Genomic DNA, 72,089 nt, shown 5'->3' with positions numbered 1-72,089 from the left:
GATATGATAAATACCCCAAGTGCTAACTAGGGTTTAGCACGTTAAGGACTCGACCTAGTTTTGCACTTGTTGCCAAGTCAAAACCCTCATACCCAAAGGTCCTACCCACATTCATGGAATGTGGGGACAATTGAACGCTCTTGCAAGAAACGATCTAGGGGTTCTACCCTAAGGATCACTCTTTCAAATGATGAAACTCGGACTGAGTTGGAATCCCTAGGACCGGCCTAGTGCAATTAGGAATGGGTTGGGTAAGATGACACCCTTAACCATGTTTCTTATCTAATCATAAATCCTTGACCAGAAAACACCGTTCATTGGGTGAAATCATCCTACGAAATAGATGCGACACTTGTGCGACAAGTTGCAACGTCACATGGTCTTGTGGTTTGATCATAAGAGAGTTGCCATTCCTTGGAATGAGGCAGGTTCTTGCGCAAGTATAACTTGCTAGAGGATGAGTAGTCATCCTGTTATATCACCTTATTGGGAAAAATTACCAAGTTAAGGAAGTTAGGTATTTGCTTGGGAACAAAGGATCAATCAATAATTGGAGCGACACGGTCGCCAGAATTTACTGTTATTAAAACCTAAGGTATTGGTTAAGTTGGGTTAATAAGGTTGGCCCTAACCCAAGGACAAAAGGGTTAATAAACAAACCCTTGGGAATCTTGCCAAGTCGCAATTGATCCCGGATCGAATGCTGGATGCATTCGGAGAGAAGGATTCACTCCTTAGCAGTTAGTCAAATAAATAACCATTAGAATTGATTGTGCTTGTAACAGTTTTAGGAGCACTGTTTGCATTGTTTGCTCAAGGAACTAAAGGATGGAAAGATATTTAATGCCTCCGGTTGAAGGCCTGAAGGGAGAGGCAACTTCAATTACCCCCGACTGTCTGCCTGACCCTAACCAGGAGGGTTGTTAGCCGCGCTAGGAACGTGGACCAAACCTGCCGCGTGAGGTCTCTCCGTTGAGCGCTACTTGGAGCAGGAGGACGCTTGGGTACCAAGGGGGCTCTGGCCGTAAATCCCTCGCCTTTCGGGCCCTGCACAAGAGGCCAACTTGACTCTGGATTGGATCTCGAGGTTCGCATACTAGTCTACGAGCGGAATCTTGGATTAGTAATCCCTATAGATTGCTAGATAGCCTTCGGGCGGATTATGGATAGCCTTCGAGCGGATTATGGATTAGCTTGCTGGTTGGACTTTATGGATGTATTCCAAAGATAAATAAGATAACCTATTGTAAAGGAGCTTATTTGACACTAATTTTTCTATGTCAAGTGCTAGGGTAATTAGACAACTAAAGCAACCCTGAGGAATGTGCGGTGGATGTGGCCATGGGTCCATCCTACGGATGGGTGGTCCCGATTGGCCGGGAACTTTTCTCAATCAAAATGGACTATAAAGGAGATCTTCTCAAAGGAAATGAATAGCAAGGGTGCTGACCTAGAGTTTAGGTTACTAGAATTCCGATTTATGCTGTTTTAGGGGAACGGAATGGAACAATGCCTTATGGGTAGAGAGGTCGAGCCTTGTATCCCTCTGGTTTTCCATTCACTTTGAACCAAGTGTAGCATGAATCTGCTTCGTCCCTGGCATTTCTACGTAAAATAGTTCGCTTGGGGTTCGATGCTAGCTGCCGTTTAGAAAAATGACCATTAGGGAAAACCCTGATGGTCCTAAGTGGGAATGGCCAAAATACTTCCGCTACGTGGCAGACGCCGAAAGTCCTAGATCGCAAGCCCCGTTACATTCCATGGGAGTACTGGGCAGAGCTTTCTAGAATCTCTTTCCGATGGACTGCTAAGACGTGTCCTGAAAGGGTATAGGTGGACACATTACACTCTTTCCTATAATGTGGTCCCATAGTAGGCTACCCACATTCTTGAAAATATGCATGGGATCCAACAAGTGGTTGATTTGAACTGGGTCCAATACGACAACTCATAGAAAATTGAGAATCATCGCATTCCGTTTGAATGTGACTCCGTGTGGACCATGTACCAACTTTGGGCGTTCATAGGTACTAGAGGTCGTCCAAGAAAATCTTCCCTCAATTCATCACCCTCCGACAAGAAAGCGGCGTGTCCTTGATATACCATCTTATTCATGGTTCGTGACCTTCGGGAGTCTAATTGTGGCACACAATGGACATGCATGATAACCTAAGGTAACCAGACCTGTCACAACACCTCTATCTAGTGAATACAAACTTGAACGAGCTATGATAGATATTATCAATGAGAACGGAAGCTTACTTACCTGAGCATTCCCCGAATCCCAAAAAGTCATGCATGGTCCACATGAGAATGGCTCAAATATTGGTGGACCATCGACCATCGCGCTTGCTCATATCTTCCATGGTGACCCCCTCATCCCACAAAATCTTATGCTCATCGACTAATAGACAAAGACATACATCCATATTTCTGACTTTGTAGCGGCCAAGAATGAGCAAGCTAAGGATGAGGTGTCCTTTCTTTGTAGAAAACCATGGAGGGATGTTGTAGTTGACAAGGACTACAGGCCACACATTGTAAGAACTTGAGCACCGACCAAATGGGTTCACGCCATCCATAGCAAGACTGAGTCAAAGATTCCTTGGCTCTCGGGTAAATCTTGGAAAGGTAAAGTCAATGTGGCTCCATGCATGTGAATCCGCTGATATTCGTTGAACTCCATCTGTGGACCTATTCTGCACATGCCACGTTGTTAAGCTTACCATGATGGACGTACGAAACATGTGATTTATGCGGAGGATAAGCAAAAAGTATCTAAGAGCTTTTTGAGGGATGGTTTGCCCTTTCAAGTTGTGTCAATACCTGTAAGCACCACACTTTGGACATATCTTCATAGTCTCATATTCTCCTCAAAACAGTATGCAATCATAGATACATGTATGGATGTTATTATAGTCCATGCCAAGATTTCGTAAAGCATGTCACACATAATCACAAGACTCAGACATAGTATTTGCAAGCGGTAATATATGATACTTCATTAACTTGAAAAAAATAATAAAACACCTTGAAAAATCATAATTTTTTTAAATGATAGTGTTGAAAAGAAATCAACGAATCGTACGCGCAAGGTATGTGAACAACTCGATCACACTCACATTCCTCCACCCATATTTTGCTTACACACTTAGGAGAACAAGCAGTGTCTTTAGGCGAGATACTCAGCACCCATCATATAATGGTATGGATGCTTTCTTTCTAAACGGATCAGATGTCTCAACGTCCATAGGCATCAATGCATAAATCATTGCCTCCATCTCAGGCTCCAAGATTATAGGAAAGTTTGGAAGGCTGCCTATCTCCTTTGGTATTGACGGTATGGATTGGGTAGTACCTTCCAAGTGGTGGATTTGCTCAGGCACTCCATCCATCGCATGCCCACAAACTCTTCTAACTGGCTGCAAAGGGTGCACTCCTCCTTGGGATGAGACGTTAGCTCTCTGTAATAAATTTGCTGGCCACATCTAGTGTTTTTGTATATGATATTCAATTAGTTTGCGAATACAATGCATGATTGATATACACTTTTCTTACCGTTTTCTCAAAATCTAAGATTGCCTGATCAAGGATCTCTGATTAAAACTTGCCGAAGTGTCATATGTGTTATGTAGACAATTGATATTTTTGTCTAATTGCCAGCTTACATTGAGAGCAAGGACATGGGACACGCTGATTAAGATACGCCTTGCGATCTTGAACATCACGGACAAACAATTTGTTTTTATTATCATTCTTTTTTTCTTTTTGAAATTGTTTGAGAAGGGATTTCTTCTCTTGTAATGCAACAAAATTAACATATGTAAAGTCTCCATCCACCTACGAATGGCGGGCCTACAGTATGTAAAGTCTAATATGCTATGCATGGGGACGAGGAAGTAGCTACCTTATGCCGGCCGTCCCATGGTATTGTACCAGACCTCACCACCTTCTTTCCTCTATCTGCACCTTTAACAAAACCTCTCTCTCTCTCTCTTTCTCTCTCTCTACTACTACCATTACTATTACTGGTACTCGCATTCCTGAAGCATCGAACACACCCAAGATGCACCCTAAACAAAACATCTCTCTCTGTCTCTCTCTACTACTACTACTAGTACTCATCTTCTTGAACACACCAAAGGTGCACCTTTAACAAAACCTCTCTCTCTCTCTCTCTCTCTCTATTACCACCACCACCACCACTGCTATTACCACCACCACCACTACTACTACTACTATTACTACTACTACAAACAAGAAAAGAAGAAGTTAAAGAACAAGATCTTACCCTCTCTTTGTTTTTTATCCATTCATTCTCCTCTCTCCCTCCCTCTCTCTCTCTTTCTCTCTTTCTTTATTATGTTTCATGTTTTTTCACACTCTCTCTCATTCCTCCTTTCCTTTTCTCTCTTTCTCTCCATCTCTTGTTTCCTTTAACAAAACATTTCTCTATCCTCTCTCTCTCTCTCTCTTCTGCTACTGCTATTGCTACTGCTATTGCTATTGCTACTGTTACTGCTATTGCTACTGCTACTGCTACTGCTACTGCTACTACCACCATCACTACTGCTACCACCACCACTACTGCTACCACTACAAACAAGAAAAGAAAAAAATTAAAGAGCTGCTACTAATACTACTATTACTACTACTACAAACAAGAAAAGAAGAAATTAAAGAACAATATCTTACTCTCTCTTTGTTTTTTATCCATTCATTCTCCTCTCTCCCTCCCTCCCTTTCTCTTTCTTTATTATGTTTCATGTTGTTTCCCTCTCTCTCTCATTTCTTCTTTCTTTTTCTATCTTCCTCTCCCTCTCATATTTCCTCTCTTTCTTTCTCAGTACACATCATTTTTAACAAAAAATACAATGCCTTCTTCAACTTACATATATTGTTCTCAAAATTGAAAGTCTCAAACCCTAGTGGCTAAGTCACGTGCACCTCCTCCTTGAGGTTACCATTCAAGAATGTTGATTTGACATCCATTTGGTAAATTAGCCACTTCTTATGAGTAGACTACTACATGTACTGTGTGAATAGTGGTCATTCTAACAGTTTGACAAAAGGATTCTTAAAAATAAAATCCTTTAACTTTTGAAAATCCGTATGCAACTAATCTTATTTTGTACTTTTCTAAGCTGCCATCAACTTTATACTTTACCTCTTCCAAACCCACTTGGTGCCAATAATCTTCCTCTTTTTTTATCAATCCACAACTTCCTAGTGTCATTCTTCATTATGTTGTCATACTCGGCGGCTTGCATATATACTCTCCATGCTAGATCGGCAAGTACTTCTTCCAAGCCTGCTAGCTATCCCAATCGATCACTCTGCTCCTATGGCTCTTTTACATCTCAAGGATTGGCCCCAACATGCATTGTCTAAACATAAAACACAATTATAACATTGTACACTCTTTCAATAAAGCCATCAAGGAGATGTTTTTGTTTCTTCACATAAGATCCCCCAAAGAAATTGTACTATCCTATAGCTCAGGGATTCTCACACTCTCATCATTGATAGATATATCAACCAATTGCAATGCATCTATGAAACTTTCTCTTTCTTAATACCATGTATAATAATGCAAATGAAAGGTGTAATATCATATAGTACTCAAACCAACTAACCACAAATCAGTCAACATGTTGTGTGAATACAATCTTTCAATGATTTCTTTCTAACAAAGTGCTATGTTGCTTAGAAACAACATTGAACTAATCTATGCTATTGTTTCTTTAAAAATATTAAATGAACCCTATATACTTCATTTCAATACACAAGTACTTATATTTCTATGTAAAAATCTTGACATTTCAACTTCTTTACATGCTCATTTATTATGTAGGATGCTTCTTATGTTTCACGATATTTTCCCTATGAAAACACCCTCTAAACAAGCACTCTAATACAAAAATGGATGTAGACTGAGGTCAACCTCATGCTCTATAGCCATTATATACTCACAGACTTTTTTCTAATTTTCACTAATATTTTCATCCTTTAACTAAAAAATTTCATCAAAAAACTCATTTTTAATAAATTCTTATAATTAATTTGAATATTAATTATTTTGTTAATTTTTAAATTTATGAAGCTTATATGGATTGCGATTCAGCATTACATTCAATATAACTCCATAGGAACACCATTCGAACCATAAAAATCCATGAAATCATCATTTTTCTACTAAATCCCACATTGCTGGAATTTAATGATTACATGATTTACTGGAATTTAATGATTACTATATAATTTCAAATATATTCAATTGTATTGAACCATTTTTAGTCATTTTCCATTATAAGAACAAGTAATTCGACATAAAATTCAATAAAGACTGCTCACTTTATAATCCACATACACACATCATAATTCAAAAATCGGAAGGTGATGCTGCTCTTTTATAGTTGTTGATGCCTTCTTTGCACTTCCTTGATCTATCCCTCACATCTCGTCACAAACTGACACCCATTCCCCTCATTCTCTCAGCCCATATGAACCATGTTTATGGCAAGCGGGAAAGAGGAGAGAGAAAGATTGAATTTTTACCTTTCCATTCAATGTGTCAATTTGCTTGTTTTTTTTCACGGTAGAGAGCAAAAAAATCAAGGAATCCATAGCCAGAAGTATGAAGCCGAATTTGAATTGGCAAAAAAATCAAAATTTTAATGGATTGAGGGGATGGCGAAAAAATGCCTCCCCCCATCTCATGATGTTTCTTGATTAGTTAAGCATCATTTTTTTAAATCAGTTCACCCTTGCATGTTCACACTATCTTGCAAGTGGTTTCAGACTTGATAGAGGGACAAACGACCTTCAATTCATGATCCAACTGGACGAGCAACTTTCTGGCATTGAAATCTATTACCTTGGCCTCTATCACTTGCTTTTTGGCTTCTTAATTAGGTAGTTGCTTCATAATGCCAAACCTTGCAGTCATTAAATGGGGGGTCAAACAGACTCCAATCGACGAACAAACACTTGCATTGGATTCATGGCATCAAAATGCATCTAGGAAAACTCTAGCTCCTTGATTCGTGATCGATATATTTTTTGCCAAAAATGCCTCTTTTATGGATCTCGAGCCACTTTTGCGCTTGAAATTTGTCTTTAAAATAAACTCTCATAAGAAAATCTAAAAGCCCCTCAGAGGGGGTGATATTTAAAATTTGGGTAAGGTCTGGGGTCCTTTACATCCATACACTTCTTGCGAAACATGGAGAAGTGGGCAAAAGTACATTAGGGACAAGAGATTTCTTTCATTTAATTGACTCCTTGGATCTTGTGGAGGTCATCCTTCCTTTCATTTTTAAACTCAATTCTTTGGTAGAAGAAATAGGAAATAACCTTGACTCTTCAAACATGGCAACTCAAGATGCAAAATAAAGGAAACTAAAGAAATCCCTAGATAGAGATCCAAAAGAAGAAATCCAAGCATATACATTCCAAACACAAGAGATTGTACCAAGTTAAACTTTCTAGATTGCTTTGTATCGGTCGTCTTGCTTGGTGATTGAGAAAGAAGGCAAGAGGATCTCAAAAAGTATGACAATATAGCATGAGGGGAGCTTGAGGATAATCCACAAAGTGTATTGATCGCTCCCATCAAAGGTCCTCCATACTATGAGGTGATGTCAAGAGCTATGCTAATAGAACACATGGGGCCTTGGGTGATGATCCAATGTGTTTGTCACTCTATATCATATTGAAACATCATGCAAAAATAACAATGCAAATGTTGAGGACATACAAGGAAAGATAGTGAAAAAAAGCTTGCAAAAAGTAAACTCAGCCTTTTTATAGGTGTAGGTGACATATGGGAGAAATCAAACTGGTTGCAAATCGAGAATGATATATGGCACAATCCAGACCATTAGATTTGACTATTGGAAACCCTAACATGTAGATCCATTTGGGATTTGACATGTGGCACTAGCAATGTTACCATTATATAAGTTGAAATTTTTTTATTGAGTCACTCATTTTTTCATCTTCTAGCTCATGATGTGAGCACACTCGTTTTGATATCCATTCTAGATCATCCTCATGCCATATCATTGGTCTTGCTTGTGGACTCCTTGGTATATCAAGATAGAAATTCTTCCTATTCCTTGCAACTCAGCATCTTGTGCTATATCAGAGGTCTCTCTTAATTACAACTCAACTCCTCGCCATAATGATGTGATTGCACTACTATGGGTTAGGTAATGTAGTCCTTCTTGTGCCATATCGAAGCTTTGTCTTTGTGACACGACTTTTTGTTGCAACACCATGATTGGACTTATGTAGGTGAGTTGTTGAAGTCCTCCTCACACCATTTTGGAGCCTTCTCTTCATTTTGCAACTCAGTTCCTTGTTGCAATGGTGTGGTTGCATTTGTGCGAATGAGTCAATGGAGTCCTTCTCATGCCGAATCACAGCTTTTTATTTGTGAACACAACAAATACAACACGATCCACTCTTTTGGTCAGCTACTTATTCTTCCGCTCATATCACATTAATTCCTTGGTTTTTCTTGGGGACTCCTCTCGCCTATCAAAGACAAAATTTTCATTGGCTAGAACTAAGAAATTTGGAAGGAAGGTACTTGTGCAACAAGCACCCACGAAGACTCTTGATGTAGTTTTTGAGGAAAATGTTGGCCTTGTTGTCCCAAAGGACTCCCCAATGCTTCATGAGAGTACTAAAGAGCAAGAGACCTTTCAAGTTTCTCCTTCAATAGGTGCCACTATACAATGACTCACATAGTTGTGGATGGAGAGTCATTTCAAATGTTTATAGGATAATAGATTCAAAGTTATTGAACATAGATGGTGTGAATGTACATTTTTTATATTTTGCTTTTAAATTGAAAGTCTCTTGTAATTTCAACTTAGTTGTTGTATGCTCTATTACAATGTAAAGATTAGCTTGATTCATACATATAGTGGATAAGGAAGAGGTGTATTAAGTTAATTAGATATAGGGCAATTATTCTAGTTGACCATGAGTTCCCTATTCCACCTAAAATTTCCAAGGGCAAAGCCAATGTATATTTAAAGGCAACAAGCAAGGGCAAAGGCAAGGCAAAGTGAAGAATAAACAAGACTAGCATTTTCGTGACGTTGCGCGTCTACCACTGCAAACCTAAGGGCGGAATTTTCAGCCAAAATTTTGGACTCTTAAGTCAGCATCATTATAAATTTCATTTTCGTTATGTGTGTTTGCATGACGCACGAGCATGTGTAGATAGGATAGGCATGAGTTCCTTAATGCATTCATAATTTTTTTTGTGGAGTATTGCTTAATTGTTTGCATATCATGAATCAAAAATTTTGTATTTCCTTAAAGCGTGAGTGATTGGGCATGAAGATTGGAACAATATTTAGCAATCCATAGATATCTGTTCATATTAGTGGAATTATGCTACAAACTAACATTAGCACTCTTTGAGGAGGAGGAGGAAACTTTAGTTCACCACTGTTCCTTTACCTTTATGCATCCATGGATATTTTCTGTAAGAGATATAATGCAGCAAAACTAAAGGAAGGATCAATACCTGAAGGAGTCGAAGTAAATAAGTTCCTAGAAGTCATGGGAAATACCAAATAGCATTAACACAAGAACCGGCAAATTAAAGGCACACTAATATAAAGAAGCTTCTTACAAGATTTACATCTCTCTCTCGGGAATAAAAGGACTTGATGGAATATAGTAAGGATGCGGATTCGTTGCTTCTCTCTTAAAGCATTCCAAGACTCATTTAATTAAACAAGTTCAACTTACTTGTACAGATCAGCAGCACATAAAACAACTCAGCAACGTGCATGAAGATAGAGTAGCTATATTTACTAAGGGTGAGAGGTCACAATACAAAGTTATAAACCAAGTTCCAACAATGCTTGGGACTCAACTAGGCATAAAAATATGGCAGAATAATGATGTAATCAGTGACATCAATGGTGTGTTTTTTTTTTCGGGTCTCAAATAGAAGAGACGTATATGAAGCTTTTAGCTTTTCCAAAATCTTAAAGGAGCCATGTGTTATGGCACTGAGTATATAAGGAGGATGAGGTGGTAGACAAAGCCGTAGAGGAAGGAGACATAGAAGACAAGGAGGCCGTGATGCAACTGAAGAAGGGACAAACGATGAAGGTGATCCAGAGGAGGTGAGTTTGGCATACGGAGAGCTTTGGAAAACGAAGCTTGCAGACGCAACGGAAGGAGGAGCGGTACCGGAACCTGTTGATGAGGATGATAAAGAAAAGACTTGCTGACCAAGGTGGCGAAACGAAGGAGAATGAAAAAATTGGAATCGCTGAAGGCGAAGGAAGCCGACGACGATTTGTGATCTGCAGAAGACGATGATAGGAGGGAAGACGATGGAAAAGAGAAGTTTAGCGAGCTATTGCGAAGTTAAAGACCGGTGATGCAGCCTGCTGAAGACTACAGCAATGAACGATGAAGGAGGAAGCTTGTAGACAAGACGGACAGAAGGAGCCGCAAAAGACAAGAACGAGGCCAAATTGACGTTGACGAAGTGGCGAGATCTTCAGAAGAGTGAGTAACTATAGCTGAAGAAGATGATGACAAAGCAATGGAAGACCGTGTTGTAGAAGAGACCGTGTGAGACATAAGGAAGCAACCGACTCTCGAGCTACGGTGATCTGAGGTAGCGCACGGCATCTCTGGAGCGATAGGGAAGGTTCTTGTGTGTATGAAGGAGGTGGTCTACACCCTCTCCCCTAACCAAGTGCACGTTATGAGCGGGCTGTGGAAGGATCTTCCTCACAAGATCAACGAGAAGATCTCCGACAATTGGCTCAATGCCATCTTGTTGATTGGTCCTCTCGCTGGAACCTACTTGTACTGTGAAGATTACAAGAAAAAGGAAAAGGCGGCACACTCCTTCAAACCTCAATTCTGCTATAACTTAATTGTAAAACGAAGGCTTCGAAGTCGCCAACTTGAGGAGAGGATGATACATGAAAGGAGAAAACATTGTGTTCTTGATGACTATAGTATTTCAGTAGTCATCAATTGGAAAAAGTATTGATTTTTATTTTCAAGGAACATGAAGATGACTTAAGGTCACATCAAGTCCAAGGCTTCAACGAAATCTTAGCTTCACCAAAATATTATATCAAGAAAGGTTAATCATTGAATTGATGAATATCTAACTGCCCTTGCATACTCACCACATCTAATCTTACAATTGTGAAATTCTTTATCCACACCTCCTTCTACATGTTAATGCTTATACCATGGAGAGGTTGTCTTACCTTGGAAGATGGTTTCTTTGTACCTTGTTCCCATATACAAAGGAAGATTGACGTATACATGACTTCTTCTGTCTTACCTTGCCCACTAATGTATTGATTTTTCTATTCCATGTATTTATCTTGAATTGAGCATAATTCATCATCCTTTGCTTCCATCTCGCAAAGTGTCCTTGGCGAGCGACAATCACGAAAGCCCCCCCCCCCCCCCCCCGCTTGCATGAATCCCAAGCGACAGCGTAGCCTCTAGAAAGAAAGGAATACCTAAGCTTTCTCCTTCAAAGTTTGATCCATATGCTCTGAAGTCTCAAGAGAAAAGGGCACCCACGAAATTCAAAATCTTCCAGCAAAATAAAAGAAACCTTAGTATAAGGAAACTAGTGATGATTGATGAAAGTGATGAAGAAGAGATTGTGCCAAAGAATGAGAAAAATACAAAGCGAGGAGAAATTGAAGATTAGAAAGAAGCTAAAAATACTATATTAGATAACTTGGAAATTTTCCAAGTCCCAATTTCAAAAAAGTGATAAATATTTGACCACGTGGCTAGATCTTGATCCATATTTGAAAGTGGGATTTGGGAAGGTAGCTTATATAGTATTTAGGGTAGACTCGTCCTTTAACTAAGACAACAAGATTTGACCATGTGGTCAAACAATAAAGGTATTGGGGATTCCCAAGTGCATGGAAATTCCCTAATTCCCTAATATAGTGTTCAAAGACTAGCCTTGTATGTACCCTTTGTGAATTTGTAGTATAGTATCATTTCCTTTGTATGTTTTACTTTTGTAACCCCAATATAGTGAAAATTTTGGATCTTAGTGACATGAAATATGTTTGCTTTATAGAATCATTTTAAAATTTAAAGCTCATGCCAAGTCTTTCACTATAATGCTTGTGAGTGTCATTGAATAATATGTTAGGAAATAATGTTTGTGAGCAAGAACAACTTTGATATTGTTTATATAGATTCATGATTCAAAACTCAAAGTGCTAGGAGGCAAACACCTCATATCAAGGAAAGAGCATTCAAGTCTTCTTTCCATTATAGTATTGTTGATGTCTCTTACATCCTCTAAACACTAGTTAGAAGTTCAAATAACCTCCTTTTCTTTTTGTCTAATTACTTATACCTCCAATTTTAGTGGAATAAAATCAATATCCAAATATAAAGGAGCCAATTACTATATCTGAGTTTGTACCTCCTATAATCCAAACCCATAACAAGAGATTATTACGAGATGTAAGATATAGCAAATGATTGAGGGCACACTATATAAAATCACCCTTGTGGTCACATCCCCTAGATTTTCAAAGTATTCCTAGAATGTTATCCAAATCCTCCTCTAATAACTTTATGTTTAGCAATGAAATCTTTGTTCTCTATAAACTCACTATAGTTTAAAATAAGCTATAAAGGTATGTAAGGGTACAAACCATGACAAGTGCATTCTTCTCTAGATCCTTCCAAGAATCATGGCCTTTTTGGATGTCTTAAGATATTCCAAGTTTGAATCTCTTTATCAAGAGTCTCTCACTTTAAAGATGCAAGGCTTGGCAATGGAAAATCCACAATATTTTTAGAATTTTCCAATTCTTTGGGTAGCACCTAATTTTTTAGTTAGTTGGGTTTTAGTGTGAACACAACTATATTAACAATTTGTGTCACCACTTATACAATTAGTTCTAGAGTTACTAGTTGATAGGTCTAACTTACTTAAGATGACATATTGTACTTTCAATCATTTAAGTACTTACATCTTTTGAGTTTCAAATTGTTGCCCACTCTTTCTCATTGTCTTGTTTTCATTCTCTCTCTCTCTTCCTCCATTTCTAACATTTGGTATCAAAGCTAGACATGTGGGTTTGGTCTCTCCATTGTTCAACTAGTAGCACCCATGTGGAGTCTACTCAATTGATAAAGGAAGAGGAGCTATTGCTTTGGAGGGAGGAGTTACTGGAATGTTGTTGTTTTGAAGGAGGTGATATTGTTATTTTCAACTTGCACGCAGTCCCATAAGCAGTCTTACATGTAGCTATGCACACATAGCCTTTCTTAGTCCTACTCATACCTTGCTTGCTATTTTTTCAACCCTACTTGTCATTTTCTATTTAAGAAAAAATACAAAAATCCTCATTTTCAAAAAAATATTGGTTTTTCAAAAATTTTACAATTTCTCATTTGTTTTTGCTTATCTTATACCTAATATTGAAGAAATTTTCAATTCCTCACACTTTAAGCTAAGAATTTTGAAAATTTTTAACTAATTTTTCCAATTTTCAAAATTTCTCAAAATTTCTTCGAGTGAAAAACGCACTTTCTGTTTGATTTAAGTTGTTATGCATAAATCTTCACTTTGATAACACTAAGATTACACAATTTCTTTACAGTTTGAGCAAGAAATTTGGGACTCTTTAGCCTACAAGCTTTGTATGTATGACGATGCACGTTCTAGTTGATGTTCACAATTGGCACATATCTCAAGATGAGATTTGTATACAAATTTGAGTTATAAGGTATACATTTTTCAATTTCTTTAAAATTTCAAAGAGAAATTTCAAGATTTTTCCCAACGTGCACTCCAAGGCATGAAACAAGTAGCAAAGCATGAGCTAATTGTTGCTAAAAACAAATTGAGTAAAAAAAAAGAAAATCTCAAGAAAATTTGGTGAAAGTAAGTGTTAAGTTGATGTAATTTCTACTTTCGTGGACACACATTTCAATGCAGGTGTGGTACAACAATATATTGTTATTATTTCTTCACTTGAGTGTTGATTTGGGTGAGATTGTGTAATGTAAACTTTCACATTTGTGTGATAGTTTGGTACTTATTTCTTAACCTTGTGAAAAATTTTGGTACTTTGATGAGTACACAGTCTATACTTCCATACCAAAGTATTTGGTAGTAGATTTTTCTTCATTATTGACAACATGGCATGTCACGAGAACAATGATTGGAGTAGCATTCTTGGTGTCCTCACTCAAGAGGACAAACTTCATGGCTCAAACTACCCATTGTGGAGTTGTATGGTCCGCAACCTTCTTATTTTGTGAAGGATTTATGGGACAATGTTATAGATAACTTGTAGCATCCAAGAGGTCTAGCATCTCAAACACTTTAGCTTAATGCTTGAGGAGAGATTAGTAGTGGTGGTGCTGGTGCTACTGCCCCTTCTCCCCCTCCTATGGAGGATCAAAGGAGATGGGATTCGAAGGATGCACAATCACTTTCTTTGATTTCCTTATTAGTAAATAACGCAATTATTCTACACATTTGGTCTTGTAGGACCTCAAAATCAACATGCAATATACTTGAGCTGCGCCCATAATTTAGGAGGTGCAAGCTAGGCCAATAAGTAACAAGACTTGGCCATATAATGATCAGAACAGAGGAGCATATAGGCCCCAAAAGAAGAGAGTTTAAGGCCAAAACCGGGGACAAAGAAATAAAGCAAGGACTAATAATGTCAATAACTTTGTCCCTATCCAAAGCAATGGCCGCAATCTCCGTTGCTTCCGCTGCAACGAGCCCGGTCATTTCAAAATGTTCAAAGATTAGAGAGAGAGAGAGGGAAACACCATATCCGTGAGTCTCGAGGCTCTCAATGTCTTTTCTTCATTACGCAACATAATCCTCAACCACACAATACAATGTAATGTAAAACTAGACTTACTAAATCTAGTCAAGTCACTTACTAACTACTAACCCGACTTATTTAATGTAGTCATATGGAGACAGCTGTACACAATAGCTGTCACAGATGTCGGTTACACACCAAGACAAATTGACGGGTGGAGCTTGATTTCTAACACTCCCCCTCAAGCTCAAACCAAAAACTCAAACCATCTGCATCACTCCAAGTAGCTGTCTAAAGTGAAGGAACTTATCTTTACCAAGTGATTTGGTAAAGATGTCTGCTACATGGTCTTCAGTCTTCACATGCTCCAAGTCAATCTGATCTGCTAAAACCATTTCCCTAATGAAATGGTAGTGGACCTCAATGTGTTTCGATCTTGCATGATAAACAGGATTGCTTGCTAGCATGACACTGCTTAAATTGTCACAGTACAACCTTACTTTGCTGTCCAAGTGTATCCCCAAGTCATTCAGCAACTTTTGTAACCACATAGCTTCACAGGCCGCTAAGGCCGCACCACGATACTCTGTTTCTGTACTGGACAGTGCAACTGTAGGTTGTTTCTTACTCTGCCAATTGATCATGCTACTACCCAATCCAAATGCATAGCCGCTAGTTGACCTCTTGTCATAAGTGCAACCAGCCCAGTCAGCATCAGTATAACCCATTAAGTCAAGGGGTTTCCCATATGCATAAAACAACCCATGATCTGTGGTACTCTTTACACATCTCAGAATTATCCTGACTACATCCAAGTGTGGTTTGCGAGGCTTCTGCATGAACTGACTGATCAGCCCCACAGCATAACTCAAGTCAGGTTTAGTGATCGTGAGATAGATCAAGCTGCCTACCATCTGTCTGTACATGGTAACATTCTCAATCTCTGTCCCAACATCAATCTGTAGCTTGACATTCTGCTCTAAAGGTGTATTCATAGGCTTGCAATCAGCCATACCATATTTCTGTAACATGTCCTGAGCATACTACTTTTGTAGGAGCCATATGCCTTGAGGTGTAGAGACAACCTCAATCCCCAAAAAATATTTCAGCTCTCCTAGGTCCTTGACCTTAAACTCAGCCTCTAAACATGTCTTTACCTCAGCAATCCCGCTTTTATCATCTCCTATAATGATCAAGTCATCAACATAGACAACTAGGAATACACAGCCACGATCTGTCTTCTTCACAAACAAACTATGATTAGCATCACCCAATCGAAAACCATGCTGCTGCAAATAACTGTTGATGCGAGCATTCCATGCTCTGGGTACCTGTTTCAGTCCATATAATGCCTTTTCCAGCCGGCATACATGTGCTTGAAATTCTGGATGCACATAGCCTTCAGGCTGTTCCATGTAAACTTCTTCCTGTAACTCTCCATTCTGAAAGGCATTCTTTACGTCCATCTGCCATAGTTTCCAGCCTCTAGTTGCTGCCAAATCAATCACAGTTCTAACTGTAGCCATCTTTGCTACAGGGCTGAAAGTCTCCTCATAATCAAGACCATACTGCTGTGCATACCCTTTTGCAACCAGCCTGGCCTTGTATCTTTCCAATGATCCATCTGATTTACATTTTACCTTATACATCCACTTGCAGCCAATAGGTGTTTTGCCCTCAAGCAACTGTACTAAATCCCATGTGCCATTTTCAGCCAAAGATGAATATTCCTCATCCATAGCAGCACGCCAATCCTCATCTGAACTGCCTCATCAGACTTACTTGATTCTCTAAAACCTGTTACTTTTGTCATATAAGCATAATGACGGGCTGAATATCTAGTGTAAGTGTATCTATCAACAAGTCATGTGACCCTCTTTGATCTCCTGAGATATGGCTCACTATGAGCTTGCCTCTCATGAGGCGGCATATAACGACTCTGCCTAGCACCTGGCGTCATAACAGACGGAATCCCCAATTCACTGTCTAAGCTGTCACTGCTAGATGACTCATAACCTGCAGTGAGTGGACATGTTACATCTTCAAAAACCTTTTCTTTTCCCTTATCTGTTCTCCCCCTCACTGACATATCCGTGTCAATGGATGCAGTAGTGTGACTACGCAATTGTCATGTCCAAGGACTCACTGTAGATGATACATCACCTGTTTGACCACTCATGGAAGTACTCTCTGCAGGAGTATTTTCAGCATGACTCATACTGGGTGAGCCATCAGTAGGCACTGCAACAGGATTCCCATACCAGGATGCTAACTCATTAAATACCACATCACTGCTTATGAGTGTCTCATGCATAGAAGATACATAACACTTATAAGCTTTCCATTCCTGTGCATATCCCAGAAACACACTCTTCACTGCCTTAGGATCCAATTTCTTCCTCTTTTCATCCGGTATATGCACATATGCAATGCTACCAAATACCTTCAAGTGCGAAATATTAGGTTTATGACCACACAGCCTCTCATATGGAGTGACATCATGAATCCCTGCTGTAGGGGTTCGATTCGGTACATAGACAGTAGTCATCACTGCTTCAACCCAATAACCATTTGGCAGACATTTCTCATTCAGCATAGCTCTAGCTGATTCCATCAGGACCCTATTTTTTCTCTCTACAACACCGTTTTGCTGCACTGTATAGCTGCAACAAGTAAGCTGTCTTCTAATCCCATATTTAGCAAGATACCTGTCAAAGTAATTAGAAACATATTCACCTCCTCCATCTGATCTCAAACATGATATGTAGCAGCCCAACTCATTCTTTGCATGCTTCTTGAAATCTTTGAATGCATCAACATCATCTTTATGCTTCAAAATATAAAGCCAAGTGTACCTGCTGCTGCTGAAATCATCGATAAATGAGACATAATACCTTGCACCTCCAAATGAAGCATTATGTGAAGGACCCCAGACATTAGAGTGTACCAACTGTAAAGGCCTAGTGCTATTTTTTACATGTCTCATGAACAAAAACCGTGCCTGCTTCCCAAACTGACATGCATGGCATACATGACCAAAGTCATTATACTTGAATTTAGGTAATCCAAGTACTACTTCCGTCTGCTGCATAGATTTCAGCTTTTGTACATTGACATGTCCAATCGGCTTGTGCCAAATCTCTACATCCCGAATGGCACTCTCATCATGAGCAAACATGGCTGCCTTAAGTCCCGGAATGGTCGCATCCAAAGTAAGCATCTTGCCATCCCTTTTGCCCTTGGCAATTAGCTTGCAGCCATTTCCGTACTCCTAAATGAAACACCCATCTTTGTTAAATCTCACTTGCAAATTCTGTTCTATCATTTGACCCACAGACAAAAGATTCTTTGTTATGGTCGGTACATGTAATACATCATGTAGGCCTTTCTTCTTGCCATCAGGCATCATGAGAGGAACAATCCCTTTATGCTTTATGTCATGTTGAGTGTCATCCCCAGTACATACATGACCATGTGTACTTGCAACCATCTCATCAAACCACTCTCCATGCGGTGTCATGTGGTTCGATGCTCCAGAGTCAATGTACCATCTATCATCTCTATTATGTCTCGATGCATTTTTGGATACATGCAGCATGGCAAATAGTCTATCAACTTGCTCATCATGAGCATCACTAGAAGATGCATAGTGCCCATGATGTCTGCCCTTTGCTTTCATAACTCCCTGCTTCTTGTAGCAATCCTTTGCAATGTGCCCATACTTGCCACAATAATGGCAATCCTTGTCCCTATTTGACTGATCAGATGACTGCCATGAACCAGATCCACCACCTCTATCTCGGGGTGATCTCCCCTTGCCTCTAAACTCGCCAGATCCACGCTAGCCTTGTGTATTTGCACCATGCCAATTACCCTGCTACTGCTGCTGTCCATAAGCATTACGAGTGTCACCACGACCTCGAAATGAACCAGACCTCTAAATCCTCTGCCATGCTGGCTAGAGTATAATACAATGTCTCTAGTCTGAGATACATTGGAATCTGTATTCAAACCAAGCTTGACCTCCTCATGCAGCAACAAATCAACTAGCTCTTCCTAGGTAGGGGGGTCTTCTCTAACAGAATGGATGTGTCAAAAGCTTTGTACTCTTTCCCTAATCCATTCAAGGCAACAACAATCATATCATCTTCTGATACAGTTGAGCCAATGGTAGCAATCATTAGTTGGATTCATTGCAGGCCATTCAGAAGTAGCCTCATCTCCTGTACATAGATCCCAATAACCCCTGCCAACTAGAAAGTTCTTCATTCTGAATTTCCATAATGCAAAGTTCTTGTTGTCTAACTTCTCTCCAACTATCTGAGTGATACTATCAGTCCCATGTGCATTAGCCATGATGCAATAGACTGTCTGTCAGATGTTTAACTACCTGCAAACCAATAAGTATGACTGACCAAGTTCAGTCCACAACAGTTTATGACAATTTTCTGCAACCATTTGCAAAAAAAAACCAGGGTATTTCAGCCCACTGATAATCCAAAAAAATCTCAAAACAGATGGTCTATCCCGTAGGTAAAACAGTCAATAGATATGCTATGTATTTGCTTCAGTTTAAACTCCTGCAACCTCATTGCCAGGGACCAAAGATGCAGTCTAAAGACTGTAGACTGTGTATAACCAATAACAAATTCAAGTCTAAAACCAACATGCATACATGTCATACATGTCCTAGAACTTCCCAGATGGCTACTAGTATATGTGTCAAGCCATAGATAGGCATAGAAGCACAAAGCAGTGCATAACCAGCAAGTACAAATGTCAACTAGTTTGGTTGCAGGTTGCAGTCAACCAAAAATCAGCATAGCAAGCTTTAAGCAGCTCCAAAAAGTCTTCAAATCATGTCATACATTCACTTTGAAGTGATGGGTTCAATACATGAGCATTGGGGTAGGCATAGACAACCTGTCTTCATTAATCGCTGCCAAGGAATACATGACTATTCATAACCAGCCCAAGCACTGTCAAAGCAATTATTTCAGGTCAAGATCTGAGTATTCAGCAACATCCAATGCTTTCCACAATCCTCCATACATTCAGCATACATATGTCAGTTCATATAGGTGATAGAAGCTCCAACATGACATGTATTGCTTCAGCAAGTTACAATGCTTGCTATTCACTGTGTATGACAGTTTTCAGCCTATCAATGATTTTCAAATTTGAGTGTTCTAAGCAAGAAATCTCAGCTCCAAGACATTTGATCCAATGTATACATGCTTTGGCACATTCTTGTGCTTCAATGATGCCTTTTGAGTGTAGTACAAGGCTTCTGTATGTCAACAATGATTGAATGCATGTTGTCCATTCATTTTCACAGCAGTTCAGAACTGGTTACAAATTTGTGTCTGTTACTCCAGCTCATAACGAAGCTCCCACACAAGCCTTTACCTCTTGTACTCTTCAGATGCCTTTAAGAGTGAGCATACATGCCTTATGAGTCTTGTCCAAGTGCCCCATTTGATCTTTGACAGGTTGCAGTCCATCGAGCTCAACAAGCGCAGTTCACGTTGATTCAGCAGGGGTTGCTACTCTATACAATGGCTGATCTGAGCCTATACAAGGCTTGCATAGGCTCAATAGAGCCTCTCAGATGCTCCAGCAGGGTCTCCAACAACCTCTTGACCAATGGCTGCTCTCCTTCAACAATGCATACTTCTGTGTGACCAAAATAGTGAAAATGACAGTTAGTCCTATTCTTTTTCCAGCCCTTCAGGTTAGTCTTGAAGTCTTCTTCTGCAACGCTCTACTCCACAGAGCCCAGTCTTGTGGATGCTCTGATACCATGTTCAAAGATGAGAGAGAGAGAGACAGGGAAACACCATATCCATGAGCCTCTAGGCTCTCAATGTCTTTTCTTCATTATGCAACATAACCCTCAACCACACAATACAATGTAATGTAAACTAGACTGACTAACTCTAGTCAAGTCACTTACTAACTACTAACCCGACTTATTTAATGTAGTCACATGGAGATAGTTGTACACAGTAGTTGTCACAGATGTCGGTTACACACCAAGACAAACTGACGGGGGTGGAGCTTGATTTCTAACACAAAAGGCAATGTCCCAAGCTTGGCAGAGGACAACGTTAAGCTCCTTTGTGGCCATGGAGCCGCCACCCGAGGCAAAGGAAAAACCGCCTGTGTTGCCAACATGGAATTGTGAGAAGAAGACCCGAACATGGAAGCAAAGTTTGAGAGGGCAACAGTCCATGCCGCTCTTCACAAGAAAGGCCCGAATCGCCAGTTTCCAGTGGTCCAGACACTATCGGACTATCAAGGTAAAGGTGTCAAAACCTTAATTGATTGTGGTAGTATCCATTCCTTTATCTCACCAGCTTGTGCAAGAAGATTAGGAATAGCCACAGTAGAAGTACCTACCTTGCTTGTGGAATTAGCAAATGGTCGTGAGGTCACTTGTACCAAGCAAACTGCCAAGGTGGAATTCTTTCTAGGAGGAAAGTCGACTTCGGTCAAATTCAGGGTCATGAACCTAGGTACTCATAAGTGTTAGCTCGGAATGGGTTGGCTTAAACCTAATGACGCCCACATTCATTGTGGAAAGGGCCAAGTTTCCTTTCAAAACTCTGAAGGGGAATTGGTCACAACTCAAGGAGAGGCTGGGAAGCTAAAAATTCAATTGGCCAAAGCATCTCGGATTATTAAGGGAGTTAGAAAGGGACTACCTATTTACTTGATTAAGCTTAATAAGCTAGATCAGAAGCAGGAGTCTAGTCAAGGACCTTCATGGCTAAAGGATTATGCAGACATATTTCCTAAAGAGCTGACAGAACTCCCGCCTCAAAGGGAAGTGGATCATGAGATCAAGCTAGTGCTAGGAGCTGCGCCAATTGCAAAGAGGCCTTATAGAATGTCCATCCCGGAAGCAATTGAGTTGAAGAAGCAACTCAAGCAACTATTAGATCAGGGCTACATCCGTCCCAACAGTTCACCATGAGGAGCCCCAGTGCTATTCCAGAAGAAGAAAGATGAAACGCTTCGATTGTGTATAGATTACAGAGGGTTGAATCAATCAACGATTAAGAACAAGTACCCTATTCCTAGAATAGAAGAACTTCTTGACTGTCTTTAGGGTGCGAAGATCTTCTCCAAGATTGATCTCAAGTCTGGATACTATCAGATAAGGATCAAGGAAGAGGATATCCCAAAGACGGCCTTCAACACAAGATATGGACACTTTGAATTCCTAGTCATGTCATTCGGGCTTACAAATGCACCTGCCACTTTCAACAGGTTGATGCAGGATATCTTTAGGCCATATCTTGATGACTTCATACTCGTCTTCTTCCACGACACCTTAGTCTATTCCAAACAGGAAGAAGATCATGAACCCCAGCTTCGCATTGTCCTTGAAACAATGAGGGCACACAAGCTTTATGCTAAGATGAAGAAGTATGCATTCTTCAAACGTCAGATTGAATATCTGGGATTCATTGAATCAGCGGAAGGAATCTCAGTGGATCCGGCCAAAGTCAGAGATGTTCTAGAATGGCCAATACCAACATCTGTCAAAGAAATACGCAGTTTTCTTGGATTGACAGGATGGTATAGGGTCTTCATAAAAAACTATGCTTTGATTGCAGCACCTCTGATGAATCTACTGAAGAAGCAAACATCCATTGCATGGTCAACCGCCAAACAATCTAGCTTTGATAGATTAAAGAAAAGTTTGGTATGAGCACCTATCCTGAAACTTCCGGACCTCAGTAAGGAGTTCAAAGTAGTAACTGATGCTAGCACGCTTGCCTTATGATGTGTGCTCATGCAAGAAGGTCATCCTGTAGCATACTCTTCAAGAAAACTGAAGAGCCATGAGAAGAATTATGCTACCCATGATCTAGAACTGTTAGCTATCATCCATGCTCTAAAGCTTTGAAGACACTACCTGTTGGGTAACAAGTTTACTCTAGTGACGGATCATAAAAGTCTCAAGTGGATCTTTACCCAGAACGAGCTCAACATGAGGCAACGTCGGTGGATTGAAGTGCTGGAGGAGTATGATTTTGAAATCAAATACCGACTTGGGAAGGAGAATGTGGTTGCCGATGCACTCAGTCGGCGCAAGGCATTCCTTAATCCTCTAATCTTGCAAAATCCACCAACAGCTAGATCTCTAGCCACAAAGGTATCCATGCCAAACAACCCAATACTTGAGCTAGCTAGAGAAGGAGCATGCCATGATCCAACCTATCAAAATATGCTAAGGGAGATCCCTATCAAGGATCAGGACCAAAAACTACAAGCTAAGTATCATGAATTCTCTGTCAATAGTGGACTTGTCTACTATAGAATGAGATTATGTATACCGGCAAGCCAATCACTCAAGCAGAATATACTATGGGAAGCTCATGATTCCCCTTTCTTAGGACATCCTAGCTATGCCAAGACACTCAATGCAGTTAAGAGCTACTATTGGGAGAGCTTAAAGGTGACGTTCTCAAATATGTCACTGAGTGTTTGTCTTGTCAACGTATCAAAGCCGAACATGTCAAAATGCCAGGAAAGTTGCAGCAACTTGACATTCCCCAAATGAAATGGGAATTCATCAGTATGGACTTTGTTGTTGGCCTACCCCAAGTTTAGGTAGGATACAACTCCATCATGGTTGTGGTTGATATGCTTACTAAGGTTGCACACCTTATTCCTGTTAAGACAAACTATAAAGCCTGAGACATTGCAAGGTTGTTTATCAAGGAGATATTCAAGCTACATGGGTTGCCAAGAAGAATCATTAGTGATCGTGATTCTCTCTTCACATCACACTTCTGGAGAGCTATCTTTGAAGCCATTGGGACTCAACTCTGTTTTATTACAACCTACCATCCCCAAACTGATGGTTAAACGGAGTGAGTCAACCAAGTCATCGAGGATAAGCTAAGGGCACACTGCTTTTCTGCTGTGAACCAAAAAGGTGGATTCAATACTTGCCACTAGTCAAATTTGCCTACAGTGCTTCTTACCAACAAAGCATTCAGATGACCCCTTTTCAAGCATTCTATGGGCATGACTGTCGAAGTCCCCTAAACTTCTCAGATCCAACCTTGAGGGTTGAAGCTTCAAGGCAGATGATGGAAGAGATGGATGACCAAATGAAGTCAATTAGATAGGACATTCAAACTGCCAAGGATAGACAGAAAGCATACACGGATTTGAAACGTCAAGATAGAACCTTCGATGAAGGAGACCGTCTTCATTCGCATATGCCCAAAGATGAGTTCCCTATCCTTAGGAGATTGCAAGAAGCTAAGTCCAAGGTATTGTGGACCATACAAGATCCTCAAGTGCCTAGGACCCAATGCTTATAGAATGCAACTCCCTGAGAACCTAAAGGTTCATAATGTATTCCATATCAGCCTACTGAAGAAGTATGTACCTAATCCTAGCCATGTACTTGATGACCAACAAGTTGTAATGCATAGCCAAGGAGTCCTTGAGCTACGGCCTGACAGGATCTTAGATGTTAGGGAGAGACAACTGAGAACCAAAACCTTGAGAGAATGCCTCATCTAGTGGAAAGATTATCCCGAGGAGGATGCCACTTGTTTTTACTAATTTTGGTTCCACGCAAAAGTATTGAACTAATCACGATAACTTCATGGATTAGGAAGCACCCATGCATGCTCAAATTCACCTAGTCAAGTTAAATGCAATTGGAAAATAAATTGGCTATTTGAACATTTACTAGAATTAGCTCAAGATATGAAAATTGGTCATTGGTACTTTCAATGGAATGAATGAAAAAAACATAAGGTGTTTATGCATTTTTAGGACCTTATCAGTAAGTTTCCTTTTGTGCATTTCAAAGTGATGAGCCTAGGACAATTGTTGGCTATCATTACAAGGTTGAAATTATTGAAGTACACCTTTGACTAGGCATGGAAAGATTAATGGCATGTCGCATTTTTAGACAAATCTTCTTTGTAATGATTCATTAAGGAAGTCGTTATCACCCATAGGAAATAGCAAAGCATGGAAATGATTCTAAGGGCTGCATGAAAGAGGTTAACTCTAGCTTCAATTGGCATGAATTTCATTTAACTATGTGTAGTTAGGAAAGGATTGCATGTTGCACATTCGTCGTACACAAGAATTTCATTCATCGAGATGTAATTAAGGAAAGCCTGCATGGTTCATTTAAGCATGAAATCTTAGAAAGCTTAGAAAAAGAATTGTGAGCATGATCCTTGAATGTAAGACCTAGTAGGTTCAATGGAAGTTATGCCGCAATGTAACATGAATTTTTGTCTTAACAAGAAATGTTAGGGCTATTGCAAATCTAGTCGTAGTTAGAAGCAATGAATCGTGTGCTTACATGAATTGTAACATAATGCAACTAGTCTTCCCCATTTAGACCAAGTTAACATCTCTAGGAATGGTTCGTCCTTGTCGCAAGACAAGTAGATGGAATTACCTAAATCACCTAACCTGCAAGGGATTTGCATAGGATGGTTCAAGCGATACAATAAATACCCCAAGTGCTAACTAGGGTTTAGCACGTTAAGGACTCGACCTAGTTTCACACTTGTTGCCAAGTCAAAACCCTCATACCCAAAGGTCCTACCCACATTCATGGAATGTAGGGACAATTGGACGCTTTTGCAAGAAACGATCTAGGGGTTTTACCCTAAGGATCACTCTTTCAAATGATGAAACTCGGACTGAGTTGGAATCCCTAGGACCGAACATTGTTGGCCTAGTGCAATTAGGAATGGGTTGGGTAAGATGACACCCTAAACCCTGTTTCTTATCTAATCATAAATCCTTGACTAGAAAACACAGTTCAATGGGTGATATGATCCTATGAAATAGATGCCACACTTGTGCGACAAGTTGCAACGTCGCATGGTCTTGTGGTTTGATCACAAGAGAGTTGCCATTCCTTGGAATGAGGCAGGTTCTTGCACAAGTTGAACTTGCTAGAGGATGAGTAGTCATCTTGTTATATCACATTCTTGGGAAAATTTGCCAAGTTAAGGGAGTTAGGTATTTGCTTGGGAACAAAGGATCAATCAATAATTGGAGCGATATGGTCGCCAGGATTTACTGTTATTAAAACCTAAGGTATTGGTTAAGTTGGGTTAATAGGGTTGGCCCTAACCCAAGGACAAAAGGGTTAACAAACAAACACTTGGGAATCTTGCCAAGTCGCAATTGATCCTGGATCGAATGCTGGATGCATTCGAAGAGAAGGATTCACTCCTTAGCAGTTGGCCAAATAAATGACCACTAGAATTGATTGTGCTTGTAACAGTTTTAAGAGCACTGTTTACATTGTTTGCTCAAGGAACTAAAGGATGGAAAGGTATTTAATGCTTCAGGTTGAAGGCCTGAAGGGAGAGGCAACTTTAGTTATCCCTGACTATCTGCCTGACCCTAACCAAGGGGGTTGTTAGCCGCGTTAGGAACATGGACCAAACCCGCCGCATGAGGTCTCTCCGTTGAGCAGTACTTGGAGCAGGAGGACGCTTGGATGACAGGGGGGGCTCTGGCCATAGATCCCTCACCTTCCGGGCCCTGCACAAGAGGCCAATGTGACTCGGGATTGGATCTCAAGGCCCTCATACTAGTCTACGAGCGGAATCTTGGATTAGTAATCCCTGTATAAGAGGCCAATGTGACTCGGGATTGGATCTCAAGGCCTTGCACAAGAGGCCAACATGACTCAGGATTGGATCTCAAGGCCCCCATACTAGTCTATGAGCAGAATCTTGGATTAGTAATCCCTGTGGATTGGTGGATAGCCTTCGGGCAGATTATGGATAGCCTTCGAGCGGATTATGGATTAGCCTGCTGGCTGGACTTTATGGATGTATTCCAAAGATAAATAAGATAACCTATTGTAAAGGAACTTATTTGACACTGTTTTTTCTATGTCAAGTGCTAAGATTACATAAAGGAACCAGTGTCTAACTGGCTAATTAATGAAGCTGCTTGATGTGTGTCCAACTAAATGTGGCAGGTAATTAGACAATTAAAGCAACCCTGAGGAATGTGCAGTGGATGTGGCCATGGGTCCGTCCTACAGATGGGTGGTCCCGATTGGCCAGGAACTTTTCTCAATCAAAATGGACTATAAAGGAGATATTCTCAAAGGAAATGAACAGCAAGGGCGCTGACCTAGAGTTTAGGTTACTAGAATTCTGATTTATGCTGTTTTAGGGGAACGGAATGGGATTATGCCTTATGGGCAGAGAGGTCAAGCCTTGTATCCCTGTCGTTTCCCATTCTCCTTGAACTAAGTGCAGCATGAATCTGCTTCATCCCTGGCATTTCTACGTAAAGTAGTTCGCTTGGAGTTTGACGCTAGCTGCCGTTTAGAAAAATGACTATTAGGATAAGTGAAAATGGCCAAAATACTTCCGCTACGTGGCAGACACGGAAAGTCCTAGATCGCAAGCCCCGTAGCATTCCATGGGAGTGCAGGGGCGGAGCTTTCTAGAATCTCTTTCCGATGGACTGCTAAGACGTGTCTTGAAAGGGAACAAGTGGACATGTTACACTCTTTCCTATAATGTGGTCCCATAGTAGGCTACCCACATTCTTGAAAATATGCATGGGATCCAACAAGTGGTTGATCTGTAAGTGGGTCCAATACGACAACTCATAGGAAATTGAGAATCGGCGCATTCTGTTTGAATGTGACTCCATGTGTACCATGTACCAACTTTGGGCGTTCATACGTACTAGAGGTCATCCAAGAAAATCTTCCCTCAATTCATCACCCTCCGACAAGAAAGTGGCATGTCCTTGATATACCATCTTATTCATGGTTCGTGACCTTTGGGAGTCTAACTGTGGCACACAATGGACATGCATGATAACCTGAGGTAACCAGACCTGTCCCAACACCTCTATCCAGTGAATACAAACTTGAACGAGCTATGATAGATATTATCAATGAGAACGGAAGCTTACTTACCTGAGTACTCCCCGAATCCCGGAAAGTCATGCATGGTCCACATGAGAATGACTCAAATATTGGTGGACCATCGACCATCGCGCCTGCTCATATCTTCCATGGTGACCCCCTTCTCCCACAAAATCTTAAGCTCATCGACTAATAGACAAAGATATACATCCATATTTCTGACTTTGTAGCGGCCAAGAATGAGCAAGTTAAGGATAGGTGTCATTTCTTTGTAGAAAGCCATGGAGGGATGTTGTAGTTGACAAGGACTACAGGCCACACATTGTAAGAACTTGAGTGCAGACCAAATGGGCTCACACCATCCATAGCAAGACTGAGGTGTCCTTTCTTTGTAGAAAGCCATGGAGGGATGTTGTAGTTGACAAGGACTACAGGCCACACATTGTAAGAACTTTAGCGCAGACCAAATGGGTTCACACCATCCATAGCAAGACTGAGTCAAAGATTCCTTGGCTCTCGGGTAAAGCTTGGAAAGGCATAGTCAATGTGGCTCCATGCATGTGAATCAGCTGATATTCATTGAACTCTATCTGTGGACCTATTCTACACATGCCACGTTGTTAAGCTTACCATGCTGGACGTACGAAGCATGTGATTTATGCAGGGGATAAGCGAAAAGTATCTAAGAGCTTTTTGAGGGATGGTTAGCCCTTTCAAGTCGTGTCAATACCTGTAAGCACCACACTTTGGACATATCTTCATAGTCTCATATACTCCTCAAAACAGTATGCAATCATAGATACATGCATGGATGCTATTATAGTCCATGCCAAGATTTCGTAAAGCATGTCACGCATAATCACAAGACTCAGGCATAGTATTTGCAAGTGGTAATATATGATACTTCATTAACTTGAAAACAATAATAAAACACCTTGAAAAAACAGAATTTTTTTTTAATGATAGTGCTGAAAAGAAATCAACGAATTGTACGTACAAGGTACGTGAACAACTTGGTCACATCACATTCCTCCACCCGTATTTTGCTTGCACACTTAGGAGCACAAGCAGTGTCTTTAGGTGAGATACTCAGCACCCATCATATAATGGTAGGGATGCTTTGTTTTTAAATGGATCAGATGTCTCAACATCCATAGGCATCAACACATAGATCATTGCCTCCATCTCAGGCTCCAAGATTGTAGGAAAGTTTGGAAGGTTGCCTATCTCCTCTGGTATTGACGGTATGGATTGGGTAGTACCTTCCAAGTGGTGGATTTGCTCAGGCACTCCATCCATCGTATGCCCACAAACTCTTCTAACTGGCTGCAAAGGGTGCACTCCTCCTTGGGATGAGACATCACTTCCCTGTAATAAATTTGCTGGCCACATCCAGTGTTTTTGTATATGATATTCAATTAGTTTGCGAATACAATGCATGATTGATATACACTTTTCTTATCGTTTACTCAAAATCTAAGATCGCGTGATCAAGGATCTCTGATTGAAACTTGCCGAAGCGTCGTATGTGTTCTGTAGACAATTGACATTTTCGTCTAATTGCTAGCTTACATTGAGAGCAAGGACATGGGACACGCTGATTAAGATACGCCTTGCGATCTTGTAATATTCCCACCCGTGAATATTGACTTCCCGCACACTGCGTAAACCTTGTACAAAGGTTATCCCACATATTGGATTTACCGGCAGTATAACGTGTAACTTGCACGTGAGAAATCGAGACAATTCGCATTGGCAAAGCCAGCCGAGGGTTCAAAACCGAAATTCCCGCGTAAGCACCCTCTTGGGAGGGGCAAAATAGTTATTATTAAAGCACATTTTTTTATTTTTTTATCCCTTTTCCCCAGCCAATGCACGGCTGGAGAAGAGGGAATGTGGGGGAATGGGCCAAGGAGGAGTTGTGGGCTGCATGGGAGGGGGGGGGGAACCCATGCAAGGGCCACGTGGTGGAGCCCTTCTCTCCCCCCCCATGCCTATATAAACACCCGTTACGTGCTAAGGAGGGGGAGGCTCGGATACACGTCGCCGTGCTGAGGGGAGGATCAGACGAAGGGAGAGGGAAGGCTGCATGCTAGAGGATCAGACGAACGGGTGAGGAGGCTGCCGCTCTGAGAAACAAAGGCACGGGAAGGCACGATTAGAGTGGAGAGGCCGAACGCTGCTGTGAGGAAAGGGGAAGGATCAGACGATTCTGCCGCTGCCATCGCCATTCCGCCGCTTGCTGTGCCACGGTCCGTCTACGGCGTTGGGCTGCCATCCATACTCCCTGCCATCATCGCTATAATGATTAATTTTCCCCCCCCTTTTCTGTCGACGACCTCTAGTCTAATCATTACCCCCTTTTTCCTCCCACGTCACGTCTGTGACATGTTGAAGAAGCTCCCTTAGAACCTTCCAAGGATAAGGCTACTTTAGGCCTTGTGCACACGGGTTCCACCGCGGGGAGGGGGAAAGGGTTAAAAGGCCTCCCTTAGAGCCTTTTCCCACAGCTTCTCAGGGATAAGCTTTGGCCTTATTCCTGCGGCCTTCTCAGGAATTCCTGCGTACAAGGGAGAAGGCGCATCTCAAGGCTGTTTGGAGAAAGCGTATAAGCGAGGGTAATCCGCGAAGTTGTGACCACGCCTACAATGGCTTCCAAGAAGACGCAAGGCGCGCCTGCGGGAGGTTCTTCCCCAGACTTACACGTGGATATCACTGCGGATCCACAAATCCAGGTTCCGTAAATATATTTCCACATGAAGAGATGTTTAAATACGCTTAACTCCATAGGGATATTCATTCTACGTTATCATTAATTCATGGGTAGCGATAATAGTACATTCGATAAATTATAGATAAAGGATCCGTGCATATCATGCATCTACAAAGTTATGAATGAATAGCACTTATTCTCCTTGTGAACTTAGTTGCAACTGTCTCATCATGCATCTTCAAAGTGGAAGCCACATATGGCCTAGGATTATTGTTAAAGTGCATTGATCATGTAGGAAAGGAGTATTCTACATTTAGTCAATAACTCCCTTCGTTATGATTCGCGTGAGGGTTTTATTAAATTCTGTTTCACGGTATGATAAAGAACCCCGATCTTATAAATGGCATGGAGGATGATGCTTGCAAATAGATTAAATCGACTCTTGCCTTATTATTGCATGAACTTCACTCACGATGTTGTTGTGTCTAAGGGTCGCACTTTTACTTTCGCAAACTTCGTTTCATCATGTAACATGTAGGAATGATTACATGGCCTATAAAAGCATGAAATGCAAATACTTAGACACAAGATTGTAGGTGTTTCCATTGACCTAAATCCTAGTAAGCCCTACATAGATTACCCTTCAAATTATCTTGCCTTTTGACTTTAACTAAAAGGAAGGGATAGGTCTATTGCGGATCTTATGGCATGAGGAAGTAATGAATTACAGGTTTACATGTATTGTAAAATTTTGCAACTATTTTCGACTTTAGATAGAGTATATCATCTCTAGGAAAGAATTGTCCTTGTCAAAGACAAGTAGGTCAATTTACCCAAGTCAATTGTAGTATCGTGACTGCTAGGGTTTCGTATAGACGTAGCTAGCCGATTCAATAAAAACCTCAAGTACTAGTTAGGGCTTGGCACGTTAGAGATGTAGCCAAGTAACGTACTTGGGCACCAAGTCGAAGTCCTCAAACCCAAAGGTCCTACCCACCTTCCCGGAAAATTGAGCAAATGGGTCGTGCAAGCAAATAATGATCTAGGGTTTCTACCCTAAGGGTCATTCGACCTAGTGCTAGAACTTGGGTTGAGTTGGAATTCCCTAGGACCGAACGTTGTCGGTCTAGTGCAATTAGGATTGGGGTAAGTGAGAAGACTCCCTAAACCCTACTTCGAGTCTAATCATAATTCTTGACCAGAAAACACCATTCAAAAGTGAAATGATCTCTTGGAATGGAGGCGACACTTGTGCAACAAGTTGCAACGTCGCATAGCCTTGTGGTTTGATCACAAGAAAGTTTTGCCATTCCTTGGAATGAGGTTGGCAGGTTCTTGCGCAAGTTTAACTTGCAAGGGGATGGTTAGTCATCCTGTTACATCGCCCTCATTAGGGGAAAGTTGCCAAGTTAAGGGAAGTTAGGTATTTGCTTGGACACAAATGATTAATCAATAAATTAAAGCGACATGCCAGCTGGGATTTACTATTAATAAAACCTAAGGTATTGGTTAAGTTGGGTTAACAGGGAATGACCCTAACCCAAGGACTATAGGAATCTTGCCAAGTTGCAATTGATTCCGGATCGAATGCTGGATGCATTCGGAGAGAAGGAGTCACTCCTTAACAGTTTGCCAAATAAACGACCACTGGAATTGATTGTGCTTGTAACAGTTTAGAAAGCACTGTTTGCATTGTTGTTCAAGGAACTAAAGGATGAAAAGATATATAAATGCTTCAGGTTGAAGGCCTAAAGGGAGGGGCAGCTTCAGTTACCCCCGACTGCTTGCCTGACCCTAACCAAGGGGGTTGTTGACCGCGCCGGGAATGTGGACCGAACCCGCCGCGAGAGGTCTTTCCGTTGAGCTCTACTTGGAGCAGGAGGACGCTTGGGTGCCAGGGGGGGCTCTGGCCGTAAATCCCTCGCCTTCCGGGTCCTGCACAAGAGACTAACGTGACTCGGGATTGGATCTCGAGGCCCGCATACTAGTCTACGGGTAGAAGCTTGGAATAGTGATCCCTAGCGGATTACTGGATAGCCTTCGGGCGGATTATGGACAAGCCTACGGGCGGTACTCCTTGTATTTCAAAGATAAATGATGATATGATAATAAAGAAGTTGTTTGATACTGTTTTTCTATGTCACGTGATAAGATTACGTGAAGGAACCAGTGCTTAACGGGATTAATCAAGGAAGCTGTTTGTTATATGTCAAATTAATGTGTTAGGTAATTACATAACTAAAACAAACCGAGGAAAGTGCGGAGGATGGGCCATGGGTCCGTCCTATGGATGGGTGGTCCCGGTTAGCCGGGAACTTTTCTCAAAAATCCTGAAAAATAACAGGATGATCGTCATCATCAAAACAAATAATGGGAACGATGACCTAGAGGTACATCCTACCCGATTTATGCTATTTTAGGGGAACAGAATGGGACTATGCCTTATGGCAGAGAGGTTGAGCCTTGCATCCCTCTCGTTTCCCATTCTCCTTGAACCAAGTGCAGCGTGAATCCGCTTCGGATCTGGCGCTTCTGCGTAAAGTAGTTCGCTCGGGTCTGACGCTAGTTGCTGTTAGCTAATGACCTAACAGGAAAACACTAATTCCGGTCGATCCTAAGTGGGAACGGCCAGGATACTTCCGCTACGGGGCAGACACGGGAAGATCTAGATTGCAAAACCCGTAACATTCCATGGGAGTGCCGGGCGGAGTTTTCTAGACATCCTTTCCGATGGACTGCTGAGACGTGTCCTGGATGATCCTAGTGGACACGTTACAGTTGGTATCAGAGCCGACCAACAACGGAATTGTTTTCGTAAGATCTCAATAAAATGAAGTAAAGAAATTGTTGCTGTCCAAACATTTCCTCATCTTCAATACTGTCTTGCAGAACTATGAAGCGTGGAACAAGTTTTTGGTGTTCCGGATCATGTTTATGACTGCAATGCATTCTCCGCATTATAGGCAGAGAATTGAAATGATGAACATCCTGGAGCAGCTTTATAATCCATCACCTTTATATATAGAACGAAGATGGACTGGGTCTTCAGGAATCTACTACATAGCTGCCCACCGGTTCGCGTATCTACAAACCAACCTAAAGAGGATCAAGTGGTTGGAAGATTTGAAAATCGTGAAGCTGTTCATTTTTGTGGAAGCTCACGTAAATTCGACTCTGCATATTCAAGGTCGGAGGGTTGAATTGAACTCATATGTATATGAGGAAGTAACCCGTGTAATCCCAGCCGACAGGATTAAGGTGTTGGGCCGCATGGGAAATATGGATTCCAGCGGAAAGGATATCCTGAACTTCCAATGAAGTATCGATTCCTGAAAATCCATGACCCAAAACCCTACTATTACACAGTTCCTGTAGACAAATCCAATACAATGTTGTTCTCCCCAAACTAAATGTAATGATTGGATTATCATCACACGAGATGTTGTATAAGGCTACGCCCATGTAAATATAAATAAGGACTTCCTTTATCAATATCCGATTGTGCATCAGGGATTGTTACGAAAAGTTAAGTAGCTTCATGATTTACGAGATAGCTGAACTAAAGATAAGTTAATGTCAATTATCATACAATAATGTTAAGAAAATTTTTACTCAGGCACAACCCCAGGTACAGGTTCCAAATTCGCCCCCTACATCAAGTACTGATGTGATCCAGGAGAAGAAGTTCCTCCTCAAGCAGATAAAGCCACCCGAGTTTGACGGGAAAGGCAGATTCGTCTAGTCTGATGCTGAAATTTGGATTGAATCTATGGAGGATTACTTCGAAGCAGCTGGTACTGCTCCCACCAATCAGGCCATGCTCGCCAAATTAAAACTCACCGGTGAAGCTAGATTATGGTGGAAACAATGGTGCACGGATCAAGGGACTTCAGAGGGGTCCGTTACCTGGGAGAAGTTAAAGCAAGCCGTGCAGGGGAGATATTTGCCACCTGCATATTGTACACAGAAAATGAATGAGTTCTATGAGCTAAAACAGTTAGGACTCACCCTTGACGCATACTACTCTAAATTTGTCTCACTCTTAAAGTATGCGCCACAAATGGACACGACGCAGCAGGTGTCCAAATTTTGCGCAGGCTTAAATCCACCTGTAAATACCCGTCTCGAATCTATGCGACCATCAGATCTTCAGGATGCACTCATTCGAGCGGCACCTATAATTCAGGAAGTACAAGCTAAACCAAGGGGTATTAAGAATTGGTCTTATAGCGACCCAAACAGAGGAGCACTCAGACCCCAAGTTAAGAGAGTTCAAGGCCACAATCAGGGGCAAAGGAAGAAAGCAAGGACAAATAACGTCAATAACTTTGTTCCGACTCACAATAATGGCCGAAACCTCCGATGTTTCCACTGCAACGAACTCGGTCACTTCAAAAGGCAATGTCCCAAGCTCAGCGAGGGACACCGTCAAGGTGCAGGCCGCGGTCAAGGAGCCGCCACCCGTGGAAGAGGGAGAACTGCCTGCATTACCAATAGGCAAAGAGGTGAAGCAGAAGAAGAGGAAGATCCGACTATGGAAGCGGAATTCGAAAGAGCGACAGTCCATGCTGCTTTACACAGGAAGGGGCCGAATCGCCAGTTCTCGGTGATTCAAACACCGTCGGACTATCAAGGTAAAGGTTTCAAAACCTTAATTGATTGTGGCAGTACACATTCCTTTATCTCACCAGCGTGTGCTAAAAGATTAGGGATAGCCACAGTAGAAGCTCCTACCCTACTTGTGGAATTGGCAAACGGTCGTGAGGTAACTTGTACCAGGCAAACTGCTAAGGAGGAGTTCTATCTGGGAGGAAAGAAAACCTCAGTCAAATTCAGAGTCATGAATTTAGGTATCCATGAGTGTCTACTCGGGATGGATTGGCTTAAGCCGAATGACGCTCACATCCACTGTGGGAAGGGTCAAGTTTCCTTTCGAAACTCTGAAAGAGAGTTTGTTACGACTCAAGGTGAGGCAGGAGTGCCAAGAATCCAGTTAGCCAAAGTATCGCGGATCATGAAAGGGGTTAGAAAAGGATTACCTGTTTACCTGATCAAACTCAACAAATTAGATCAAAGGCAAGAGTTTCATGAGGGACCCTCTTGGCTAAAGGAATACGCTGACGTATTCCCTGAGGAATTAACTGAACTTCCACCTCCAAGAGAAGTTGATCATGAAATAAGGCTAATGCCTGGAGCTGCGCCAATTGCAAAGAGACCTTATAGAATGTCCATACCAGAAGCTATTGAGTTGAAGGAACAACTCAAGCAACTGTTAGATCAGGGTTACATCCGGCCTAGCAACTCACCATGGGGAGCTCCAGTACTATTCCAGAAAAAGAAAGATGGGACACTTCGACTATGTATTGATTACCGTGGATTGAATCAATCAACAATCAAGAATAAGTATCCTATTCCTAGAATAGATGAGCTTCTTGATCGCCTTCAAGGTGCAAAGATCTTCTCCAAAATTGATCTCAGGTCAGGTTACTATCAAATCAGGATCAAGGATGAAGATATTCCAAAAACGGCCTTCAATACAAGATATGGGCACTTCGAATTCTTGGTTATGTCATTCGGGCTTACAAATGCACCTGCCACCTTCAATAGATTAATGCAGGATATTTTTAGACCATATCTTGATGATTTCGTGCTTGTCTTCTTCGATGACACTTTAGTTTATTCTAAACAGGAAGAAGATCATGAACCTCAACTTCGGATTGTCCTTGAGACAATGAGGTCTCATAAGCTGTATGCAAAAATGAAGAAGTGTGCATTCTGCAAGCGTCAGATTGAATATCTAGGATTCATAGTATCATTGGAAGGGATATCAGTAGACCCAGCCAAAGTCAGAGATGTGCTTGAATGGCCAATACCAGTATCCGTCAAAGAAATACGTAGTTTTCTTGGCTTGACGGGATGGTATAGGGTCTTTATAAAAAATTATGCTTTGATTGCAGCACCTCTTACCGACTTACTAAAGAAGCAGACTTCTATTACATGGTCAACTCCCGAACAAAATAGCTTCGACCAATTGAAGCAATGTTTGGTATCAGCACCTATTCTAAAACTTCCTGACCTCAATAAGGATTTCGAGGTAGTAACTGATGCCAGCATTCTTGCCTTGGGGTGTGTACTTATGCAGGAAGGTCATCCAGTAGCATATTCTTCAAGGAAATTGAGGAGTCATGAAAAGAATTATGCCACGCATGATCTGGAATTATTAGCTGTAATCCATGCTCTAAAGCTTTGGAGACACTACCTGTTGGGTAACAAGTTTACTCTAGTAACCGATCATAAGAGTCTCAAATGGATTTTTACCCAGAATGAGCTCAACATGAGGCAACGTCGATGGATTGAAGTATTGGAGGAGTATGATTTTGAAATCAAGTATCGACCAGGGAAAGAGAATGTAGTTGCCGATGCACTTAGTCACAAGGCATTCCTAAATTCCCTAATCTTGCAGAACCCATTGATCCGGGTTTTTTACAACCCGGATTATTACCACAAAATTTTGGCCAAAGCCCCTATCAAGAGCTTACCATATCACTTTGGGTTTACTCTTCAAGCACTAGGTATGCTACATTGCTTCTCGATTATGATAACTCTAGCAAATGGGAGGAACAAGTTCTTAGAAGGCATGTCAATGTAAAGGGTCAAAGGGATGGTTATCTTAGTGAAGATGAAAATGGATTACACCTAGGAGTTGAGTGAATGCATAGATTTTTTCAAAGGACTAGCCTCCAACTACACATGGGCCCCGTCTGCATCACTAAGATTTGGAATCTATCACCATCATTAGAGGACACCTCACCCTTACACACAAGTCAATATCCACATCATGGTGTCATTTGGATCTTGCACAAAAGCTTACAAGCATGGACCCCTTTTGTCACATGCTTATGTGTATTTATATGCATATGGGGGACTAAAGTCAAAGCAGCTTTTAGAAGCCATTTTTTATAATCTCAATAACTCCCAAGAAAAAGCGAATTTCAAGAAAATTCCCGCGAAGGCCGATCGGTTTCGACCTGGTCTACAAAGTTGCAGAAGAAACTTTTTTCAAATTCCTCACGGATTTGAAGTTACGAAGGCGCAGACTGCTGGCTACATGCAATTTTCTTCTCTCTTTTACCACACCAACTTTCCACTCTATCCTTCTTGTAAATATATTATAATAATGTGCTTTGGCCACCCACCTCTTGTAATCTAGCTCCATTTATCTATTTTGTCTACCACCACCCTTGGCTTCTTGCATGATGACCAAGGTGGGGACTTGTCCCATCCACTATGCTCCATATTTTCAAAGATGCCATACATCATCTAGGATTATGTTAATCAAGAAGATTAGCTTAATCTAATCCCTCATGGAGGCTATATAAAGAGCCCATGGAGAATGAAGAAAGGGGAGAAGGAGAATGACAAGTCCATGAGAGCACTCTACAATATCCTCATCTCTTTGAGAAAAGAGGGAGGAGGAGAATGACAAGTCCATGAGAGCACTCTACAATATCCTCATCTCGTTGAGGTAAGCTATGAGTAAGTTCTTTTATTATGTAGCATAAGGCAAGCTTCTTCTACCTCTTCTCCTAATATCTCCCTCTCTTCTCATCTTCTCATCCCATGTAGCATAATGGCAAGCTTCTTCTATCTCTTCTCCTCTTGTCTCCCTCTCCTCTCATCTCTCTCTCTCTTATATTTCAATATGGTGTCTAGTACATATATTCTCTCTTGTAAATTTGTGTCTTGGTTCTCTTGATTCTCTTTGAGAAAAGGAAAGGGAGAGAGACAATGACAAGTCCATGAGAGCATTCTAGAATACCCTCATCTCTTTGAGGGAAGCTATGAGTGAGTTCTTTTATTATGTAGCATAATGGTAAGCTTCTTCTACCTCTTCTCCTATTATCTCCCTCTCTTCTCATCTTCTCATTCCATGTAGCATAATGACGAGCTTCTTCTACCTCTTCTCCTCTTGTCTCCCTCTCCTCTCATCTCTCTCTCTTATATTCCAATATGGTGTCTAGTACATGTATTCTCTCTTGTAAATTTGTGTCTTGGTTCTCTTGATTCTCTTTTAGAAAAGAGGGAGGAGGGAGAATGACAAGTCCATGAGAGCACTCTACAATATCCTCATCTCTTTGAGGTAAGCTATGAGTAAGTTCTTTTATTATGTAGCATAATGGCAAGCTTCCTCTACCTCTTCTCCTATTATCTCCATCTCTTCTCATCTTCTCATTCCATGTAGCATAATGACGAGCTTCTTCTACCTCTTCTCCTCTTGTCTCCCTCTCCTCTCATCTCTCTCTCTCTTATATTTCAATATGGTGTCTAGTACATATATTCTCTCTTGTAAATTTGTGTCTTGGTTCTCTTGATTCTCTTTTAGAAAAGGAAAGGGGAGAATGACAAGTCCATGAGAGCATTCTAGAATACCCTCATCTCTTTGAGGGAAGCTATGAGTGAGTTCTTTTATTATGTAGCATAATGGTAAGCTTCTTCTACCTCTTCTCCTATTATCTCCATCTCTTCTCATCTTCTCATTCCATGTAGCATAATGGAAAGCTTCTTCTACCTCTTCTCCTCGTGTCTCCCTCTCCTCTCATCTCTCTCTCTTATATTTCAATATGGTGTCTAGTACATATATTCTCTCTTGAAAATTTGTGTCTTGGTTCTCTTGATTCTCTTTGAGAAAATGGATGTCCTAGCCCATCCTCCCTTTGGCTAGGTGGTGCCCCTCTTTAATTCTCTTAGTGAGGATTGGAGGTTGGATGGGTAAGAGGCAACCCGTTCATCATTTCAGCCCTCATTTTTTGGTGCCCCCACTGAGGAGTTCTCAAGCTATGCTCTACAACTTCCATGAAGAAAGAAACATCTAAGGAGTTGTCCTCTTCTTCAACGAGTATTTGTCAAGAAATCACTAAGGAGGAATCTTCATCAAACCCTATTCAAGGGATTCGCCGCTCAAGAGTACCGCAATGGTCTCCAAAAGAAGCTCAAGAGAAGAAGGACCTTTATCGACAAACGGCACGTATGCGGGTAAAGCAAGTTAATTACACACATCCTTCTTTGCTTCATGAGAAATCTTGCTCTCATCAAGTCTCTACGTCAAGGCATTGTGTTGAGTGCTTGGTGTCTAGTGTAAAGACACTCCCTACGGAGCTTCGTCTTCAAGTAGTGAAGGCGCTTTCAAATTCGGGGATTAACAAGTTTTTGGAGGGTGAGTTACACATCAATGGTGTGCGGTATTGGCGAGAGGCTACATATGGTGATGCGCTTCAACTGCTACTAGCAAGAAGACTCAAAGTAATTGAAAAGATAGCTATCGAAGCCTATGAACTTTACAAGGCTGATGATGGTCACACAAAAGCTACGCTAATTAGTGGTGAGCAAATCCTTCGCATCTCTCGAATGGTGGGATCTAAGAGGCCATAGCTTCAACGACACGCTTCATGAAAGTTTGTAGTGTAAATTTGTAGTTAATGCATAAATGGCTACTCCTACTTTCTACAACTTTCAATCGGTTCAAAACATTCGGGTGGATGTGTGCATTAGTAGAAAGATACATTTTCAGCAAAGGTTGGTCTTCTATTTTGGAGCTGAGAGGTTGAGAGAGATCTTGTTGTCTCCTGATCCCATAATACTTCCTATTTTGGATTATAACATCTCCTTTAATGTGCACATATTCATTCTACTCTAAGTGTATCCCATGAACCATAGGGACTTGTATGGACCTATCCGTCCACTTGCTAGGCAAACCGTGCATATAATCGTTAGCACAAAGCTCAGGTTTCAAAATGTTATAAGGGTCTTATTGGGCCCTCGTCGTCTTGCTGAGATTAATGCATCTGTAAATCCATTTATTCTACCCTTAATAAGATATGACTTGGGCCTAGACGTGTTCATCTTTATTTTGTATTGAGCTAGGCCAACATCTTCCTATCATGGCTTTTCCAAGTTTTTTTGGGCACAAAGGGGAGAAATCTCTGGACTTTTTGGATGACTTAGAAATGGCCTTCCTAGTCACAGGCCGGGATGATGAAGCAACCAAAGTACGGGCCTTCCCTTTAGTTCTAAAGGGTGATGCTCGAGTGTGGTATCAAGCTCTCCCAGAGGCTACAAGGGGTAATTGGGAGAATCTCAAGACCGCATTCATGCACAAGTACCAAGATACAGAGCCACCTGAAGATATTTGGAGACAACTCTTAGATCTTCGCCAAACCATAGCAGGGGAGTACCAAACCTATGAAGGCATGTTTATAAAATTGTGGGATAAATGGACAACATCTTTAGCCGAGGGAGAAAGAGTACCTGATTGCCTTAAGAAAGATTGTTTTCTAGCCGGACTCCATCCTCTACTAAGGGAGAAAGTCAAAGGAAAGTTTCCCACATCATATGAAGAATCAGTCACTTATGCGAGAGAGAAAGATAGAAAATTGAAGTATCAAGCCCAAGTGAAGGGGGGAGTTGAGCCCATACAGGTTTTACCAACCATGCAAAGGCCTAGAGAAATAGCAGAGGCCCCACCTGAACCAGAGATACCACAGCAAGAGCTCCTACAACGCATTACTAATCAACTCGAAAGCCTTTCATTAAATTTGGTGCAAGGAGTGCGGCCCCCTCCCCTCATAAATGAAGGCAATCAAGGTCCAAGAAGACAAGAAAGAGAGTATGTTTGCTATAATTGTGGAGAGACTGGCCATGGTATGTACTTTTGCCCTCATCCCAGGCGTTTTCCAGGAAATGGGTTCCAACCAAGAAGGAGGGGACAACAAGTGACACCACCTAGGGAAAGGTTTGTTCCACCGAATCCAAGGCCTCCACCACCGGTTCAAGTTCTCCAGCATCCTCGACCACTTGCAGAGGTGCCGCCCTTGCCTGTTCAACCGCCAGAGAATCATGATGTTAGGATAATTAGTTTAGATGAGAGTGATGTCAAAGGGAAGGCCAAAGTAGTAGAGGTTGAAGCAATGCCGGTGAAGAAAGCCCGGAGAATTGAGAAGATGGAGCCTACACCACCAAAGGAGGTTGAAAATATGGAAGAGGAGGCAGAGTCATCAGTGGCTGCAAAGACACGCACCAGTAAAAAGAGGAGGGCTCGCTCACGCCGACACATTGAGCCAGATGATTTTCCCTTGGGTAAAGGTACTAGAGCTTATGATTTGCTTGCTGATGTGAGGAATCAAGGGCCAAAAATTTCATGGCCACAATTACTACATCTATCTCCAACAGTGCGGCGACAATGGTCAAAGATGGTAAGCATTAGACCCATGAAGAATAGACATGTGAATGCAATCCAGGCTAGAAAGATGAAAGATATTGTACCTCTAGTGGAAGCCGAAATCAATGGGCAGAGAGTGTCAAAAACATATGTGGATGGAGGTGCAGAGATTTGTGTCATGACGGAAAAGCTGATGCATCGTTTGGGATTAGAGGTAAATGAAACTACTAAATTTGGGGCCAAAATGGCTAACAATGTGGTAGTAAATTGTTTGGGAGTTATAAAGAAAGTCAAGGTAAAGGTGTGTGGAGTGCAATTGGAGCTTGACATGTATGTGATGCCAGTGAAGGGGGATGGCTATCCGCTCATTCTTGGGCGACCATGGCTAATGGGAATGAAAGCCAGACAAGATTGGGAGACAGGGGCTTTAGAGCTCAGGCCACAAAAGGGGCTGCATAAAAAATGGAAGAGCACTATCTACAACATGAAGGAGGGCCGACAGGAGGATCTTGTGTTAGAAACCACCGCTGATGAATGGAGTTCCAGCGAGGGTTGGTCATCTATGACAGAGGGAGAGTCTTCTAATGAGGAGGAAGAAAGCTCTCTAGAAGTGATGGGGATTACATTAAAAGGGCCTTCTAGTAGTGAAATTCCGCAGCAGCTTCCAAAGGTCGAGAAGGAGGGGTTAGAAAAAATGTTGGCTAAGGATCTATCAGTTGAGGAGAAGGCAGCCTACATGGAAGTGGTGATAAAACATTCTGCACTTTTTATTTCTGATTATGAACACATCACATGTGTGACAGCAGTACAACATCACATTAATCTAAAAGAGGGAGCACGGCCAGTGGTGCAGCGACTACGACGATTGGGAGTAGTTCAACAAAACGCTCTACTCAATGAGGTGCAACGACTTTTAAAGGCAGGCTTTATCTATCCAATAGGGGATTCAGAGTGGGTTTCACCTGTGGTGGTGATACCCAAGAAGAATGGAAAATGGAGGATTTGTGTGGATTACAAGCCGCTAAATGCCGCAACTAAGAGAGATCACTTTCCTCTTCCCTTTCAGGATGAAATACTCAACGAGGTGGCTGGGCATGAGAGATACACTGTTTGTGATGGGTATTCAGGTTATTTCCAGATCCGAATAGCTGAGGAGGATCAACAGAAGACCACCTTCATTACACCTTGGGGTTGTTTTGCTTACAAAGTAATGCCATTTGGATTAACAAATGCCCCAGCTACCTTCCAGCGATTCATGAATTATGTCTTCCAGCCATATTTTGGGAAATCCATCAGGGTCTTTATTGATGATTTTTGTATTTATAGTTCTAAGGCTCTACATTTAGGGAAGGTGGATGAAGCTTTCAACCGACTCGCACAAATGGGGGGGCAGTTAAACCATGAGAAGTGTCGCATTGGCGAAAGCAGTGTAACTTTGTTAGGGCATGTCGTAAGTGAGAGGGGCATTGAAGCAGATCCAAACAAAGTTAAGGCCCTATTGGCAGTGCCATCACCATCTTCTGTGAAGCAACTAACCTCTTTCATTCAGAAGGTGCGATATATGGGGCGGTTCATTCATCTCCTCTCCCAATTAATATTTCCACTGCAACAGTTAACCCACTCTGAGGAGCTCCTGTGGAGTGACGAAAGCGAAAGGTGCTTTCACGAGGTGAAGAAGGCTCTTAGCACCCTTCCTATAATTTTACAGCCTTGTTGGGATCAAGAGTTTTTTGTCAACCCAAGTTTTGGAGAAGATGCTCTAGGGGCAGCACTAATACAAAAAGATGCTAAAACTGGCCTAATGAGACCGGTTTACTTTTCTAGTAGAGTAATGACAGCATCAGAACGAGGGTACAAGATGGTTGAGCTGATGGTTTTGTCTCTAATGTTTGTTGTAAGAAAGTTTCGTCCTTATCTTCTTCCTAGGCCATTCACAGTGATCACAACAGAAGAGCATCTTCCCTATGCCTTACAGCACATGGATGTTTCAGCTAGAATCGCTAAGTGGGTGATACAACTCCAAGAGTTTGACTACACCTTCAAAGTGGAGGATTCTACTCGAGCTTGCCTAGCTGATTTGTTGACCCATAGATGCCATCAAAAGAAGGAAAATGAGAAGGGAAAGGTAAAAGAGGAGACACCTCCTCTTGAGGAGCCGCCACGGGTGGAGAATGCCCATGCCCTCTACTTTGATGGAGCCTACAAGCGTATTAAAGACAGAGCGGCAGCAGGAATAGTGGTGTTCAGCCCCATAGGTGACAAACTTTATGGAGAAGGTATCAGCTTGGAGGATGTCCATTCTAACAATGAGGCAGAATATCAAGCCTTGCTTTTAGGTTTGAAGTGGTGTCTCTCACATGGTATCACTCGGCTTAATGTTTTTGGGGATTCTATGCTCATTGTTAAGCAAATGAAAGGAATCTGGGCTTGTAAAAATGATAACTTAGCAGTGACAATGAGGGAAGCTAAAACTCTCATGAGAAAGCTACAGAAAGCCCAAATCTATTTTGTGCCAAGGCGCACAAATGGCGACGCAGATGCTCTAGCAGCTGAAAAATTGAAAGAGGCAATGGTGGGCATCATTGCCGTAAAGCTTCCCTTGTTTCAAGGAAAGTTTCAACTACAAGATGTGCTTTATTTTCTCGAGCAAGGTGAGGCACCTACACATATGAGTAAAAGTGAGAAAAGGTGGCTAGCTACTAAGGCCACTAAATACCGCTTGATAAATGATGTGTTGTATTGCAAAGGAAAGGATGCAGTGCTTAGAAGGGTGCCAACAGCAAAGGAGATTATAGATGTGATTAAGAGCTGCCATGAAGGGGTTTGTGGTGGACATTTTGCTCAAGAAATAACCAGCAGAAAGATTCTCCAAGCCGGTTTTGTGTGGCCTAGTCTACATCGAGATGTGCAACATTGGTGCCGCACTTGTGACGATTGCCAAAAGGCCGGACCAAGGAAGCTAGTGCATGAGGAACAAAATCCCATAACTACATATGGCCCATTTGAGAAATGGGGGATTGATGCAATAAGACCACTCCCACGAACTCAATCTGGCAAGGAATACATCATAATGGGAGTGGACTACATGACGAGGTGGGCAGAGGCTTTAGCAACTAGTAGGATCACAGCCCAAGAAGTGGGAAAATTTGTGTTTGAAAATATTTGTTGCAGGTTTGGCACACCTTTGGAAATTATCTCTGATCGGGGTCCTGGTTTTAGGGCAAACCTAGTAGGGGAGCTAATGGAAAGGCTAAAAATCAAGCACAGGCATTCTACTCCCTACTATCCACAGTGTAATGGTTTGGTCGAAAAAGTCAATGGGCTGATTTGTAAGATAATTACCAAGCAGGTACACATGCACCCCAAGCACTGGGATAAAAAATTGAATGCAGCTCTTTGGGCCTACAGGACTTCATTTAGAACCTCGCTTGGCTATACTCCATTTCACCTCGTCTATGGCCAAGAAGCTTTGCTTCCTATAGAGGTGGAACTGGCCAGTTTGCGTGTTTTAGTAGCCAGTCAAGAGAAGAATCAAGATAAGAAGTTAGAGGAAAGGATCTTGGATCTAGAGAGGCTGGAGTTAGATAGAGAAGCAGCAGTCCAACACTATTCCATGCAGGCTGAAGAGAGGAGGAAGACCTTTAATAAGAAGCTGGCTAGCAAACACATAAGGGAAGGATCACTTGTGCTACGCTATGATAACCGCTTCGATAACAGAAAGGATGCTAAACTTGTGTTCAAGTGGGAAGGGCCATTCATGGTCATAAGGAGATATCCAAATGGCAGCTATAAGCTAGGTGACATGGATGGGAAGGTTCACAAGACAAGGGTAAATGGATGGCGACTGAAGCCTTATTTTCAAAGAAATATGAACACTTGGGAGCAGTCATTCAATGAAGAGCCGCCAATGAGGGGGTGCAGTCCTCCTTGCTCTATTGGACCATCATTATCAAGCTAGAGGCATGAATACCTCTAGCCTAAGGGGAGGGCTAATGATCCGGGTTTTTTACAACCCGGATTATTACCACAAAATTTTGGCCAAAGCCCCTATCAAGAGCTTACCATATCACTTTGGGTTTACTCTTCAAGCACTAGGTATGCTACATTGCTTCTCGATTATGATAACTCTAGCAAATGGGAGGAACAAGTTCTTAGAAGGCATGTCAATGTAAAGGGTCAAAGGGATGGTTATCTTAGTGAAGATGAAAATGGATTACACCTAGGAGTTGAGTGAATGCATAGATTTTTTCAAAGGACTAGCCTCCAACTACACATGGGCCTCGTCTGCATCACTAAGATTTGGAATCTATCACCATCATTAGAGGACACCTCACCCTTACACACAAGTCAATATCCACATCATGGTGTCATTTGGATCTTGCACAAAAGCTTACAAGCATGGACCCCTTTTGTCACATGCTTATATGTATTTATATGCATATGGGGGACTAAAGTCAAAGCAGCTTTTAGAAGCCATTTTTTATAATCTCAATAACTCCCAAGAAAAAGCGAATTTCAAGAAAATTCCCGCGAAGGCCGATCGGTTTCGACCTGGTCTACAAAGTTGCAGAAGAAACTTTTTTCAAATTCCTCACGGATTTGAAGTTACGAAGGCGCAGACTGCTGGCTACATGCAATTTTCTTCTCTCTTTTACCACACCAACTTTCCACTCTATCCTTCTTGTAAATATATTATAATAATGTGCTTTGGCCACCCACCTCTTGTAATCTAGCTCCATTTATCTATTTTGTCTACCACCACCCTTGGCTTCTTGCATGATGACCAAGGTGGGGACTTGTCCCATCCACTATGCTCCATATTTTCAAAGATGCCATACATCATCTAGGATTATGTTAATCAAGAAGATTAGCTTAATCTAATCCCTCATGGAGGCTATATAAAGAGCCCATGGAGAATGAAGAAAGGGGAGAAGGAGAATGACAAGTCCATGAGAGCACTCTACAATATCCTCATCTCTTTGAGAAAAGAGGGAGGAGGAGAATGACAAGTCCATGAGAGCACTCTACAATATCCTCATCTCTTTGAGGTAAGCTATGAGTAAGTTCTTTTATTATGTAGCATAAGGCAAGCTTCTTCTACCTCTTCTCCTAATATCTCCCTCTCTTCTCATCTTCTCATCCCATGTAGCATAATGGCAAGCTTCTTCTATCTCTTCTCCTCTTGTCTCCCTCTCCTCTCATCTCTCTCTCTCTTATATTTCAATATGGTGTCTAGTACATATATTCTCTCTTGTAAATTTGTGTCTTGGTTCTCTTGATTCTCTTTGAGAAAAGGAAAGGGAGAGAGACAATGACAAGTCCATGAGAGCATTCTAGAATACCCTCATCTCTTTGAGGGAAGCTATGAGTGAGTTCTTTTATTATGTAGCATAATGGTAAGCTTCTTCTACCTCTTCTCCTATTATCTCCCTCTCTTCTCATCTTCTCATTCCATGTAGCATAATGACGAGCTTCTTCTACCTCTTCTCCTCTTGTCTCCCTCTCCTCTCATCTCTCTCTCTTATATTCCAATATGGTGTCTAGTACATGTATTCTCTCTTGTAAATTTGTGTCTTGGTTCTCTTGATTCTCTTTTAGAAAAGAGGGAGGAGGGAGAATGACAAGTCCATGAGAGCACTCTACAATATCCTCATCTCTTTGAGGTAAGCTATGAGTAAGTTCTTTTATTATGTAGCATAATGGCAAGCTTCCTCTACCTCTTCTCCTATTATCTCCATCTCTTCTCATCTTCTCATTCCATGTAGCATAATGACGAGCTTCTTCTACCTCTTCTCCTCTTGTCTCCCTCTCCTCTCATCTCTCTCTCTCTTATATTTCAATATGGTGTCTAGTACATATATTCTCTCTTGTAAATTTGTGTCTTGGTTCTCTTGATTCTCTTTTAGAAAAGGAAAGGGGAGAATGACAAGTCCATGAGAGCATTCTAGAATACCCTCATCTCTTTGAGGGAAGCTATGAGTGAGTTCTTTTATTATGTAGCATAATGGTAAGCTTCTTCTACCTCTTCTCCTATTATCTCCATCTCTTCTCATCTTCTCATTCCATGTAGCATAATGGAAAGCTTCTTCTACCTCTTCTCCTCGTGTCTCCCTCTCCTCTCATCTCTCTCTCTTATATTTCAATATGGTGTCTAGTACATATATTCTCTCTTGAAAATTTGTGTCTTGGTTCTCTTGATTCTCTTTGAGAAAATGGATGTCCTAGCCCATCCTCCCTTTGGCTAGGTGGTGCCCCTCTTTAGTTCTCTTAGTGAGGATTGGAGGTTGGATGGGTAAGAGGCAACCCGTTCATCATTTCAGCCCTCACCATCAACGGCCAGATCTCTGGCTACAAAGGTATCTATGCCAAGCAACCCTATACTCGAACTAGCTAGAGAGGAAGCATGCCATGATTTGGCCTACCAAACCATGATAAAAGAAATATCTACCAAGGAGCAGAATCTGAAGTCACTAGCTAAGTATCGGGAATTTTCCATTGATAATGGACTTGTCTACTACAGAACAAGGCTATGTATACCAACAAGCCAGTCACTTAAGCAGAAGATATTATGGGAAGCTCACGATTCCTCTTTCGAGGACATCCTGGTTATGCAAAAACTCTTAATGCAGTTAGGAAGAGCTACCATTGGGAGAGGCTCAAAGGTGACGTTCTCAAATATGTCACTGAATGTTTGTCTTGCCAACGTATCAAGGCTGAACATGTCATGATGCCAGGAAAATTGCAACCACTTGACATTCCCCAGATGAAATGGGAATTCATCAGTATGGATTTTGTGGTGGGCTTACCCCAAGTCCAAGGAGGATACAACTCCATTATGGTTGTAGTTGACATGCTTACTAAGGTTGCACACCTGATTCCAGTAAAGACAAACTATAAAGCCTCCGACATTGCAAGAGTGTTTATCAAGGAGATATTCAAGTTACATGGGTTACCTAGAAGGATCATTAGCGATCGAGATTCTCTCTTCACTTCACACTTCTAGAGAGCTATCTTTGAAGCTATTGGAACTCAACTCTGTTTTAGCACCGCCTACCATCCCCAAACGGATGGACAAACAGAGCGAGTAAATCAAATCATTGAGGATATGCTTAGGGCATACTGCTGTCGGGAGCTGAAGAGGTGGATTCAGTACTTGCCGTTAGTAGAACTTGCCTACAATGCTTCTTACCAGCAGAGCATCCAAATGACCCCTTTCCAGGCATTGTATGGTCATGATTGTCGAAGTCCCCTAAACTTTTCTGATCCAACCCTAAGAGTGGAAGCTTCAAGACAAATGTTGGAGGATATGGACGACCAAATAAGGTCAATAAGACAAGACATACAAGCAGCCAAAGATAGACAAAAGGCATATGCGGATTTGAAACGCCAAGAGAGGGTCTTCAGAGAAGGAGACATGGTCTTCATTCGTGTACGCCCTAAAAGGAGTTCTCTATCTCTAGGGGAATGCAAGAAGCTAAGTCCAAGGTATTGTGGGCCGTATAAAATCCTCAAATGCCTGGGACCCAATGCTTATAAATTGCAACTTCCGGATAACCTAAAAGTTCACAATGTATTCCATATTAGTCTCTTAAAAAAATATGTGCCCAACCCTAATCATGTACTCGATGACCAACAAATTGTAATGCCTAGTCAAGGAGTCCTTGAACTAAGACCGGAAAAGATTTTAGATGTCAGGGAGAGACAGTTAAGATCTAGAACCTTGAAGGAATGCCTCGTCCAGTGGAAAGATTATCCCGAAGAGGATGCTACCTGGATGGATGAAAGCTCTCTCAATCTTCAATATCCCCAGTTTATCTCGAGATGAGGACATCTCGATTCTTCTAAGGGGGAGAGCATGTAATATTCCCACCCGTCAATATTGACTTCCCGCACACTGCGTAAACCTTGTACAAAGGTTATCCCACATATTGGATTTACCGGCAGTATAACGTGTAACCTGCACGTGAGAAATCGAGACCATTTGCATTGGCAAAGCCAGCCGAGGGTTTAAAACCGAAATTCCCGCGTAAACACCCTCTTGGGAGGGGCAAAATAGTTATTATTAAAGCAAATTTTTTTATTTTTTTATCCCTTTTCCCCAGCCAATGCACGGCTGGAGAAGAGGGAATGTGGGGGAATGGGCCAAGGAGGAGTTGTGGGCTACATGGGAGGGGGGGGGAACCCATGCAAGGGCCACGTGGTGGAGCCCTTCTCTCCCCCCCCATGCCTATATAAACACCCGTTACGTGCTAAGGAGGGGGAGGCTCGGATACACGTCGCCGTGCTGAGGGGAGGATCAGACGAAGGGAGAGGGAAGGCTGCATGCTAGAGGATCAGACGAACGGGTGAGGAGGCTGCCGCTCTGAGAAACAAAGGCATGGGAAGGCATGATTAGAGTGGAGAGGCCGAACGCTGCTGTGAGAAAAGGGGAAGGATCAGACGATTCTGCCGCTGCCATCGCCATTCCGCCGCCTGCTGTGCCACGGTCCGTCTACGGCGTTGGGCTGCCATCCATACTCCCTGCCATCATCGCTATAATGATTAATTTTCCCCCCCTTTTCTGTCGACGACCTCTACTCTAATCATTACCCCCTTTTTCCTCCCACGTCACGTCTGTGACATGCTGAAGAAGCTCCCTTAGAACCTTCCAAGGATAAGGCTACTTTAGGCCTTGTGCACACGGGTTCCACCGCGGGGAGGGGGAAAGGGTTAAAAGGCCTCCCTTAGAGCCTTTTCCCACAGCTTCTCAGGGATAAGCTTTGCCCTTGTTCTTGCGGCCTTCTCAGGAATTCCTGCGTACAAGGGAGAAGGCACATCTCAAGGCTGTTCGGAGAAAGCGTATAAGCGAGGGTAATCCGCGAAGTTGTGACCACGCCTACAATGGCTCCCAAGAAGACGCAAGGCGCGCCTGCGGGAGGTTCTTCCCCGGACTTACATGTGGATATCACCGCGGATCCACAAATCCAGGTTCCATAAATATATTTCCACATGAAGAGATGTTTAAATACGCTTAACTCCATAGGGAAATTCATTCTACGTTATCATTAATTCATGGGTAGCGATAATAGTACATTCGATAAATTATAGATAAAGGATCCGTGCATATCATGCATCTACAAAGTTATGAATGAATAGCACTTATTCTCCTTGTGAACTTAGTTGCAACTGTCTCGTCATGCATCTTCAAAGTGGAAGCCACATATGGCCTAGGATTATTGTTAAAGTGCATTGATCATGTAGGAAAGGAGTATTCTACATTTAGTCAATAACTCCCTTCGTTATGATTCGCGTGAGGGTTTTATTAAATTCTGTTTCACGATATGATAAAGAACCCCGATCTTATAAATGGCATGGAGGATGATGCTTGCAAATAGATTAAATCGACTCTTGCCTTATTATTGCATGAACTTCACTCACGATGTTGTTGTGTCTAAGGGTCGCACTTTTACTTTCGCAAACTTCGTTTCATCATGTAACATGTAGGAATGATTGCATGGCCTATAAAAGCATGAAATGCAAATACTTAGACACAAGATTGTAGGTGTTTCCATTGACCTAAATCCTAGTAAGCCCTACATAGATTACCCTTCAAATTATCTTGCCTTTTGACTTTAACTAAAAGGAAGGGATAGGTCTATTGCGGATCTTATGGCATGAGGAAGTAATGAATTACAGGTTTACATGTATTGTAAAATTTTGCAACTATTTTCGACTTTAGATAGAGTATATCATCTCTATGAAAGAATTGTCCTTGTCAAAGACAAGTAGGTCAATTTACCCAAGTCAATTGTAGTATCGTGACTGCTAGGGTTTCGTATAGACGTAGCTAGCCGATTCAATAAAAACCTCAAGTACTAGTTAGGGCTTGGCACGTTAGAGATGTAGCCAAGTAACGTACTTGGGCACCAAGTCGAAGTCCTCAAACCCAAAGGTCCTACCCACCTTCCCGGAAAATTGAGCAAATGGGTCGCGCAAGCAAATAATGATCTAGGGTTTCTACCCTAAGGGTCATTCGACCTAGTGCTAGAACTTGGGTTGAGTTGGAATTCCCTAGGACCGAACGTTGTCGGTCTAGTGCAATTAGGATTGGGGTAAGTGAGAAGACGCCCTAAACCCTACTTCGAGTCTAATCATAATTCTTGACCAGAAAACACCATTCAAAAGTGAAATGATCTCTTGGAATGGAGGCGACACTTGTGCAACAAGTTGCAACGTCGCATAGCCTTGTGGTTTGATCACAAGAAAGTTTTGCCATTCCTTGGAATGAGGTTGGCAGGTTCTTGCGCAAGTTTAACTTGCAAGGGGATGGTTAGTCATCCTGTTACATCGCCCTCATTAGGGGAAAGTTGCCAAGTTAAGGGAAGTTAGGTATTTGCTTGGACGCAAATGATTAATCAATAAATTAAAGCGACATGCCAGCTGGGATTTACTATTAATAAAACCTAAGGTATTGGTTAAGTTGGGTTAACAGGGAATGACCCTAACCCAAGGACTATAGGAATCTTGCCAAGTTGCAATTGATTCCGGATCGAATGCTGGATGCATTCGGAGAGAAGGAGTCACTCCTTAACAGTTTGCCAAATAAACGACCACTGGAATTGATTGTGCTTGTAACAGTTTAGAAAGCACTGTTTGCATTGTTGTTCAAGGAACTAAAGGATGAAAAGATATATAAATGCTTCAGGTTGAAGGCCTGAAGGGAGGGGCAGCTTCAGTTACCCCCGACTGCCTGCCTGACCCTAACCAAGGGGGTTGTTGACCGCGCCGGGAATGTGGACCGAACCCACCGCGAGAGGTCTTTCCGTTGAGCTCTACTTGGAGCAGGAGGACGCTTGGGTGCCAGGGGGGGCTCTGGCCGTAAATCCCTCGCCTTCCGGGTCCTGCACAAGAGGCTAACGTGACTCGGGATTGGATCTCGAGGCCCGCATATTAGTCTACGGGCAGAAGCTTGGAATAGTGATCCCTAGCGGATTACTGGATAGCCTTCGGGCGGATTATGGACAAGCCTACGGGCGGAACTCCTTGTATTTCAAAGATAAATGATGATATGATAATAAAGAAGTTGTTTGATACTGTTTTTCTATGTCACGTGATAAGATTACATGAAGGAACCAGTGCTTAACGGGATTAATCAAGGAAGCTATTTGTTATATGTCAAATTAATGTGTTAGGTAATTACATAACTAAAACAAACCGAGGAAAGTGTGGAGGATGGGCCATGGGTCCGTCCTATGGATGGGTGGCCCCGGTTAGCCGGAAACTTTTCTCAAAAATCCTGAAAAATAACAGGATGATCGTCATCATCAAAACAAATAACGGGAACGATGACCTAGAGGTACATCCTACCCGATTTATGCTGTTTTAGGGGAACGGAATGAGACTATGCCTTATGGCAGAGAGGTTGAGCCTTGCATCCCTCTCGTTTCCCATTCTCCTTGAACCAAGTGCAGCGTGAATCCGCTTCGGACCTGGCGCTTCTGCGTAAAGTAGTTCGCTCGGGTCTGACGCTAGTTGCTGTTAGCTAATGACCTAACAGGAAAACACTAATTCCGGTCGATCCTAAGTGGGAATGGCCAGGATACTTCCGCTACGGGGCAGACACGGGAAGACCTAGATTGCAAAACCCGTAACATTCCATGGGAGTGCCGAGCGGAGTTTTCTAGACATCCTTTCCGATGGACTGCTGAGACGTGTCCTGGATGATCCTAGTGGACACGTTACAGATCTTGAACATCAGGCCATCATCGTTTTCCATTTGGTCTACGTTAGGACAAACAATTTGTTTTTGTTATCATTCTTTTTTTCTTTTTGAAATTGTTTGAGAAGGGATTTCTGCTCTTGTAACTCAACAAAATTAACATATGTAAAGTCTCCATCCGCCTACGAATGGCGGGCCTACAGTATGTAAAGTCTAATATGCTATGCATGGGGATGAGGAAGTAGCTACCTTATGCCGGCCGTCCCATGGTATTGCACCAGACCTCACCACCTTTTTTCATCTGTGTGCAAGATCTTACCCTCTCTTTGTTTTTTATCCATTCATTCTCCTCTCTCCCTCCCTTTCTCTCTCTTTCTCTCTTTCTTTATTATGTTTCATGTTTATCCAATCTCTCTCTCATTCCTTCCTTCCTTTTCTCTCTTCCTCTCCATCTCTGGTTTCCTTTAACAAAATATTTCTCTCTCTCTCTCTCTCTCTCTCTCTCTTCTACTATTGCTACTGCTACTGCTACTGCTACTACCACCACCACTACTGCTACCACTACAAATAAGAAAAGAAAAAAATTAAAGAGCTACTACTACTACTACTACTACTACTACTACTACTACTACTACTACTACTACTACTACTACTACTACTACTACTACTACTACTACTACTACTACTACTACTACTACTACTACTACTACTACTACTACTACTACTAACAAGAAAAGAAGAAATTAAAGAACAAGATCTTACTCTCTTTGTTTTTTATCCATTCATTCTCCTCTCTCCCTCCCTCCCTCTCTCTTTCTTTATTATGTTTCATGTTTTTTCCCTCTCTCTCTTATTTCTTATTTCTTTTTCTATTTTCCTCTCCCTCTCTCATTTTCTCTCTTTCTTTCTCAGTACACATCATTTTTAACAAAAACTACAATGTCTTCTTCAAGTTACAAACTTTGTTCTCAAAATGGAAAGTCTCAAACCCTAGTGGCTAAGCCACGTGCACCTCCTCCTTGAGGTTACCATTCAAGAATGTTGATTTGGCATCCATTTGGTAAATTAGCCACTTCTTATGAGTAGACTACTACATGTACTGTGCGAATAGTGGTCATTCTAATAGTTTGAGCAAATGATTCTTAAAAATAAAATCCTTTAACTTTTGAAAATCCATATGCAACTAATCTTATTTTGTACTTTTCTGAGCTGCCATCAAATTTATAATTTACCTCTTCCAGACCCACTTGGTGCCAATAATCTTCCTCTTTTTTTATCAATCCACTAACTCCCTAGTGTCATTCTTCATTATGTTGTCATACTCGGCGGCTTGCATATATACTCTCCATGCTAGATCGATAAGTACTTCTTCCAAGCCTGCTAGCTATCCCAATCAATCACTCTGCTCCTATGGCTCTTTTACATCTCAAGGATTGGCCCCAACATGCATTGTCTAAACATAAAACACAATTATAACATTGTACACTCTTTCAATAAAGCCATCAAGGAGATATTTTTGTTTCTTCACATAAGATCCCCCAAAGAAATTGTACTATCCTATAGCTCAGGGATTCTCACACTCTCATCATTGATAGATATATCAACCAATTGCAATGCATCTCTGAGACTTTCTCTTTCTTAATACCATGTATAATAATGCAAATGAAAGGTGTAATATCATATAGTACTCAAACCAACTAGCCACAAATCAATCAACATGTTGTGTGAATACAATCTTTCAATGATTTCTTTCTAACAAAGTGCTATGTTGCTTAGAAACAACATTGAACTAATCCATGCTATTGTTTCTTTAAAAATATTAAATGAACCCTATATACTTCATTTCAATACACAAGTACTTATATTTCTATGTAAAAATCTTGACATTTCAGCTTCTTTACATGTTCATTTATTATGTAGGATGCTTCTTATGTTTCACGATATTTTCCCTATGAAAACACCCTCTAAACAAGCACTCTAATACAAAAATGGATGTAGACTGAGGTCAACCTCATGCGCTATAGCCATTATATACTCACAGACTTTTTTCTAATTTTCACTAATATTTTCATCCTTTAACTAAAAAATTTCATCAAAAAACTCATTTTTAATAAATTTTTATAATTAATTTGAATATTAAATATTTTGTTAATTTTTAAATTTATGAAGCTTATATGGATTGCGATTCAGGATTACATTCAATATAACTCCATAGGAACACCATTCGAACCATAAAAATCCATGAAATCATCATTTTTCTACTAAATCTCACATTGCAATTTTATAATTTTTCTTATTATTACATGATTTATTGAAATTTAATGATTATTATATAATTTCAAATATATTCAATTGTATTGAATCATTTTCAATCATTTTCCATTATAAGAACAAGTAATTCAACATAAAATTCAATAAAGACTGCTCACTTTATAATCCACATACACACATCATATTTCAAAAATGGGAAGGTGATGTTTCTCTTTTATAGTTGTTGATGCCTTCTTTGCACTTCCTTGATCTATCCCTCACATCTCGTCACAAACTGACACCCATTCCCCTCATTCTCTCAGCCCATATGAACCATGTTTATGGCGAGCGAGAAAGAGGAGAGAGAAAGATTGAATTTTTACCTTTCCATTCAATGTGTCAATTTGCTTGTTGTTTTTCACGGTAGAGAGCAAAAAAATCAAGGAATCCATAGACAAAAGTATGAAACCGAATTCGAATGGGCAAAAAAATCAAAATTTTAATGGATTGAGGGGATGGCGAAAAAATGCCTCCCCTAGTCTCATGATATTTCTTGATTAGTTAAGCTTCTTTTAAGCATCATTTTTTAAAATCAGTTCACCCTTCCATGTTCACACTATCTTGAAGTGGTTTCGGACCTAATAGAGGGACAAACGACCTTCAATTCATGATCCAACTGGGCGAGCAACTTTCTGGCATTGAAATCTATTACTTGGCCTCTATCACTTGCTTTTTGGCTTCTTAATTAGGTAGTTGCTTCATAACGCCAAACCTTGCAGTCATTAAATGGGGGGTCAAACAGATTCCAATCGACGAACAAACACTTGCATTGGATTCATGGCATCAAAATGCATCTAGAAAAACTCTAGCTCCTTGATTCGTGTTCATATATTTTTCACCAAAAATGCCTCTTTTATGGATCTCGAGCCACTTTTGCGCTTGAAATTTGTATTTAAAATCAACTATCATAAGAAAATCTAAAAGCCCCTTAGAGGGGGTGATATTTAAAATTTGGGTAAGGTCTGGGGTCCTTTACATCCATACACTTCTTGCGAAACATGGAGAAGTGGGCAAAAGTACATCAGGGACAAGGGCTTTCTTTCATTTAGTTGACTCCTTCGATCTTGTAGAGGTCATCCTTCCTTTCATTTTCAAACTCAATTCTTTGGTAGAAGAAATAGGAAATAACCTTGACTCTTCAAACATGGCAACTCAAGATGCAAAATAAAGGAAACTAAAGAAATCCCTAGATAGAGATCTAAAAGAAGAAATCCAAGCATATACATTCCAAACACAAGAGATTGTACCAAGTTAGACTTTCTAGATTGCTTTGTATCAGTCGTCTTGCTTGGTGATTGAGAAAGAAGGCAAGAGGATCTCAAAAAGTATTACAATATAGCATGAGGGGAGCTTGAGGATAATCCACAAAGTGTATTGATTGCTCCCATCAAAGGTCCTCCATACTACAAGGTGATGCCAAGAGTTATGCTAATAGAACACAAGGGGACTTGGGCGATGATCCAATGTGTTTGTCACTCTATATCATATTGAAACATCATGCAAAAATAACAATGCAAATGTTGAGGACATACAAGGAAAGAAAGTGAAAAAAAGCTTGCAAAAAGTAGACTCGGCCTTTTTATAGGTGTAGGTGACATGTGGGAGAAATCAAACTGGTTGCAAATCGAGGATGATATATGGCACAATCCAGACAATTAGATTTGACTATTGGAAACCCTAACATGTAGATCCATTTGGGATTTGACATGTGGCACTAGCAATGCTACCATTATATAAGTTGAAATTTTTTATGGAGTCACTCATTTTTTCATCTTCTAGCTCATGACGCGAGCACACTCGTTTTGATATCCATTCTAGATCATCCGCATGCCATATCATTGGTCTTGCTTGTGGTCTCATCGATACATCAAGATAGAAATTCTTCCTATTCCTTGCAACTCAGCATCTTGTGCCATATTAGAGGTCTCTCTTAATTACAACTTGACTCCTTGCCATAATGATGTGATTGCACTATTATGGGTTAGGTAATGTAGTCCTTCTTGTGCCATATCGAAGCTTTGTCTTTGCAACATGGCATTTTGTTGCAACACCACGATTGGACTTATGTAGGTGAGTTGTTGAAGTCCTCCTCACACCATTTTGGAGCCTTCTCTTCATTTTGCAACTCGGTTCCTTGTTGCAATGGTGTGATTGCATTTGTGTGAATGAGTTGATGGAGTCCTTCTCATGCCGAATTATAGCTTTTTATTTGTGAACGCAACAAATACAACACGATCCACTCTTTTGGTCAGCTACTTATTCTTCCGCTCATATCACATTAATTCCTTGTTTTTTCTTGGGGACTCCTCTCGCCTATCAAAGACAAAATTTTCATTGGCTAGAACCAAGAAATTCAGAAGGAAGGTACTTGTGCAACAAGCACCCACGAAGACTCTTGATGTAGTTTTTGAGGAAAATGTTGGCCTTGTTGTCCCAAAGGGCTCCCCAATGCTTCATGAGAGTACTAAAGAGCAAGATATTTCTCATTCTCCAGCTCAAGACGCATCATCAAATGATAGAAAAACTCTAGCTTCTCATGATCCTCAACCATCAAGTCTTCCTAATGTTCGTAACTATGGAGAGTCTTCAATTCCTCTAGATGCCCCTAACCATCGTGAACCTTCAGTTCTGCCAATTCAACATCCTTCCAAACAAACTCCAATGAAGAGAACGAGGAAGTGAAGGTGGTTCTACATACAAATATGCTATAGAGAGGTTAAGAAATCTCATAAGACAACCAACCATCTCATTCCAAAAGCAACATTTATCAAAGTGGTCAAGATACTTTAAATAGATTGTCCAAGGTTTTTATTGTTGATGGATTTCATAAAAAGTGGCAACTTTTTGCTATACTTTGTTTACCAGAGACTAGAGACGACTTCACCATTGATTTCATGAACTCATGCTTACATTGTTGCTCCCATACACAGATGATCACATTAATAAATAAGGATTTCAATATGGTGGGCAAGCTAAGGCATATGTTAAATTGACAAAGTTTTGAATCCCTTATCTAGCCTTTGAGATCTTGAGTGTTCCCAAAAAATTATCTAGAAAGGAGAAAGTCTATTGTTGAATATGTTACTCACTTGTATGCTACAAGATGTGTGGCTCAACAAGAGACTTGGCCATGAGGAGAAAATTAAAGAGGAGATTGAAAATGGGGATATAATTTACAAGAGAAAGTCTCTTAGCCTATTTAAAAATGAGAGGATGGACAAAGTATTTGGCCAGATGATTGTAAATATTTCTTGTGATGTAGAGAAAGAGGATTACCTTAGCATATCTTCGGAAGATAATAGTATGTTAGAGAAGAAAGATATTTAGCTATAAGATTCGGTGTGTTTTTTTTTGTTAAGGCCTCTCTTTGTTTTTAGTGAATTTCTCAAAGTTCATTGCATCTTCATTCTCTTATTTGGATTTTTTAAAATGAAGGGCATGCATTGCTTCTCTTAGCAACAATATTTCTAAGAATATATTTATTTTTTATCCATTTCTTTTATGGATCCGTTTTCAAAGTGTGACTCAAATATACAAGTGTTTTTGAAAAATTTTGATAATGCCACACACTTTCAGATCTTTTTTCGGTATATTGAAAGATATATTACTATAGATCAATATTCTTGCATCTAGAGAGGTCATTGTTATATATTCTCTTTTCGAAATTCATGGCATGGAAAAAATCTATGGTCAATTGTTTTCTCATACGTTTTGGTTTTCCCTTGTTTTTTAGTTTTGTTGCAAATAAATTCTTTACTATTAGCTAAGAAGTTTTCATTTTGCAGTGCTACTAGACTTGTTACTACCCACTTGGATGCTAGTTTTGAAGACAGTGCCGATTCTCAGAGACCTTTCAAGTTTCTCCTTCAATAGGTTCCACTATATAATGACTCACATAGTTGTGGATGGAGAGTCATTTCAAATGTTTATAGGATAATAGATTCAAAGTTATTGAACATAGATGGTGTGAATGTACATTTTTTATATTTTGCTTTTAAATTGAAAGTCTCTTGTAACTTCAACTTAGTTGTTGTATGCTCTATTACAGTGTAAATATTAGCTTGATTCATACATATGGTGGATAAGGAAGAGGTGTATTGAGTTAATTAGATATAGGGCAATTATTCTAGTTGACCATGAGTTCTCTATTCCACCTAAAACTTCCAAGGGCAAAGCCAATGTATATTTAAAGGCAACAAGCAAGGGCAAAGGCAAGGCAAAGTGAAGAATAAACAAGACTAGCATTCGTGACGTTGCACGTCTATCACTGCAAACCTAAGGGCGGAATTTTCAACCAAAATTTTGGACTCTTAAGTCAGTATCATTATAAGTTTAATTTTTGTTATGTGTGTTTGTATGACGCACGAGCATATGTAGATAGGATAGGCACGAGTTCCTTAATGCATTCATAATTTTTTTTGTGGAGTATTGCTTAATTGTTTGCATATCACGAATCAAAAATTTTGTATTTCCTTAAAGCGTGAGTGATTGGGTATGAAAACTGGAACAATATTTAGCAGTCCATAGATATCCGTTCATATTAGTGGAATTATGCTACAAACTAACATTAGCACTCTTTGAGGAGAAGGAGGAAACTTTAGTTCACCACTGTTCCTTTACCTTTATGCATCCACGTATCTTTTCTCTAAGAGATATAATGCAACAAAACTAAAGGAAGGATCAATACCTGAAGGAGTCGAAGTAAACAAGTTCCTAGAAGTCATGGGAAATACCAAATAGCATTAACACAAGGACCGGAAAATGTAAAGGCACACTAATATAAAGAAGCTTCTTACAAGATTTACATCTCTCTCTCGGGAATAAAAGGACTTGACGGAAGATATTAAGGATGCGGATTCGTTGCTTCTCTCTTAAAGCATTCCAGGACTCATTTAATTAAACAAGTTCAACTTACTTGTACAGATCAGCAGCACATAAAACAACTCAGCAACGTGCATGAAGATAGAGTAGCTATATTTACTAAGGGTGAGAGGTCACAATACAAAGTTATAAACCAAGTTCCCACAATGCTTGGGACTCAACTGGGCATTAAAATATGGCAGAATAATGATGTAATCAGTGACATCAATGGTGTGTTTTTTTTTTCGGGTCTCAAATAGAAGAGACGTATATGAAGCTTTTAGCTTTTCCAAAATCTTAAAGGAGTTGTGTGTTATGGCACTGAGTATATAAGGAGGATGAGGTGGTAGACAAAGCCGTAGAGGAAAGAGACGCAGAAGACAAGGAGGCCGTGATGCAACTGAAGAAGGGACAAACGATGAAGGTGATGTATAGGAGGTGAGTTTGGCATACGGAGAGCTTTGGAAAACGAAGCTTGCAGACGCAACGGAAGGAGTGGTACCGGAACCTGTTGATGAGGATGATAAAGAAAATACTTGCTGACCAAGGTGGCGAAACGAAGGAGAACGAAAAAATTGGAACCGCTGAAGGCGAAGGAAGCCGACGATGATTTGTGATCTGCAGAAGACGATGATAGGAGGGAAGACGATGGAAAAGAGAAGTTTAGCGAGCTATTGCGAAGTTAAAGACCGGTGATGCAGCCTGCTGAAGACTACAGCAATGAACGATGAAGGAGGAAGCTTGTAGACAAGACGGACAGAAGGAGCCGCAAAAGACGGCCGAAGATAAATTTCAGCATGGGTCCCGCTTTTATGGGGACGTGTCGGTAAACTCCCGGTTGCTGGCCGGTCTCTCGACCTTTTCGTTTTTTCAAAGTCAAGTCAAAACGAGATACAAATCTATCAGCAATGTGATTCGCGGGCGCGTGGTGTAAGACTTCAGGGTGTGGGATGGGGGGTACAGGGTTCAATCCTTGGGATGATTCTCCGGGTGAGACCAATGCACCTTTTAGGGGGCTTTTAATTTGTGGGCCCCACACTCACCCAACGACCGGGTAAACCCGTAAACCCGTGAAAGAGTGTGGGGCCCTTACTGATATATATCCACAGCCGCAAAAGACAAGATTAACGAGGCCAAATTGAAGTTGACGAGGTGGCGAGATCTTCAAAAGAGTGAGTAACTATAGCTGAAGAAGACGATGAGAAAGCAATGGAAGACCGTGTTGTAGAAGAGACCGTGCGAGACATAACGAAGCAACCGACTCTCGAGCTAGGGTGATCTGAGGTAGCGCACGGCATCTCTGGAGTGATAGGGAAGGTTCTTGTGTGTATGAAGGAGGTGGTCTACACCCTCTCCCCTAACCAAGTGCACGTTATGAGCGGGCTGTGGAAGGATCTTCCTCACAAGATCAATGAGAAGATCTCTGACAATTGGCTCAATGCCATCTTGTTGATTGGTCCTCTTGTTGGAACCTACTAGTACTATGAAGATTACAAGAAAAAGGAAAAGGCGGCACACTCCTTCAAACCTCAATTCTGCTATAACTTGCAATAATTGTAAAAAGAAGGCTTCGAAGTTGGTGCGCAGATCGGTCGCAGATAGCTCACGTGGTGAATCCCGGAAGGTCCCCAAGAACAAAGTACTCTACTTTTTAGCAAAAAAACCCATGTAAAAGCAAGCACGACAAGAGGCAAGAGACAAATTGGGTTCAATCTCCCCCATGCCTTGTGTGAGCGCTTCACAAAGCATGTATTTTATGTATATTTCCAATCTTCATGCTCAATAATAGCCCAATTACAAAAATATGACAAGCTTTTAGCTTTTGAGTTTGCTTTCTACAAAAATAGTAAAATAAAGCTAATGGACGGTGCCCATAGTGTCTGGCACGCCTAATCTCAATGTCCAAATAGAAATAACATATCCAGGCGCATAAGCGCATACAAAATAATAATAAATAATCAATGTCTCAATAGACATAACAAAATATAGGCGTGGCGCCTATCAAAATCTAGTCCAAGAGTCGAAAACCCGCTAGACTCCAATTCTTTCCTCCGCCACTGCTGCTATCTCTACACATCAACTGAAGCATTCACAATCATTAGTAAAATAACACAATTAAACCAACAAAAGTGAATACCTAGCAGTCTTCAGCTACATAAATAAATCAATTGGTTAGAAATAAATCCTAACCTTAATTTATTATGAGTGCGCACTCTAAACTCATAAACGTTTATTAATTTAATATGCATTTTGCGGAATTACCCGCTATGGAATCACCCATGTACACACTAAATTAATGAAACGCCCGAAAAGGACAGGCGTCCCCATCAACTTCTCGCACAAAGAATCCTCTTTGTGTATGAGCCCCGGTCATCTAAGTTTACGGAATCCACCGTAAAACCTCACGGAATCCACCGTGGAATATGCCTCTTGGCATCATACCCCCGCGGTGGGATAGCAATTGACCTCAATTGCTATTAGCTCAATGTGGAGTTAACAGAGTGGGGAAAGCATTTAGGTCTCTAGCGTGCATCCATTGTGCTTCCTCTACAGGATGGTTCTTAAATTTGACTAGATATCTAGAATACCTTCGGCTAGTTCTAGTGGTCATTTAGTCAGTGTCTATAATGGCTTCTGGTTTAAGTATTTCAATCTCTTCTTCTAGTAAAGGTGGGTTTTCATAGACAGGGTGGATAGGTAATTGGCCTCTAAATGGTCTCAATAAACTAATATGAAATGTATTATGAATTTTCCAATGAGATGGCAGTTCTAACTTGAATGCATTGTCATTAATCTTATGAATGATTCTAAATGGTCCGTAGAATCTAGGAGCTAATTTAACAACTGGATGTCTATCTACACTTTGCAGTCTATGCTTTTCTATTCTAAGCCAAACATAATCATCAACTTTGAAATTCATGGCTTGTCTTTTCTTGTTGGCTTGTTTGGTATATGATTGTTGGGCTTTAGCAATCATATCCTTTACCTCATCAAAAATAGAGTTATGCATAATAGCAATATCATCGGCACTTTGTATTCTATTAGACAAAGATGCAACATGTGTAGATAATCTATATCCATAAATAACTTCAAAAGGTGCTTTCTTTGTAGATGTGTGCGGTGTATTGTTATATGCAAATTGTAATAAATGTAAATGAGTATCCCATGTCTGAGGTTTAGAGATAGTGTATGCACGTAAAAGATCTAGAATGGTGCTATTTGTGGCTTTTGTTTGTCCATTCGTTTCTGGATGAAATGCAGATGAGAAATCAATATTTGTGCCTAGATTTGCAAACAGTGTAATCCAAAAATTATTACAAAATCTAGAATCTCTATCTGAAATAATCACTTTCGGCAATCCATGGTTAGTAAAAACAGTTTTCAAAAATAACTGTGCTGCTTGTGATGCTGTTAAAGTTTTCTTACATGCAATGAAATATGCTTGCTTACTAAATCTATCTACAATTGTCCAAATCATGTCATGGTTTGATTTAGTATTTGGTAAACCAGTAATGAAATCCATAGATATATGTTCCCAAGGTTTAGATGGAATAGACAAAGGCATTAATAGTCCATACTGTTTACCATGATGTCTCTTTATTCTTTGACAAATCAAACATTCAGAAACAAAATTAGATACATCTGCATCCATATGCGGCCAATAAAAATCTTCAGTTAACATGCGTAATGTAGAAATGATACCTCTATGACCTTGATATGGGGGACAATGAATTTCATTCAAAACAAAAGATCAGAATGGAATAGTAACACACAGTCTCTTTTCAAAGAACATGAATCCATCATTATATGACAATGAATCAACATGAATGAAATTATTTTGAACTAATTTTTGCCAATCAGAATGAAAAGTAATATCCTGGTGATATGTGTCTTTCATGGCAATCAAAGAATCAAAAGATATGATAGAAATGTTATGAATTGCAGGTCTTCTACTCAATGCATCAGCAACTACATTTTCTTTTCCAGGTTGGTATTGAATGATAGGATGGAAACTTTGAATGAATGAAGCCCATTTGATATGACGGTCAGAAATTTGGGGTTGGCTAAGTAGATGTCTAATGCTTTGCTCGTCGGTCTTTATCATGAATTCTGAACCCATTAAATAATGCTTCCATTGTTTTAATGCTTGGACAACTGCTAAGAGTTCCTTGTCATAAGTGGAATATTTGAGCTCAGAGGGTTTCAGCTTAGAACTAGAATATGCTATTGGATGGTTGTCTTGCATTAGCACGGCTCCTATTCCTGATCCGCTAGCATCGGTCACAACTAAAAAGAATGGTCTGCTAAAGTCAGGCAATTGTAGAACAGGGGCATTGGTTAATGCACGTTTGAGTAAGTCAAAGGATTTCTGCTGGTTTTCAGTCCATTGATAAACAATGCCTTTCTTAAGAAGTTTGGTCAATGGTAAGGCAAGTAATGAGAAATTACGTACAAACTTCCTATAGAAACTAGCAAGACCAAGGAATGAGCGTAATTCATGTACATTTTTAGGAACAGGCCAATGCAATATTGCATCAATTTTCTTAGGATCAACTTTTATTCCTTCTTTTGATACAATATGACCTAGATATTCTATTTCTGTCTTAAAGAATTCACTCTTGTCAGGATTTGCAAACAATTGATTTTCTTTCAGTAATTGAAAAACTAATGATAAATGCTCATAATGCTCTTTTTCACTTTGACTGAACACTAAAATATCATCAAAGAAAACAATCACACAATATTGATATTTTAGAAAAATACGATTCATCATTCTACTGAAAGTGGCAGGTGCATTAGTTAATCCGAATGGCATAACTAAGAATTCGTAATGGCCACACTGTGTCCTGAATGCAGTCTTAAATATGTCGGATCTATCTAGCCTCACCTGATGATATCCAGACTTAAGGTCAATTTTACTAAATATAGAAGATCCTTGCAGTTTGTCCATAAGGTCATCAACTCTAGGTATAGGATACCTATTCTTTACAGTGATCTTGTTTAATGCTCGGTAGTCAATACACATCCGATAAGTATTATTCTTTTTCTTGACTAAGAGCACAGGTGCACCGAATGGAGAACTGCTAGGTCGAATTAAGCCTCTATTTAGTAATTCTTCAACTTGACTCTGGATTTCTTTTTGCTCTATTTGATTGTGCCTATATGGGGCTTTGCAAGGTGGTTGTGTGCCATGTATTAGGTCAATCTTATGGTCTTCTGGACGGAATGGAGGTAAACCTGGTGGTAGGTCTTCTGCAAAACAGTCCTTAAAATATGCGAGAAATTCCTTATGCCTAGGGTGCATACGATTTTCCTTGCGTGCAATTCATTTACCCAAATGAGATATGATTTAGTATTCTTGCGTAGTGCACGTTTTGCTTAAGTATGCGAAAGCAGTGGAAAGATATGAGATGCATGCATACCAAATAATGTAATAGATTTTCCTTGAAAATTTATATTCATTGTGTGTGTGGAATAATCTATATTGGGATTATGTTTGTGTCTCCATGGCATTCCTAGAATAATGTCGCTAGACTGTAATGGGACAACTAAGAAATTTATTCTTTCAATATATGGACCAATTTGAATTTCTAAATCTTGAACTTCTTGTGTGCCATTGTACCTAGTGCCTAAAAATGCAGCTTTTATGCGATAGTGCATAGGTACAGTATGCAGTTTCAATTCCTTTACCAATTTTGCTGAAATAAAGTCATGGGTACTACCGTCATCATGCAATATAGTTCTTTCTTTTCCACGCACCATACATTTCATAGTCAACAATGAATGTGAAGTAGGCATACCTGGTAAAGTGTCGGAAGTAGTAGTAGGATCATCTTCTTCTTCAGTGAAATCCGGCATATCCTCATGCTCGTCTTCATCCATAGCTCCAAGGTAGTTGATATGTGCTGATGGCTTCTTTGAATGACAATTTGCTGCGAGATGCCCTGGCTGGTGACACTTGTAGCATACGATGGGCTTGGCTTTGGTCACATTATTTGCAATGGCTGGGAGTCTGGGTATATTTGGATTTGCTTGTGGAATAGGTTTAGAATTTGGATTGACAGTGGATGGTAATGCAGGTGGTTTAGGCCAATTCTTGCGGAAAGATGGTGATGAGAAACGACCTGGATTAAACCTTCTGAAATTGGAATTGAATTGTTTAGATCCATAATTACCGTTTGCTTGGAATGGCTGTGGTCGTCGATCTCTTCCGCGTAACTTATCTTCAGTGTCGTGGGCTAAGGAGATGGCGTCTTCAAGGGTAGCAGGCTTGAACATGTTCACTTCAGCGTAGTAATGTCCAAGAAGTCCAGACATATACTTCCGCTTATGTGTCGTCTCTGGTACGTCTTCAAGCATGCGTAGCTGTAGGAGTGCATTCCAAAAACGCTCTGTATACTGTGGAATAGGCTCACGATCGCGCTGTTGAAGTAAATCCCATTGCTTGATAGCCTTCTCATGAAATTGCGGTGGTAGGAAATTTTGCATGAACTTCTTCTTGAAATCTTCCCATGTAGCAGGACATTCTATGCTCTTGCGGACTACAGTCCACCAAAGTGATGCTCTGTCTAACAGATGATTAGTAACACACTTGATTTTATCTTTTTCGGGATAAGTTTCCTCATGAAAATAGTCATCAAACTGGCTAATGAATGATAAAACAGTCTTTCCTTCTCTTATGCCATTGAAAGTGCGAAACTTGAAACTTCGTTTACTTATCTTGGATTCCTTGCGAATGGTTTGTGCTTCAAGAGTGGCGTTGATGGTACGGCGAATCAAATCTTCAGCTTGGGGTTCTTCTTTGTCAGTGGACGCTCCTTGTAGCTTTGTCAATTGCGCTTGCAAGGCTTGCCTAGCTCTTCGCTCTTCTTCCAATTGCAGCATGATAAGATCCAGCTTTTGTTCCATGGTAGGCTCGGGTAGATCATCTTCAGCCATAGGATCATCCATATGTGGGGTAGTCATCCTGTAAAACTCAACAAACCTTTCTCACTCAAAATCAGTAAGCGGGATGAGCGTAGCTCAAATTTGGGGTTACAAGGCTATGTATTTTTGGGTATTTTCTTCTTCAATTTTCAGAAATTATGCAATATTTTAGTCTCCATTTGTTGAAAGTACTTCAACAAACTTGTAGATAGGTAGAATAGCTTGCTGCGAACAACTTTCCAATTCAGAGTTTTTGCATACGAACAAGTCTTCTATGAGTTTTAAGCACTAGTCAGTTCTGATTTAGTCTGACTTGCAAAGTTGCAGACTTAGCAGACTTGCAGAGTTGTTGACTTGCTGGACTTAGGCCGACTTGCAGAACTTGCAGAACTTGATTACAATTGACTTGCTGAACTTGACTTCTGATGCGCAGGACCCGGAGTTTACAGACTTGTTTGCCCTGTGTGACTGGAGTGATTTGGCTTAACTTAAAGAAGTTAAGCTTAATAGCTTAATGGCAGGCCGTCGTCGATTTCGTGGGGGAGGGGGGTCCGTTTTTTTTCGCCGCGCGAAAAATTCGGACCTCCTCTGAGGCCACGATGAGAATTTTTAGAAGCTTTTAAGCTTCTTAAGCTTTGTCTTAAGCTTTTCCAATGAAGTAATAAGAAAATTAATGAAGCTTATCTCTGTAACTCCACAACTTGATGATGGAGATGTTTGAGTGGTCCTCCGCCTGCAGAGCTTGGTCCTTCGCGATTTGATAGTGGAAACAGGGGTTCTTGATTGCCAGAAGTCTGCCTGTATCGACGGTTCGCGACGAGGTTGACTGTAGAGGCCGTTTGTTCCTGGAGCTCTGCCTTCGCCCGAGATTGGTAGCGATTGGAAGCCCTTGATCTCTGCTCCGCTCTGATACCACTGGTGCGCAGATCGGTCGCAGATAGCTCACGTGGTGAATCCCGGAAGGTCCCCAAGAACAAAGTACTCTACTTTTTAGCACAAAAACCCATGTAAAAGCAAGCACGACAAGAGGCAAGAGACAAATTGGGTTCAATCTCCCCCATGCCTTGTGTGAGCGCTTCACAAAGCATGTATTTTATGTATATTTCCAATCTTCATGCTCAATAATAGCCCAATTACAAAAATATGACAAGCTTTTAGCTTTTGAGTTTGCTTTCTACAAAAATAGTAAAATAAAGCTAATGGACGGTGCCCATAGTGTCTGGCACGCCTAATCTCAATGTCCAAATAGAAATAACATATCCAGGCGCATAAGCGCATACAAAATAATAATAAATAATCGATGTCTCAATAGACATAACAAAATATAGGCGTGGCGCCTATCAAAATCTAGTCCAAGAGTCGAAAACCCGTTAGACTCCAATGCTTTCCTCCGCCACTGCTGCTATCTCTACACATCAACTAAAGCATTCACAATCGTTAGTAAAATAACACAATTAAACTGACAAAAGTGAATACCTAGCAGTCTTCAGCTACATAAATAAATCAATTGGTTAGAAATAAATCCTAACCTTAATTTATTACGAGTGCGCACTCTAAACTCATAAACGTTTATTAATTTAATATGCATTTTGCGGAATCACCCATGTACACACTAAATTAATGAAACGCCCGAAAAGGACAGGCGTCCCCATCAACTTCTCGCACAAAGAATCCTCTTTGTGTATGAGCCCCGGTCATCTAAGTTTACGGAATCCACCGTAAAACCTCACGGAATCCACCGTGGAATATGCCTCTTGGCATCAGAAGTCGCCAACTTGATACATGAAAGGAGAAAACATTGTTTTCTTGATGACTATAGTATTTGAGTAGTCATCAATTGGAAAAAAAAATTATTTTTATTTTCAAGGAACATGAAGATGACTTAAGGTCACATCAAGTCCAAGGCTTTAACGAAATCTTAGCTTCACCAAAATATTATATCAAGTCTAAAGCTTAATCATTGAATTGATGAATATCTAACTACCCTTGCATACTCACCACATCTAATCTTACAATTGTGAAATTATTTATCCAAACCTTCTTCTACATGTTAATGCTTATACCATGGAGAGGTTGTCTTACCTTGGAAGATGGTTTCTTTGTATCTTGTTCCCATATACAAAGGAAGATTGAACGTATACATGACATCTTCTGTCTTACCTTGCCCACTAATGCATTGATTCTTCTATTCCATGTATTTATCTTGAATTGAGCATAATTCATCATCCTTTTCTTCCATCTCACAAAGTGTCCCTGGTGAGCGACAATCATGAAACCCCCCCCCCCCCCCCTTGCACGAATCCCAAGCGACAGCGTAGCCTCTAGAAAGAAAGGAATACCTAAGCTTTCTCCTTCAAAGTTTGATCCATATGCTCTGAAGTCTCAAGAGAAAAGGGTACCCACGAAATTCAAAATCTTCTAGCAAAATAAAAGAAACCTTAGTATAAGGAAACTAGTGATGATTGATGAAAGTGATGAAGAAGAGATTGTGCCAAAGAATGAGAAAAATACAAAGCGATGAGAAATTGAAGATTAGAAAGAAGCTAAAAATACTATATTAGATAACTTGGAAAATTTTTAAGTCCCAATTTCAAATAAGTGATAAATATTTGACCACGTGGCTAGATCTTGATCCATATTTGAAAGTGGGATTTGGGAAGGTAGCTTATATAGTATTTAGGGTAGACTTGTCCTTTAACTAAGACAACAAGATTTGACCATGTGGTCAAACAATAAAGGTATTGGGGATTCCCAAGTGCATGGAAATTCCCTAATTCCCTAATATAGTGTTCAAAGACTAGTCTTGTATGTACCCTTTGTAAATTTGTAGTATAGTATCATTTCCTTTGTATGTTTTACTTTTGTAAACCCAATATAGTGAAAAATTTGGATCTTAGTCACATGAAATATGTTTGCTTTATAGAATCATTTTAAAATTTAAAGCTCATGCCAAGTCTTTCACTACAATGCTTGTGAGTGTCATTGAATAATATGTTAGGAAATAATGTTTGTGAGCAAGAACAACTTTGATATTGTTTATATATATTCATGATTCAAAACTCAAAGTGCTAGGAGGCAAACACCTCATATCAAGGAAAGAGCATTCAAGTCTTCTTTCCATTATAGTATCGTTGATGTCTCTTATATCCTCTAAACACTAGTTAGAAGTTAAAATAACCTCCTTTTCTTTTTGTCTAATTACTTATACCTCCAATTTTAGTGGAATAAAATCAATATCCAAATATAAAGAAGCCAATTACTATATCTGAGTTTGTACCTCCTATAATCCAAACCCATAACAAGAGATTATTAAGAGATGTAAGATATAGCCAATGATTGAGGGCACACTATATCTGAGTTTGTACCTCCTATAATCCAAACCCATAACAAGAGATTATTAAGAGATGTAAGATATAGCAAATGATTGAGGGCACACTATATAAAATCACCCTTGTGGTCACATTCCCTAGATTTTCAAAGTATTCCTAGAATGTTATCCAAATCCTCCTCTAATAACTTTATGTTTAGCAATGAAATCTTTGTTCTCTATAAACTCACTATAGTTTAAAATAAGCTATAAAGGTATGTAAGGGTACAAACCATGACAATTGCATTCTTCTCTAGATCCTTCCAAGAATCATGGCCTTTTTGGATGTCTTAAGATATTCCAAGTTTGAATCTCTTTATCAAGACTCTCTCACTTTAAAGATGCAAGGCTTGGCAATGGAAAATCCACAATATTTTTAGAATTTTCCAATTCTTTGGGTAGCACCTAATTTTTTAGTTAGTTGGGTTTTAGTGTGAACACAACTATATTAACAATTTGTGTCACCACTTATACAATTAGTTCTAGAGTTACTAGTTGATAGGTCTAACTTACTTAAGATGACATATTGTTCTTTCAATCATTCAAGTACTTACATCTTTTGAGTGTCAAATTGTTGCCCACTCTTGCTCATTGTCTTGTGTTCATTCTCTCTCTCTCTTCCTCCATTTCTAACATTTGGTATCAAAGCTAGACATGTGGGTTTGGTCTCTCCATTGTTCAACTAGTACCACCCATGTGGAGTCTACTCAATTGATAAAGGAAGAGGAGCTAGTGCTTTGGAGGGAGGAGTTACTGGAACGTTGTTGTTTTGAAGGAGGTGATATTGTTATTTTCAACTTGCACGTAGTCCCATATGCAGTCTTACATGTAGCTATGCACACATAGCCTTTGTTAGTCCTACTCATAATATTGACAACCCTTGCCACCATTTTCTCAACCTTGCTTGCTATTTTTTCAGCCCTACTTGTCATTTTCTATTTAAGAAAAAATACAAAAATCCTCATTTTCAAAAAAATATTAGTTTTTTAAAAATTTTGCAATTTCTCATTTGTCTTTGTTCATCTTATACCTAATATTGAAGAAATTTTCAATTCCTCACACTTTAAGCTAAGAATTTTGAAAAATTTTAACTAAATTTTCCAATTTTCAAAATTCCTCAAAATTTCTTCGAGTGAAAAATGCACTTTCTGTTTGATTTAAGTTGTTATGCATGAATCTTCACATTGATAAAACTAAGATTACACAATTTCTTTACAATTTGAGCAAGAAATTTGGGACTCTT

Source organism: Lygodium microphyllum, chromosome 24, assembly GCF_053477565.2.
Source record: "Lygodium microphyllum isolate KBCC chromosome 24, Lygodium_microphyllum_v1.1.10, whole genome shotgun sequence".
Lineage (NCBI taxonomy): Eukaryota > Viridiplantae > Streptophyta > Polypodiopsida > Schizaeales > Lygodiaceae > Lygodium > Lygodium microphyllum.
Note: the sequence above shows the minus strand (reverse complement) of the source record.